The sequence below is a fragment of the Dromiciops gliroides genome, chromosome 4 (assembly GCF_019393635.1).
Source record: "Dromiciops gliroides isolate mDroGli1 chromosome 4, mDroGli1.pri, whole genome shotgun sequence".
NCBI lineage: Eukaryota > Metazoa > Chordata > Mammalia > Microbiotheria > Microbiotheriidae > Dromiciops > Dromiciops gliroides.
Genome location: NC_057864.1, coordinates 393,756,297 through 393,828,385, shown reverse-complemented (window position 1 = coordinate 393,828,385; position 72,089 = coordinate 393,756,297).

Sequence of the window (72,089 nt, the reverse complement as noted above, 5' to 3'; positions counted from 1 at the left end):
ACATTAATTTCATCCTTCAAAAGGTGAAGGAAACAACAAAAGGACATTCCATTCTGGATCTGATTCTGATTAACAGGAAGGAACTGGTATCTGGATTGAAAATAGTTGGAAACTTAGAGGAGGATGGGGTGGTGTTATGATGCCCTCCCAAAGTTTATGAAAGAGATTCAAAAGATAGGAATAGTCTGACATGCATCCTGACATTTGGGTAGAGTAGATTCTAAAGTATCTCATGGACTAAAATTCTACGAAGAAAGGCAATCCAGGAGAGCAGAAGGACTCAGAAGAATAAGGTCATGAAGATACAAAGGGAAAGGATTCCACTGAGGAATAATGAAGCAGTCAATAGCACATGAATAAAAACAAAGGAGACAGATGGTTAGGGTGCCACTGCACCAAGGGTTTGGCAATACTAGGAAATGGAAATGGAAGACAATAAGCACTTATTAATCACTAACTGTCAGGTACTGTTCTATGTGGTTTACAAGCACAATCTCATTTAATCTGAAGATAGTATAAGGACAGGAGAGATATGTGTACCACATGGCCTATGATTGGTTAACCATAGGGTCAGGACTATCAAGGGAAAGAAAGCAATAATGGTAATGATATAATGAATGGTTCAAAATGAAATCATAAAAGTGCTCTCACTATTGATTAGAAAGATGCAAATCAAGGTAATTCTGGGGTACTAACTCATACCTATTGGATTGGATAATAGGACAGCAGAAGAAAATGACAAACGTCATAGGGGATATGAGGAAAATGAGACATCAATGTACTGTTGGTGGAGTTGTAAACTGATCCAAACATTCTGTAGAGCAATTTGAAACTATGATCAAAGGGCTATAAACCAGGCATACTCTTTGACCTAGTAATACCACTATTAGGTCAGTATCCAAAAAGAGAGAAAAACCAAAAAGTTAAAGGGCCTATGTGTACAAAATTATTTATGGCAGCCTTTTTCTGGTGCAAAGAATTTGAAACTGAGGCAATGGCCATCAATTGGGGAATGGTTGAACAAATTGTGAGATGAGACTATGATGGAACACTAATGTGCTATAAGAAATGAAGAGCAGGTTACTATCAGAAAAACCTGGAAAGACTTACATGAGCTGATGTAAAGTGAGATGTGCTACATACAAAGTAACAGCAATATTGTAAGATGATCAGCTGTGAATGACTTAGCTCTTTTCAGCAATATAATGATCCAAGACAACGCTGAAGGAGTTATGAAAAATGAGATCCATTTCCAGAGAAAGAAATAATGGTGTCTGAATATAGATTGAAGCATAATGCTTTTTGTTTCCCTTTTTTAAGTTTTTTTGGTTCTGTTTTCTTTTACAACCTAATATGGAAATGTCTTACATGACTACACATATATAATTATATTGAATTATTTGCATTCATAATGGGTGGGAGGGGTAGAAAGAGAGAATTTGGAAATCAAAGTTTTTAAAATGGATATTGAAATTTGTTTTTACATGTAATTGAGGGTAAAAATAAAATAATCAGAACCTCATAAAAAATGAAATCATGAAATGGGTAAAGAGTAAATAACTACAGTAGAGTGTTAATAACATAATAAAAAATTTATAAGTTGGACCAAAAGCAATCCCCTTAAAAAAAAAAAACAAAAAAAAACATTATACCTCTGAAAATCAAATGACAAAATGAAATGCTTAGTTAAATCAGCATAGACATTTGAAAAACCTAGAAATATATATCTCAAGTAAGTCAAAGACAAAAACAAGGTCTAATATGTACTCACATTTTCACATTAACATTCTTTATGATATAAAACAACTGGAAGAAAAAGAAAAAAAAGGTTGTTTTCAAAGGCTTTAAATTTTTGTATTGTTTTTGGGGTTTTTTTGCGGGGCAACGGGGGTTAAGTGACTTGCCCAGGGTCACACAGCTAGCAAGTGTCAAGTGTCTGAGGCTGGATTTGAACTCAAGTCCTCCTGAATCCAAGGCCAGTGCTTTATCCATTGTACCACCTAGCTGTCCCTCAAAGGGAATAATTTTTAAAAAACCTGTGGTATGAATACAATAGAATGTTATATAGATAGAAATTACAAATATGAAGAATTCAGAAAAACATGGGAAGATTTTTATGAATTGATGCATAGCAAAGTAAATAGAACTAAAAAATAAATCAATGGGCATGTGGATATATTAAGAGTATGTGTGGAGGAAAGGAAGGACCAATTGAAGGAGGAAAGTAGAACCAAAAGGGAGCTGAATTCTGAAAATTTGAAGAAGAAAAATATGGTGGGTGACCTTGAGAAGTGATTATAAAACATATATTCTTTGTCACAGGAAAGAGACATAAGCCTAGTAAAGCTTATACATTGTCAGATGTGGTTTCTGCTTCAGGTCTTTTGCCTAATTGTTTTTCTTTGTTATAAAGAATTTTCAATGTGGTGAGAAAAGTGCTATTTTGTAGAAATTACTGTGTTATAAACAATGGTTTTAAACCAATATAACATTTTTTAAACTACAAGATTAACAAATTAACCTGTAAAAAGCACTAAAGAAGAAATAATAATAAATAACTAAAAATTACATACAACTAAAAATAAAGATTAATGAACTAAGAAACAAGAAAAAATGTTTTGAAAACTAAGAAAATCATTAAAGCATTAACTAAATTGTTCAAAAAGAGAAGAAAATCCCAATACCAAAATAAATTAATCCAAAAAATTCACAACTAATATTTTAATATGTATAATTTTGTGTCAGAAAAATAAGAAATTCAAAGTGCATAATTTTCTAAAAAACATAAAATATTCATCAATACAAGAAGTAAAGATCTTAAACTGATCTCAAAAGAAGTTGAGAAAACCATAAATAAACTACTGAGGGTGAAAAAATAGCTAGTTTGAATCAATTTATAAATAACTTTTTATCAAAATTTAAAAGAACAATGAATAGTTTTTTTTTTAAGTGTTCTCAATGATGGAGAAAGGAAACACTATTCCAAATTCTTTTTTTGAAACCAGTATGGTTCCTTACATGAAACAGGCAGGGAATAATACAGTGAAAGAGAATTTTAAACCAATTCTATTAACAAATACAATATTCAAATGGATCTCTAAGTGCATAGATATGCAAATCCCCCCATAAGTGTAGATCACAACTCATCCATACCTGTGTGACTCTCATCTATTTCCTCCCAAAATGTTGCCAGAAGGAGTCCATCCTCATTTTCTCCTTACACTACAAGAGTAGTAGCAGTGGAGAACTCAAGCTGTCCCCCTTGTCTTTTGTCATAAGACCAGCCCATCTTTCTTCCTATTATAGAGTTTTTTGATAACATGTTTTGTCCCTCTAAATCTTCAGAGTAACTTGCTGGTTATATGCTGTGGCCTATTGACAATGACCAGGTGATTTTCTACTGTGCTCTGGGTGATATTCATACTTACTTCTTTGGAGGTAGTAGTATTCAATACCTCTCTTCTATAACCATGTAGTAAAATATTAATAATGAAAAATGAGTTTCTACTTTCACAAAAAGTTTGGAGTCAGTGAATGAGTTTTGCCATTTGCCCATTTTTGTTCTGTTCAATTCCAAGCCCAGTTCATTGTCTATCTTTACTTGCTGTCCTAATAGATACCATGTGGGCAAATTCAGGTTGAAATATGGGCAATAGACATTCTTCATCGATTTGATCTTTCCTATGGAATGGATTGCCAAACTTATCTCTGTGTTTAGAGATTTATTTCTAGAAGTTTTCAGTGTCCTGGGGCTTTATGCAATCGGCCTATTTTTTATCTGCAAACTTCACCATCCACAGGGACTCCCTTTTCAACCTAGACTTTACACTAGAGCTCATTCTTAATAGCACTAAATACCTTAGGAAAGCTTAGACCTCCATGTTTTATTCTTCCTCTCCTGAAATCTATGATCAGTGGGTCATTAAACCATTTTATTTCTGCTATTATATGTTCCAAGGAATCTTTAATGATCTTGATGTATGGATATTAGAAATTTTATTATAATGGGGTATGCAAGGAAGTGTTTTGTCCTACTAAATCAAATGCTTTTTCCATAACTAATAGGCACAATGGAATCTTGTATTATTTAAATCTTATAACTAAATGTGAGGTAGATAAAAATGTGGTCCATTGTTGAATATCCCTTGTAACAGTCTGCTTGATCTCTGCTAATATCTTGATCAAGTTTGTCTTCTGTTCATATTGAATGAATCATGAGTATTGATGGTTATTAATGCTCTCCCACTCACATTTTTAGTAGTTACAATATTTTCCCCATAATTTTTGGTATCTTTTCCTTTTTTTATGTATTCTGATTACTCAATGCTATCACAACTGTGTTAACTCCATCACAGATCCCCCTTTATATGCCTTCTCCAGTTCAACTGCTTTTTATATAATGGTTCTATTTAGTGTCATTACACTCACCTCTCTAAACATATCTAGGAACTTTATGGTAGGGTCCAACTTTAAGGGTTCTATCTGTGTTCATGGAGAAAATAGCTTGTTAAATTTGTGGGAGTTTTAAAATTCTTTTCCATTTTCTTGCTGTTAATAATCATTCCATTTTCATCCTCAAATGACTTTAGAATTACTTTCTTATTTAGCGAGTGCAGTGCATTCTATAATAAATATTGATTTTTTAATTAGCAAAGAGTAAAATAAATAAAATGTTAGAAAAGAGTATAGTAATATATCTAGAAAATGATTCATTTGATGAAGTAGAATTTATTTCAGAATGCAATGATTACTCATTGTTAGGAAAATAAGTAGTATAATTCATCATATCATCAATAAAACTATATGATTATATCAATAAGTGTCAAAAGACCCTTTGGTAAAATACAACACTCATTTACACTAAAATCCCTAGAGAGCATATGCATGTCAGGGATTTTCATTAATATGGTTTTCAAGACTGAACAATAGGTCTTTTTTTCTGTGGTTTTAATCCTAGATGCTTCAGAAAATGGGGGTATTACTAACAAAATGAAGAAAGCTACCCCTAATGACCATTGAGGTTATAGGTAATATCCAACAATACTCCCCCTACTCATCCTTCTCCAGCCTTCAGCCCAACCACCCTCTTGGATATCTACTGATATCTGACATCTCCAGCAATAAGTTCTCCAGACCAATACCTGAAACAGAATCTGATAACATGTCCAAAATAAATCCTCCAAACATCCGAGACATAATACTCATGAAAAATTTTGCATATGCGTTATGAAGTACACTACTGTGCATATATCTGAAAAATAAAAATAGTCCCTCATTTTTCTTTTTCTATAATCTTTTTTCAGTTTCACCACTACCTATCTAGTTCCCAGGGATTAGTTTGGTTCCCACCAGGCCCTTAGTCTCACTGATTGTTTCTCATGAAAAACTGGAGTCCCAATAGTTAAATAGTTTAAAATTCTATAGAGACATCAAATCAGCATTTTCATCAGCATCTTCACATTGATAATAGTTTTGAACTATCACATCGACAAAGTACATCTTCATTGGGGGGGGGGAGAATTCATTAAAAACCTGAGTCCTTGTTTTTTGTTTTGTTTTGTTTTTTCCTTATGATTAGTGAACCAAGGCATTGCTTCATAATGTTATTATTAGTTTGTAATTTTTCTTTACAAACTGTATTCGGGGCAGCTAGGTGGTGCAGTAGATAAAGCACCAGCCCTGCATTCAGGAGGACCTAAGTTCAAATCTGGCCCCAGACACTTGACACTTATTGGCTGTGTGACCCTGGGCAAGTCACTTAACACTGCCACACAAAAAGGAAGAAAGAAAAAAACACTGTATTCAGGAAAGTGCTAAGATGGCAGAGTAAAGTGAGCAATTTTTTTTGCCAAGTTTCCTCAATATACCCCTCCAAAAAAACTGAAAACATTCATCAAGCAGAATTCTGAGAAGGAAAAACAACAGAAATCACAGTGAGTTGTGTTTCCAGTACAGGCAGTTTAAGAAAAAAGAGATCTCTGTAGACAACAGGGTGTTGGCTATTCAGGAACATTTATCAGCAGAAGTGGCAGCAGCAGTAGAGACAGTCTTGGGAGTGTGCAGTACTCAGGGATAATAAGGCAACTAAATATCTTATTAGAAAGAGATTCCAAGAAATTCATGTGCTAGTACAGGGTGCAGGATCTGACACCATTTGGCAATTCAATCTCCTATTAAACAGGTCTAGGGTAGAAAAAAAGCAATTATCACAAGAGAGCAGAAGCCCTTCCTGGATAAGGATCAAAGTATAGACCAGTAGAACAGTGAACATATCTCTCCCCTAATCACACAACTTTGGAAGAACAGAAAACTTACAGGTACCCAATAAGCTATAAAAGCAGCAGAAGCTCATAAAAGGCAGAAATTCTGGTCAAATATCTACCCCCACCTGAAAAGGTAATCAAAACCCAAACACAGAGTCAAGAAACAGGCTGGAAAAGTGAGCACATTTTTAAAAAAGAAGCTGACCATCAAAAGCTATTATGGTGACAGAGAAGCTCATCAAACTCAGAAGACGACTAGACAACATTTATAAGCAAATCCTCTCCCCCCCAAAAAAAAAAAATGTAGATTGGATTAAGCTCAACAAGAATTCTTAACAGATATAAGAAAAGAGGTAAAAAGAGCAACAAAGGTTATTTTTAAAATGAAATAAGAGCAGTAGAGGAAAAAATGGGGGGAAATTAAAGAAAGACAAAAAAAATTGTGGAAAAGGAAATAACATTTTCATATTAAAATGCTTTTAAAATACTCCTTAACAATCAGAATGGACAAAATCATAAAAGCAGTAAAAAAAAAATCTCACTGAAGAAAATAATGGAATTAAAAATTGGAATTGTTCCAGTAGAAGTTAATGATTCCACAAGACATCAAGAAACAATAATACAGAATCAAAAAACTAAAAAGAGACAGAGAGAGAGGAAATTTGAAATATCTCATAGGAAAAACAACTAACCTGAAAAATAGATTTAGGAAAGATAATTTAAAAATTAAAGGACTACATGAAAACCATGATTAAAGAAAAAAGCTTAGATATCATATTTCAAGAAATTGAAAAAGAAAATTTGTGATATTTCATAGAACCAGAAGACAGAGTAGAAACTGAATCTACCAATCACCTCTGGAAAGAAATCCAAAAATAAAACTCCCTAGAATATTGTAATAAAATTTCAGAACTCTCAGGTCAAGGAAAAATATACAATAGCCAGAAACAAATAATTCAAATATAGTGGAGCCACAGTCAGAATCATAAAAGATTTCGCAGTTACAACTATAAAGGATTAAAGAACTTAGTATATAATATTCCAGGGGGCACAGTAGACAGAGCACTGGCCCTGGAGTCAGGAGGACCTGAGTTCAAATCTGGCCTCAGACACTTGGCACTTACTAGCTGTATGATCCTGGGCAAGTCACTTAACCCGAATTGCCTCACAAAAAAAAAGAATATAATACTCCAGAAGGCAAAGGAGCTGGTATTACAACCAAGAATAGCCTTCCCAGCAAAGCTGAGTAAATAATCTGAATTAAAAGAAAAGGAAAAAATTGGGAGGGGGGAATTTATAGTGTTTCCCTTATAAAGGTCTCATTTCTGAAATATATAGGGTATTGAGCCAAATTTATTAAAAGCCATTCCTCAATTAATAAATGCTTAAAGAATATGAGTAGGCAGTTTTGAGATGAAGAAATTAAACTAGCAATAGTCATATGAGAAATGCTCTAAATCAATAATTAGGGAAATGCAAATTACAATATCTGAGGTAGTACCTCACACCCATCAAATTGGCTAAAATGTCAGAAAAACAAAATGACAAATACTGGAGGGAATGTGGAAAAATAGCTACACTAATGCATTGTTGGTAGAGCTGTGAATTGATTCAACAATTCTGGAAAACATTTTGGAACTATGCCAAGCTGTGGATATCTTTCAAGCCAGCAATACCACTATTAAATCTGTACTCTAAAGGGATAAAAGAAAAAGGGAAATGACCCATATGTACAAAGGTCAGACAGACTTGGATGATGTGTTGGTTAGTTTTCCCAGTCTGTTTCTTTTCCCTTTCTATTTATTTTTTTTAATAAAGGATAATGCTCTTGGAGGGAGAATGAAAAAGGATATACTGGGAAATATCATTATAAAAAAAATTAACAATAAATTTAAATAAATAGTACCTCTAGAGAAGTCACTACATATTTCTATGTCGCAGTTTCTTCATCTGTAAACTAAATTGGGACTATATATTTTCTGATTTCAATCTCTAAATCTACGAGTCTACAGTCTTGTTTTCCTAAAGTATAATCTGTACTCCAAAGGAATAAAAGAAAAAGGGGAATTATCCCTATGTATAAAAGTCATACTTGGATGAAGAATTGGTTAGTTTTCCTAGTTTGTTTCTTCTCCCTTTCTATTTGTTTTTTCCTTCCTTTCTTTCTTTTTTTTTGAGGGGCAATGAAGGTTAAGTGACTTGCCCATGGTCACACAGCTAGTAAGTGTCAAATGTCTAAGGCCAGATTTGAACTCAGGTCTCCCTGAATCCAGGACTGGCACTTTATCCACTGTGCCATCTAGCTGCCCCCTTTCTATTTGTTTTTTTAAAGAAAGAATAATCCTCTTGGAGGGGGAGTGAAAAAGGATATACTGGAAAATATAGTTATAAAAACAAAAAAATAATAAATTTAAATAAATAGTACCGCTACATAAGTCACTACATCTTTCTAGGTCTCAGTTTCTTCATCTATAAACTAAATTGGCATGATATATTCTCTAATTTCAAGCTCTGAATCTATTAGTCTACAGTCTTGTTTTTGTAAGTATAATACTCAGTGTAAGGGAGTCAAAGAAAAACATCCCTCCCGTTATCAACCTGCTAGGTGAAATAAGCCAAGTATATAAATATCTTTAACACCAATTATATTATAGGTGCAGATAGTAGATCCAGAGTGACAAAAGACAGCTGAGAAGACATTTCACTTAAAGCTGAATGATCATGGAGGAATTCATAGAGGAAGGTATAGCTGAGCTAGGTCTTTAAGGGCAAGAAAGATTTAAAGAAGAAAATATATAGGGCAATGCAATTCGAGGCATCATAGACAGCATGCACAAAGAAATGAAGGTGAAAAAACAATCAGGGTTTGATCAGAGAACAGTAATATTTACTTGGGCTAGAAGGTAGAGTAGTATGGGATAAGACTAGAAGAACAGGTTAGAGCCAGATTGTGAATAGCTTTTAATGCTAGGGTAAAAAGTTTGTGTAATTTTTGCTAAGTAATTGGGAGTCATTAAAGCTGTCTGAGCAAAAGGGCAAAATAGTCAAATTAGAGCATTATGATGATTACTCTGACAAAAGAGGATTTGAGTAGAGGGGGAGAGTAAAGACAGGGAGCCAAGATGTTGTTGTTCATACATCATTTTGGAAGAGGAAAAAATGACATCACAAAGTGATGTCTTGATATGTGCATGGCTTGGATTTATGTGAGGCAGAGTTGCACAAAGTCATCAGCCTCACTCTCTCCTCCTGAATTATCAAAGTTCAGTTGCAAGATAAAAGTCAAAATGACTTTTGATGGCCCAGGATGCAGTGGATGACCTTGGTGTCTTTGATGCATGAACAAGGTCTAAGTGTTCCACAACACCTGCTTCAGCCACGTACATGGGCTTTTGGAACAAATGGTTTTCATCCACCCATTCTAGGTACATTCCCATGTAATGTTTTTGCGTGCTTGGGATAGACATTCCCCTAACTCACCAACTGGCTTTGAGGCTTGTTTGTTAAACATGGTTTAACAGGCCTGCTGAGGCTGTTTTTACTGGGGCATGGACACTGTGCATGCTATAACTTCTTGGAGACACAGGTGAATGTTAGGGAAATTAAAGACAACAAAGGTTGATGAGCAACCACCAGATGTGAACTGCAAAGACAGAAAGAATTTATGAAATTTTGCAACTCTTTTGATATGGATAGTGAGTAAAATCAAATTATCAAAGACGACTTCACCTTTTTTGAGTCTGAGTGGGTGAGATGATCCTAGCCTCAAAAGAAGTAGGGAAGTTGAGAGAAAGAAAACTTGGAGGAATGTGAAAGTGAATCATACAGGGAGATACTGAGTTCAATTTTTCAAAGATATTTTATTTGAGATGTCAAAAGAAGATTTGGGGGGATTTTGAAAATGTGGGATTGGAACTTCGATAAGCAGTTATGACCTAAAGAGAGCCACATGAAGCTTTGGAAGTGAATAAGGTTACTAAGTGAAAACTGAAAGATAAAATCCTTGAAAACAAATCCTTAAGCAATGCACATATTTAGAGGGAAGGAAAAGGATTTACTGATAAGAAAAAAGAGGAAATTGTCAGGGAAGAGATGGCTCTGTCACAGAATCCAAGGGAGGAGAGAGTCTCTAGAGGGAAGAAAGAAATAAGGCACTACTAATACTCATGTTGACCACTGGCTTGTCAACTTAGTGGTACTTTAAAATATAAAAAGAAAACATTCATGCTAATAATTTCATCTTCTATTTTCTATTTCATTCTATTTGCTCAGCCAAAATGAACCACATATCTTCATTTAGTGTATGATAATGTCACTCTCCAGTTCTTGGGTTGTTTATACAGCTTTAATTTTAAGTCTGCTCTTTCTGAAAGCATTGGAGCTGTTGGCATTTGATTGATGACTACAGAGAGCAGATGTACTGTCTTCATTGAGCTATTAGAAGGTTGAGAAAGCTTTGGGATACTTATTTCTCCCAAATACCCATCACTGACATGCCAATTTAATGTCACCATAATAATAAAGTTTTTGATACAAATGTGAGTATCAAGCTCTAGCTGAAAGTGGTACTGCTTTGTGAATTAGCCTTTACATTTCAGTGTTCATCTACAAAACAGAATTAGGCAAGAAAAACAGATAAATGAAGCAATTGTACAAGTTAAAAAATAAAGTTTTCATCCTTATTGGCAAAGAACTTTCTCTTCCCTTCGAGGGAAAACGATCCACTGCATCTGAATGTATTCAACCTCCATTTAAATGAAAATGGAAATATATTTCATTTTAATTTAAACCCAAAGATTAAAATGCAGGAATGGTAGATTAGAATAGTTTTTTAGTTCAAAGAAATAAAAAGCACACTCACAAATAAAATTAATTTCAATAATCATTTATTATAAATGTCTACTAGGTATGGAGCCTTTTGACATGACATTATTAAAGTCATGTGTGAATGGAAATGAAGATAGGCATGTCACATAATGAAAATTAGGGAAATTTCTCAAGCTAAGGGTAAGTTTGAATGTTACTCTTTAGGTATTAAAAGCACCAGATATTCAAGGGGGGATCTTTTATAGCTTAACATGGGGATGAGGAATAGAGAGGTTGCAATCTGAATTATTGAAGGGAATACCCATAGATTCATCAGAGAAACCAAGTAAGCATTTGTGAGGTACATTACTAGACAATACACACATACACACACACACACACACACACACACACACACACACACACACATACACACACAGATGCAAAACTGCACTGATGTTGAGGACCTTTTAATTTAATGAGAGGGATAGCGTATTTAATAACAATTATAATAACCAGCATTTATATAGCATGCACTTTGTTTTGCAAAGCACTTTACACATATTAGTTTCATTTGATCCTCATAGCAGCCCTAGCAATAATTAAGTCAATAATCAATAAATATGGGCAGCTAGGTGGCACAGTAGATAAAGCACTGGCCTTGGATTCAGGTGGACCTGAGTTCAAATTTGGCCTCAGACACTAGACACTTACTAGTTGTGTGACCTTGGTCAAATCACTTAACCTTCATTGCCCCACCAAAAAAAAAAATCAATAAATATTATTAAGCAGCTAGTATGTGCCAAGCATTGTGCCAAGCATTGTGCTAAGCACAAGGAATATAAAGAAAGATAAAACATAGTCCCTACCCTCTAAGGAACTCACATTCTAATAGAGAAAGAACACACTTAAAAAGAAGATGAAAAGGAGGGGGTACTGCTCTGATGGAGCTATCTGGCCTTGACCCCATGGTTGAAGCAGGTCCAAACCAGTTGGAGCTGGTCTTGTGATATCTCTGAAAATGCCCCATTTCTGTACCTGGAGTCTGCTATTCTGACTACATGTCACCACTCCCCAGCCTCCCCAGCCTTCTCTATGGACTTTCCATGGTTAGACAAAGCAATTTATTTAACTGCTTCATGAGGCTGTGACTTCCATGAGACTCCCTCCCTGTTGAACTGTATTTAGACTTTGCCCCTTCCAGCCCTCATGGGCAATTTAGGACTTCAGTGCTAAATGGTTTCCCAAATTTCAATTCCCTTACCTCTATCAAAATCTTAGTTTTTTCTACTTTGGTAACCCTCTTCCTTTCAGGTTGACAGGAGGGAATAATGTCCAGGAGAACACAATTGAGTGGGAAATGATGAAATGGATGCCCTGGGCATGCTTTTTAAATGGAGGATCCAAGAGGATTAGAGAGTGTAAAAGGTGAATAACTCCTCCAATAAAGGTAGAACCCAAATTGTGGGAGATTTTAAGTACTCTGCTAAGGAGTTTGTATTTTATCCTGTAAGCAATGGGAAACTATTGAAAAAATTCTGAACAAGGAAGTATCATGGTCAGACCAAGGCATTAGGAAGATATTATTTTGGCCTAAAGATTAAAGAGCAAAAATCATAGATCCTTGAACTACTCAGAACCATTAGGTCAATGATTAAGAGTTGTAAGGGTCCTTAAAGGTCATCAAACAGCTCCCTCATTTAAATGATGAAGAAAATAGGCCCAGAGGAGTGATGTAATTTGTCTACGAGTATACTAAATCCAGCAAGGATGCAAAGAGAAGACTCCTATTTCCTGGCAAATAATTCTGAAGAAAGCTCTAGCTGAATTCCCTCCCTGGACCCCACAGAAATGTAGGTATAAATAAATGATAGAGCCTCAAAAAACCTTTGTTCTTCAGAAAGCAGTGAATTATCACATTCCATGAACCAAAGCTGCCATTCGTTAATGTCACATGAGAATGGAAAATTAAGTCTATACCATAAAGCATCTTGGACATTTGGAGAGGAAAATATAGTAGTGTTTAAAATTTAACATTCAGAAGTCCTGAGCTCACATTATTTCAATGAGATTAAATTCCAAAGGGAAGTAGGATTGCTTTCCATGTTAACACGGGCTACTCAGAAATAACTAAAAATTGGACTTATAAAAATGCTATGTCAATAAAGTACTTCATCACCAATAATTTTATTTTTGAAATTAGGATAATAAATCAATGCAATTAGAAGATTATTTAACAGGGTTTTTTGGGAAAATGCTCTGAAAATTGAGAAAAATAACATTCACAGATTTAGCTTTCTTAAAAATGAAGATGAAAAATAGCAACAAGAAAGAAATATGTATATTAAAATGTGACATAGCAGTAAATACTCTATGTGAAAGGTTTGCAATGTAGTTAATGCTAGAGCCAAAGACAAATCAAAGTAAAACATCAGGGGTTGATTTTCAATGGTCCCAAGAAAATGACTATTTCTTTAGGATGAAATTGGGCAAATGTTATTTTCTAGGTTTCATGAGGGACAAGAATATAGCTAGCTCTTTGCAAATTTGTTTCATGTTCAGATGAAGCTAAATCTAGTCTATTTCTTTCTTCATGAAAAAAGGGAACAAACAAAACTTTCTCCTAGGCACCGAAGGCCCCTTCCCTGTTTATGTCCTGGAACCTAAGACCATTTAGGGTCCTGGTGAATATTATTCTTTTTCAAAGGTAGTTTTATTAATACAAATTTTATTAGATGACAGGAGTGGGCTAAATGGCCAAGGATAGAAGGGGAGAGTTGTTTGCCTTGCATTTCTATAATACATGGCAAAATCAATCATTGTAGCCCTCCCTCTAATCATTCAAGAGAACTCTTTTCCAAGACAATGATTGTACAATGTAGGCCTGTCTTCCTATAGTCACTTGAACATTGATTATTTTTCATCTTGGACAAATTTTGTGGGGTAAAATCAGGGTTGTGCTGGAGCCAGCCAGAATTGACTTTTAAGTACCAATTGTTGGGGCAGCTAGGTGGCACAGTGGATAAAGCACCAGCCCTGGATTCAGTAGGACTGAGTTCAAATCCAGCTTCAGACACTTGACACTTACTAGCTGTGTGACCCTGGACAAGTCATTCAACCCTCATTGCCCTGAAAAAAAAAGAAAAAAAGAAAATAACCAATTCTTAAATTTGCTGTGTGAGCATTTATATCCCAGTAGTTGGTTTAAAAAAAAACAACCCTACAAATCAGGGTTTGATTTGTTGATTTGTCAATTGCCTGGATTTCAAAAAATGATGGATAAAATATTCACAATACAAATTAAATTTAAAACTGTGTCATGTGTACTTTTACCCCCAGAGGAACCTGTTGATAAATATCTACCAGCATACTCTGAGTAAAATAACATCTCCAAATTTTAAAATGTGTATTAGTAAATTACTATTAGTTATATGACGGTGAATTGGAATTTGTTTTCAGGTGAATACTTATAGTTTTCAGTTATTCTTTTGAAAATTATTTGTTTATATTTGCCCATTTATCTACTGTGGAATGGCTCTTGTTACTGCATATTTGTATCAATTACCCACATTTTTTATCAGACTTCTACCAGTAATATTTGAAACAAAGGCTTTTTTCCCCCTACCTTTTAGTTCCTATTCAAATTATGCCTTCATTAATTCTATTTGTGCAAAAGCTTTTTTTTCTTGATATAAACAATATTGTCTAGGTTATATTTTATGATCACTACTACCAGTTCCATGAATGCATGAATGAATGAATAAAAATTATTAAGCATTTACTATGTGCCATGCATAGTGCTAAACACTAAGGCTATAAGTGCAAGAGAATCACTTCCTCCCTTAGGCAGTTGCTATCAAAACTATCTGGTGCTGACTAAGAAATAGAAAGATAGATCACTTCAGCAGAGTATACATACAATTTACAGAAGCAAATGGATATAGTAACCTTGTTTTTGACAAGGGTAAAGACTTGTGGGGGATAAGAATTCATTATTTGGTAAAAAATTTTGGGGAAAACTGGAAAGGATTATGGCAGTAATTGGGCATAGACTAATATCTTAAACCATTTACCAAGATAAGGTCCAAATGGATACATGACCTAGATATAAATAGAAATATTACAAGAAAATTTGAGGAACATGGAACATATAACCAATTTTTGGATAGGCAAACAATTAATAAATAAACAAGAGCAGTGTGAGATATGAAATGAATAATTTCAATTACATTAAATTCATTTTTTGTGGGGCAATGAGGGTTAAGTGACTTGCCCATTATCACACAGCTAGTGTCAAGTGTCTGAGGCTGGATTTGAACTCAGGTCCTCCTGAATCCAGGGCTGGTGCTTTATCCACCTAGCTGCCCCAATTACATTAAATTTAAATGTTTTTCCACAAATGAAATAAATTTAACCAAAGTCAGAAGGAAAACAGAAAATTAGGCAGGGAAACAGTTTGTTAGATAAAGGTCTCATATCTTAAACATATAAAGAACTTTGTCAGATCTACAAGAATATGAATCATTCCCCACTTGATAAATAGTCAAAGGATATGGACAGGCACTTTTAAAATGGAAAAAAATCAAAAGAATTTATATGCAAATAAAAAATATTCTAAATCATTATTGATTAGAGAAATACAAATTGAAATAACCGTAAGATACCATTTTATACTTATCAGATTGGATAAAATGACTAAAGGGGAAAGCAACAAATGTTGGAGGGGATGTTAAAAAACTGGAAAACTAATTCACTGATGACAGAACGGTGAACTGATCCAACCTTTTTGGAGAACAATCTGTAATTATATCCAAATAGTTATCAAATTGCCCATATTCTGGGACCCAGCAATACTACTACTAGGTCTATTTCCCAAGATGATTAGGGAAAAAGAAAAAGAACCAATATGTTCTAAAACATTTATAGTGGCTCTTTTATGGTGGTAAAGAACTAGAAATTGTGGGGATGTCCATCAATTGGGGAATGGATAAATAAGTTGTGGGATATGATTGTGCTGGAATATTATCGTACTCTAAGAAATGATGAACTCCATGATCTTAGAAAAACATGGATAAATTTGCATGAAATAAGGAAAAGCACAATGAGCAGACTCAAGAGAATATTGTAAATAATAGCAATATGGTTTTAAGAACAACTTTGAGCAAATAAGTCATTTTGACTATTATAAATACCCAAATTAACTATAAAGGAGCTACAAAGGAAAACACTATCTGCATCCAGAGAAAGAACTGACGAATAGAAGTATGTATAGAATGATTTTACATGTGTGTGTGTGTGTGTGTGTGTGTGTGTGTGTGTGTGTGTGTGTAATGGTAGCCATCTCTAGGACATGTGTGGGGAAGGGAAGGAAAAAGAAGGCAAAAAAGAATGTTACATGACAACTTTATTATATATTTTATTTTATTATATGTAAAAGAATTTATAATGTTTATTATATCTTATTTCATGTTATATTTAAATGGAATACCAAGTTGTGCATAATATATTTGCAGTTTCACGTACAATTTTTAATTCTATAATGTTATAGAAATGCTTCTTTTATTAAATAAATTAAAAATAAAATAAAGATATTTTTAATCACAATAGAGAAAGACAACACATATTGGAAAGTGGTGTTCAAGAAAGTGTGAACTGAAAGCTGAGACATAGGATCTTGGAACGATGAGCCTTTCTAAAAGCAATGGTGGTATAGTAAAGTGAAACAGAAAGTTGTGTACCAATACATTAAGTGACTCATCCAAAATCTCAAAGTATTTGAATTTGAGACCTAAGACTAGCTAAAGTTGGGAAAGGTACCTGTTTTCATTCTGTGTTATGTTATTGTTCTCACTGTCATTGTCATCATTGTTGTTGTTAATGGTGATGTATGACCTTTTATATTACCTTGCATATTCATTTTCAGCTAATTGCAGTATATGGTACAAGCTCTTGGTCTACTTCTAATTTATGCCAAACTGCTTTCCTGATTTCCAAACCAGTTTTGTCTGGGAATTTTTATTATTTTTGTTTATTTGATAGAAATAATATTGCTCTTTCAATACAAATCAGCACTTCCTCAATACAACTTAAAGTCTTAAATTATCTGCCCAGCATAACACAGCTAGTATGGGTCAAAGGCAGGGCTTAAATCCAGGTCTTTAGAAATTGAGCCTCAATTTAATTAAATACCAACTGTTTTCTTTAAGTTGAATGATCTTTGCATTGGTGGTATGAACCCCACGTGAATTATTTTCTGTTTATATCTCTGTAGTCTCATGGTATGGATTTTATTTAAATATCAATATGAATTAAGTTGGTCTATAATTCTCTTTCTCTGCTTACCAGCTCCCTTTTGGTTATAACAGGACTATATTTGTCTTATAAAAGGAACTTAGTAGAGTGTTTTCTGTCTCAATTTTTAAAAATAATTTTATAGTCATATTTTCTTGAGATTTCTCCAAACCTCAAGATAATTTATAAATCCTGATGAGAGTAATCAGGAGGATATGACAAAAATCAGAAAGACCAATACAAATGGGTAAGTGTTGCTTTCTCAGACTCAAAGATTCAGTAAAAGTTGCTGATGAAGACAAAGGGGGAGAGGGAGGGATACACTGTCTACTTTGTGAGAGAGTGAAATGCAATCACTCTAATGAACTGACATGAATTTTCAAAAGAAATAAAGAAGAGCTCTCTGAGAAGATCTTTTTTTGTGCTTGGCAGATTGTTGGAATAATACATGACCTGGAAAATGGTTAAGTTGCCCAGAAGCATATTGGCCCTAGTCATTTCATTGGAAGAACCTGAGAAAAGGGAAGCAGATTGAAGAAGCAGAGTAAGAGCAATAGAATAAGCAGTTGAGTTCTTAGCCAAAGCAGATAATTGAGACCAAACTAAAAAATTCTTGGCTAAGCTGGGAGCTTCATGAATGCAAGCTGGAAGCTCGGTAGAAGAATTAGCAAAGCAATGGAAGATTTCTTAGATCAAGGAGAGGAGGCCCTAGAACTAGCCAAGGAGTCCTAGTTCAAGCTGGGAACTATATACATGAGAACTAAAAATTAGTGAGTCACAAAGCTGTGATATATGATATCATATATTTAAGGCAACCAGGTAGCATAGTTGATGTAACACTGGTCTTGGAATCAGGAAAAATTGAATTCTAATACAGTCTCAGACATATACTAGCTATGGGACCCTCAACAAGTCACTTAATTCTTAATTTCCTCATCTAGAAAGTGGAGATAATGATACCATCTATCTCTCTGGGTTGTAATGAGGATGAAATGATATAATAATTTTAAAGCACTTAGCACAGTGCCTAGCACATAGTGTTATGTAGTTGTTAGTTAATGTTGTTGTTGTTGTTGTTGTTGTTGTTGTTGTTGTTGTTGTTGTTGTTGTTACTTAGAAACAAACGTTTACCTTGACCTCTGCTGATACAGTGAGTCAAGTGGACTATGAAGTCTAGAGAATTGGTATTGAAATCCTAGTAAGGTTTTTTTTGTTTTTTAATTTTAGCTCTTTGCCTTTTTGCAGTGTGGTGTTATAAGTCTGGAATGACTCTACAGTTTCATAGGAACAGTGGGACTTAATGGGAGTGTATGGTGTTTTTTTCTATGTAGCACCTGAAATCTAGGGTGGCACAATAAGACTCAATTGATCATACAGGCCCCTGGTGTCAATTGATGGTTACGCATACACATGTGTGTATGTATATGTGTAAGCGTGTATGCATACATACATGTATGTGCATATGTGCATGTATGTGTACATACATGCAGAGAGAGAAAAATTGAGCCTGAACCCCTTCTGTATTTTTGTGGATATAATAAACCTCCTCTATATCCCATGCCTTGTTTGTGCTTTCAGGGGAACCAAGGGTACCTAGAGAAGAACTAAAAAATGAGTCAAATTCCCCAAAGAAATATGTTAGATGTGGTCAAACATAAACCACAGGGATTATTATTTACTGAGAAGACTTCAAAATAGAACCCAGCCAAGATCATCTTTTGTATGATGATATAGAATATGGACTGTTAATGTTATCTGATTATCCAGCAGTATCCCAAGTTCCATGTAAATGGCTTAATCCTGAGTGTATCCCTATCTTCCAAACTATCTGCTGAAAATATTCTTAAAAGCTTCATAGTTACAAGCAATGTGTGTGATGTTTAAAATCTAAATGCGTGGTCACCTGAAATTAGAAGCTTTAGCACCAGTCTTTGGACATTATTAGTATGCATTTATTAAAGCATACTAGGTTTTAGTAAAAGGAGAACACGTGGAGTTCAGAAAGTTAAGAAAAGCCTATCTAGCCTAGAGTTCCAGCCTAGTCTGGTTCTTCCTCAAGTTCTTCACCACAAGCCTGCTTCAACCACAAACTCCTCAAGCAAAATGAGCATGGAAGCTTTTTATAGGTCCAGAGGAGAGGCAGTCCTTTCACACTGCTTCAAGATGATTGGTTAGCATCGTCCAAAACCATTAGTTCACTGGACTTGAAGGTGGTCTGGTGTTGAGTTCAAAGTCCTTAGCTTCTGAGAACGATACCCTCTTAAGGGCAAGCCAGGTATGGTTACAATCTAATTAACTTTAAGTAGGCTAGTCAGCAAATTCAATCACTCTCACTTAATTTAATCAGTTTAGATTAATCTCTAGGTGGGCCTTTGAGTATCTGCCAAATCCCATTATTTTCTCTCATGTAATAATTCCATTTTAAAAGGAAATGCAAAGATTCATCTGACACAGAAATAAAATGATGTAAAGTTCTTTGACAATATTAAAGTGCTATGTAAATGTAACATCTCCTTACATAAAATATTTCAAAGGAAATATAAGGAACTATTTTTTGTGACAAAACCTGATTGAAAGCTTTGCAAAAAGTCCATGAAGTCTCAAACAAGAGATTCTCATTTCAAATCCTCCCAAATTTAAATCTAAAGACAATTTCACTTGTCAGTAATGTAAATGAAGAAAAAATAGAGCATCTTAGGGAGCCAAGAGCTATCATGTGTGCACGCGCACATGCACACACACACACACATACACACACAAATCACAACTCAAAATTATTGTTTCAAGAGAACAGATAGAAAGTCATTGTATAGGGGCAGCTAGGTGGTGCAGTGGATAGAGCCCTAGCCCTGGATTCAGAAGGACTTGAGTTCAAATCCAGCCTCAGACATTTAACACTCACTAGCTGTGTGACCCTGGGCAAGTCACTTACCCCAATTGCCTCAAAAAAGAAAAGAAAAGAAAAGAAAGTCCATGTATAAATTTTGTTTTGTTTTGTTTTAGTGTCTGGAGGAGTAAAGAGAGAGAGGAGAAAGTTTCTTAGTTATGCTTGGGCAATTTGATTGAATATAACAAACTAGCAAAAAGCAGAACTGGGAGACGAATAGAATCCAGCACATATATTCACTTGACGCTCTCCAAGGCATAGTCACCAACCTCCCATCAGTTGCTATGTAGAATTTCACATTTACATAGACTTTGTAAGGTTGGAAGAATTAAAGTTTCAGTTAATATCTGGCAAATTTTCTGGAGAGGATACATGAGAAGATGGTATAAGAGCAAATAGATCACTGTCAATGAGTTCAAGCCATCAGGCCCAGAAAATGTGTATCCCAAGTTAGTGAAAGAAGAAATGGCGTGTGTGTGTGTGTGTGTGTGTGTGTATGTGTGTGTGTGTGAGAGAGAGAGAGAGAAAAGACAGAAACAGAGACAGAGACAGAGAGAGAGAGAGAGAACAAAGCATTTTAAAACTATCTCTTTAAAACATTGTAGACAGTATCAACAACATTTTGTGATGATTACCTATGATAGACTTAACTCTTCTCAGCAATATGATCCAAAACAATGCCAAAAGACTTAAGGTGGAAAATGCTCTCCTCATTCGGAAAAAGAACTATGGACTCTGATTGCAGACCAAAGCATACTATTTTCACTTTTGTAGTTGCTTTTTTTATTGTTCTTGTTCATTCTTTCTTGCATTTTTTCCTTTTTTTCTGATTAATGTAGAAATATGTTAAACATGATAGTAACGTATAACCTATATCAAATAGTTTGCTGGCATTGGGAACAGGGAGAAAAATTTGGAACTCAAAAATATCTCTACATGTAATTGAGAAAATTAAAAATAAATTTGAAAAAATTGAAAAAATAAAGCTCTTTACATGTAATATATACTAATTTTAGAGAGCAGACCTTGAAAGAACAGTACCCAACAACAGAAAAGAGAGATTAATCATTTTTAATAGAACTTTTAAAGATTTGGTCACTCTGGATGATCTCTCTGCTGGCTACAAAAATTGTTTAAAAGAAGGATAATATGGGGCAGCTAGGTGGCACAGTGGATAAAGAACCTGGATTCAGGAGGACCTGAGTTCAAATGCGACCTCAGACACTTGTCACTTACTAGCTGTGTGACCCTGGGCAAGTAACTTAACCCTCATTGCCCACCCCCAAAAAAAAATAATAATAAGGATAAAGAACTGAAGGGCATACGTCAAGCAAAGCAAGGGCAAGAGAACTTTGGCAATAAGCAGCAGAGAAGATACTTTGTTAATATTTCTGACAATAAAAATTCTACAAAGTATAATTTGGTCACCATCCTAAAAGCAGAAGATGAAGGGTCTACAGGAACGTATCTTCATTCTTTGGGCTATAAAGCAGAAAGTCTTCTTTGAAAGAATAGAAGAGCATGAGCTGTTACCATTTTGAAAGTCTTCACCATAGAACTGATTCTCTAAGAGCCAGCATGAGTTCATCAAAAACATGTCACATCAGACTAACAACATTTTCTTTATTTGATAAGAAAAATTAGATTGTTATATTGGGAAATGTTATAGACATGTTATACTTTGTCTTCAACAGAGCACTTAAAGATTATCATACTATCAGATATGGAGATATAAACTTGATGATAATGCAATTAGATGCAATTAGAATTGATTGTCTTACTATACCCCAAATATGTCACTAATGGGTCAATGTTAACTTAAAGGGAATCCTCTAGTAAATTTGCCCAGTATTTTATTCTTCCCTGGTCTTTTTAATCCAATTTAATGTTGGAAGAGAATAAGGATATGTGTTCTTTTTTTTTTTCATTAATTCCTTGACTAAAGGTGGAAATGGATTATTTATCACCCACCTTTGCAGATGACATGAAGCTTAAAGGGTTAGTTAAAATGGTGTGTGACTAAGTCAGTATCCTAAAAGTGTTTGATGGACTGGGGTGATTTGACAAATGCAATAAGAGATTAGAGATAAAAGTAAAATGTGAGAAGTTTTAAACATCAGACTCACAAGCACAATATAAAAGAAATAAAGTTTAACAATGGTTCATAGGAAAAAAGCTGGGAATATTAATGGACTGAAAACTCTACAATTTTTTTTCAGGCAATGGGGTTTAAGTGACTTCCCTAGGGTCACAGAGCTAGTGTCAAGTGTCTGAGGTCAGATTTGAACTCAGGTACTCCTGAATCCAGGGCTGGTACTTTAACCACTGCACCATCTATCTGCCCCCAATATTACTGAACAATTACATTAACATATTAGGCTAGCCTTTCTAAGATCACTGTCCATCTTTAAACTCATATTGTTAGAACCTGGGGCAGCTAGGTAATGCAGTGGCTAGAGTGCTGAGCTTAGAGTCAGGAAAACTTCTTTTCCTGAGAGTCTTCTCAGACACTACCTGCGTGACCCTGGGCAAGTCCCTTAACCTTGGGTACCTCAGTTCCACAACTGTAAAAAAAAAAAAAAAAAAAAAAAAAAAGATCTGGAGAAGGAAACACTAAACCACTCCAGCATCTTTGCAAAACAAAACAAAACAGAAGGGGTCACAAAGAATCAGACGCAACCGAAATGAGTGAACAACAACTGTCAGAACCTTGTGTAAGCATTCAGAAAACACATTGCCAATTTCTTATGATAGAGTGAAAAAATGACTAAAGATGTCTATTTCTCTTCTCTTATTTGGTGTTTCTTTTAATAAGCATCACTAAAATGTGTGTTTGCATGTGTGTGAAAGCATTGCTATAATTCTAACCAAATGCAGAACTGAACTCATTACCTTTATCTTCAAGCCCTGTCTCTTCCTAACTTCCCTATTTCTTTTGAGGGCACCATTCTCCTTCCAATCACCCAGGTTCACAACCATACATTCACTCCAGATGCTTCCCTTACCTCATATAAATTGCCAAGTCTGATTGGCATTACTTCCACAATATATCTTGAATGTGTTCCTTTCACTCTTCAAACTACTACCATTCTGGTTTACCCTAATCACCTCTTACCAGAATTACTATAATAATAATGAGAACTTGTTTTCCTGATTCAAGTCTTCACTCCAAACCATATTCCACACAGCTACCAAGTGATATCCTTAAAGCACACGTTTGATAAGTCAGTAGGACAGTCAGCAAGTCAGTCTACAAGCACCTACATACTTATGTGCACTGTGTTAAGCATGCTCAAGAAGCACCAATGATTCCCATTTACATCTATAATAAAACACAAACTCTTCTGCTTGGTCTTTAATGTCCTTTACAACCTGGCTGTCATCTGCCCCTGCAGGCATATTGCACATTTCTCTCCTTCATGTACTCCCTCTTGAGTAAAAGAGACTAATTAGCATGCCATTGCAATGGAGTTGGCCTGAGAATAGAAGATTTGGATCAGGCATTTTGGGTAGTGTGATATTAAAGTAAGACTATATGGATGTTATAGCTAGGAGGAGGCTGGTTAAGGCACTTCTGGATCATTTTTTTTCTTTTCTTAACAAAATTTTAATCCTTTATACAATCGTCTTTTGAGGACTTGGCTGGCCCTAGGCCCTCACTTTGTACCTTCAACACCATTTTAAAGATGATTGACTAGCCATTTCATAACCTGAGCTGCAATCTTAGATTTGGCTTCTAATAAAAGAAAGCAGAGATAGGGAGAAGGTGAGAACCAAAGGTGAGACAAATGGAGAGAACTCAGTAAGAAATACATGGCCCAAAGAGAAGAGGGAGACAGATGGCCCCAGAGACGTGTGTAAGGAAGCTCCAGCCAAGTGGTAGTAGAGTATCAGAGAAGTTTCTGGACAAGCAGAGAAATCATCACACCAAGCCCATTAGCCCCAGAGGAAGAATTTCTGGACAACATCAAACTTCTGACTTGATTTTCTAAGTTCTGTGAATACTATATCCCTAACCACCTTCATCTACATCTGTTTTTTTTTTTAATAACTCAAATGGTCACTGCCATAGTTCAATCATTTTTCATTTCTCATTTAGACTATTATAATAGGCTCTCAATTAGCTTCATTGTTTCCAGTCTCTCCTTTCTCCAAGTAAAGCTCTATAGGAATGTCAAAATAACATTGTTAAGGCACAGGTCTGGCCAAGTCACTTCCCTTCTAAAAACTGTCAGTGGCACCCTATTGTTTCTGTTGTTATTGTTGTTTGTCCTTCATTCTTGAAGAGGACCATAACATGGGGGTGATGTCATGATTTACACTGAATTGGATTTGAGGGAAAGCAGTGCAAGGCCACCAACCTCACTCTCTCCTCCAGAGCTGTCTGGGTCCAGTGGCAAGATATCTATCAGGATGATTGGAGATGGCCCCAGATGTGTAAGGCAATTGGGGTTAAGTTGCTTACCCAGGGTCACACAGCTAATAAGTGACTGATGTAAGATTTGAACTCAGGTCCTCCTGACTGCAAGGCCATTACTCTATCCACTGTACCACCTAGCTTCCCCTGCCCTATTGTTTCTATATAAAATATGAACTCCAAAGTGTAGAATTTAAAGTCCTCCATATTCTGGCTCTAACCTACCTTTCAAATTTAATTTTCAATTTCTCTCCTCTACATTCCAGCCAAGCTTTATTATTAGTTCTTCTCTAAAATTGGCATTCCATTCCCTACCTTTATAAATTCACACAAGCCAGTGCCCTTTCCTGAAAAGTATGCCCTCCATAACTATAGCTTATCATCCTTTAAGAATCTTTTTCTTCCATCAAGGAAGGTCCAGCTCAGATGCTATCTCCTCCTTTCCTGATCTCCCAAGTTTTCAGTAATCTCCTTCTCAAAATATTTTGTATTAACCTATCTGTGTACATGTTCTATACCTTTCTCCTCACCAGCCTTCTTCAAACCAATTTTTTAAGGAAAAAGGGAAGTGAGTTTTTTTATTGTTGTACTATTTTTTTATTTCTTGTATCTCTAGGACCTAGCACAGGGCTTTGGAAATGTTATGTAATATATATGCAAATGTAGATTTGTCTATATGTATTTATATATCTGTGTGAATTAAAAATTCATACTTTAAAATATGTACATCTAGTGCCACAATTAATAAATGCTGAAAATCTCTATCATCAGATTACTACAGCAAAATAAGGGCATTTTGGGGGGATGGGGCACAGAATGAACAGCAAAGTTTAAAAATAAAATATTGCAATAAATCTGGAATTGGTTTTCTAATTCATTAAAAATTTATTGGAAGTCCAAGGAAAACTGTGTTTTTACTATAGAACAGAGATCAGAAAGTCAAAAATCAACCTGCATGGATACATGGCAATTTAAATATGCAATTGTGTATATCTGCATGGAGAGTAGGAGGCAGGCACCTTCTAAAAATGTAAAGATCGCTTACTAGAAGAGAACATAGAAGATGAAAAATTGAGACAGAGAATATTTGAAGAGGAAATAATTTAATTAAAAAAGAAACAATTCCAAGAGTATCTTTCAAGAAACTCCAAAGGAAATAATAAGGTTCTTTAAATGCATTAAAAGTAAAAAGCCAGCTAGAGAATCAATGAGACAGTTCAGTCATTACTGCACTAAAGGTTAGTTGGGGAATGACAGAGAGGAGAAAAAGATGCCATGGTATTTTCTTCAATTTCCATTGAGGAATAAATTGATTGAAGACTTTTATAGTTCTAGAACTATAAGAACTACCAAGTAGAATACAAAGAAACTGGGAGGACTGGATAGCATTCCTGCAAATAATTTTAAATAGCTCAACCATGAAACTGGTCAAAAATATGTCACCTGACATGGCAAAATTCCTTTGTACCAGAGGAATATTAGACTGTCAGCATGACCCCTATCCATAAGAAATGAACTAGTGTATTTCCTGGTTTATCACAAATCTGGATCTCACCTGCACAGTACCTTACAGGATTATTAGAAAGTATTACAAAGGATGGGCCTATCTTAAGCAAAGATAACTTATTGAGGGAAAGGGATTTTCAAAAGGGAAATACTACTGACTAATCCATTTCTTTGAGTAGTTAATGAACATCTGCATAAGGTGGGGAAAGTGGGAATGATTTTTAAGGTTTTCAAAAGGCTTAGCAAGGCTATATATCAAAGGCCATCTTAAAAAATTACATTATCAAAGGATTTGGGAGGTTGAGGCAGGAGGAAAATGATTCTTAGTCTAATAACTTGATTAGGGACAAGTGAATACTGGCTCTGAAGTCAAAGAATATTGGTTTAAATCATTCCTTGGAAACTTCCTCCTTGTGTGAACACCAGAAAGTCACTCAATCTCTCTTCACTTCAATTTATTTGTAAAATGAAGGTACCAAATTAGACAGCCTCTGAGATTCCTTTGCTATCTAAATGTAGGTACCATCCTCAGCTCCTCCATATCTCTCACCCTCATATCCAATCTGTTACCAAGGCCTGTTATTTTCACCTTTTCAACTTCTCTCAAATACTCTGTATCTTTTCAATCATGGCCATCATTCTAGAGTAGACATTCATCACCTCACACCTGGATTACTGCACTAGTGTGGTGGTGGGTTTGCCTGCCTCAAGTCTCTTCCCACTCCATTCTATCCTCCATTCAGCCAATAAAGTGATTTTTCTAAAGCATGAGCCCAATCATGTCACCTTGATTCCCTAGTCAATATCCTCCAGTGGCACCCTAATCACTTCCAGGACAAAATACAAAATTCTCTGGTGTTCAAAGCCTTTCATAACTTTGTTGTTGTTGTTGTTGTTGTTGTTCAGTCACATCTGACTTCTGGGGATCCTGTGGACCACAGCACACCAATGTTGTCCATGGGGTTTTCTTGGCAAAGAAACTGGAATGGTTTGCCATTTCCTTCTCCAGTGGATTAAAGCAAACAGAGGTTGAATGATTTGCTTGGGTTTATACAGCTACTAAGCATCTGAGTTTGGATTTGAATTCAGGTCTTCCTGACTCCAAGCCCAGTGCTCTATACACTGAGCCACATAGCTACCTCCTTTCATAATTTACCACACCCATAACATTCTAAACTTCTTACAGCTTACACTTCACTACCACCACCCCATCACTGTTAACCCATGTTCTTTTTGATCCAGTAACACTGACTTCTTTACTGTTCCACAAACAAGACACTCCATCTCTTGGATTCAGGCATTTTCTCTGGCTATCTCCCTTACATCAAATGTTCTCCCTCTGTATTTCCACTTCTTGGCTCATTCAAGTCCCAACTGAAATACTAACTTCTACAAGAAACCCGTCTCACACCCTCTTTTTTTTTTTTAAATGTATGAGGTATTTTATTTTTTCCGTTACATGTAAAGATAGTTCTCAACTTTTGTTTATACATGCTTTACAATTTCAGATTTTTCTCACTCCCTCCCTTCCCTCCCCCCTCCCCTAGACAGCAGGTAATCTGATATAGGTTATATCTATATATCTCTATACATATACATATAGATATATATATATATACACACACATATATATACACATAATAACATTAATCCTATTTCTGCATTAATCCTGTTACAAGAGAAAGAATCAGAGCAGTGATGCAAAACCTCAAAATAGAAAAAAAAACAACAGCACCCAAAACAAAAGAAATAATATGGTTCAATCAGCATCTATACTCCACAGTTCTTTCTTTCTTTTTTTTTCTTGGATTTGGAGATCCTCTTCTATCATGAGTTCCCTGGAACTCTTCTGTACCATTGCATTGGTGAGAAGAATATAGTCCATCACAGTAGGTCAACACTCAATGTTGATGATACTGTGTACAATGTTCTTCTGGTTCTGCTCATCTCACTCATCATCAGCTCACGTAAGACCCTCCAGGTTTCTCTGAACTCTTCCTGCTCATCATTTCTTACAGCACAATAGTATTCTATCACACCCTCTTAATTCTAGTGCCTTCCCTCTGTTAATTATTTCTTATTTATCCTGTATATAGCTTGTTTATACATATTTGTTTGCCTGTTGTCTCACTCATTACATTGTGAGAGCCTCTCTTTGTATCTCTAGAGTTTAGCATAGTGCCTGGTCCATAGTAGGTGCTTAATAAATGCTTACTGAATGACTGACAGATCTCTGATTCTGTGAACATGAATATAGGTAACAGAAAGTTCTTTGGAGTCAAAAATGTGTAAAATAATGGGAAACCTAGGAATCAGTAAAGGCTCCAATCTGATTGAAAGCAATTTAAAATAAATTTTGCTCAACAAAGTCCTACAGTCTATTTAGATGCTCTTCTAGATAGGTAGGAATATAAAAGATATACATGTGGCCTACTGAAGATTGATCCAATGAGGCTATGTGAATGAACAGAAGTTGAAGCTGAACATAAATAAAACAAATAATACTTGAAAGATGATAGATTACAAATGTTCTATTATATGCCAGGAAAGGGAGTAAGGAACCACTGTAGACTTATTTCCAAGAAATCATCTTAACATCAAACTGCAACCAGATAATTGCAAAAAATTGAATGTTAGAGCTGGATGTCACTTTAAAGATCATCTATGACTATTCCCTCATTTTTCCTAATGAGCAAATTGAGGTCAAGGCTCACAAAACCTTATCCTGTCTTGGCACAAAACCATGATATAGTAACATCTAGGTAAATGTTATAGACTGGTTCTACACTTCAAAAAAGCTGTATTAACTAAGAAGTTTCAGAGAAGGGCAACTTAATGCCTGAAGGAATAGAGAAGGCAATTTCTCAATGGTACTCAAAATAGATCACTGCTGAATCCCTTCACACTTCCTATGTGGGAGTCACTGTTTCTACCAGAGCAGCTGTTGCAGAGGAGTGATTATAAAAAATTGCCTGGCAAATAGGTGTCATAAATGAACCCTGAGCTTAGGGGTTTCTTTACTTTCTTCTAGATTTTTCAGCTATGATATAATAGTGAATTACTACACATTTTAAAAAACTTGGAAACAAAATTTTCTAGCCTAAAAATCTCCCAAATGGAGAGTTTGAGATGGTATTGAACATAATGGCATGATTAATTTGCAAAAACAACTGCTAGACATCAAGGAATATGGAAATTTTCTGGGTGAATTTCCCCCAAAAAGTATATTTTTACATAATTAGTGCATGGGACTGAAAAATTAGTAGAATGATTTCGTTAGCATAATTACTGTCCATTTGGATATATGTGTATATATATATATATATATTTGAGGCATCTTTATTTTTTTTAGCTAAGACAGCTATTAAAACCAAGAATTGATGTAAAATCTACTTAGATCCAGACCTTTGAATCATTGCATCATATAGTGTTAAACCATTTTCTTACAGTAGTGAATTTTATTCAATCACATTGTTCACAATAAAATAATAAATATTGTTCATGTTTTAGCCTGGAGTGCAATGGTCTGAATTGACATAGATTGTCTATTTTCTGGGGGTAGGGGAGCTTATAAAACTTATTACTAAAATAATTACCATAAATGTTTCTTCTGATGGCAGCTTGGAAACCATCACATAAAGATAAAAATTTTAGCTACCTTAGACTGAGATGCAGATCTCTGTTCTGTTTTTAATATAGTATATTTCCAACTATTCTCTGGCATTGTCCATTGCACACACCCTTGTATGTAATTGATACACAGATATGCATCATTGAGAAGTTATGACAAATCATAGTTTTAGTATGAAACAGCTGAAGAAATGGAAATAGCTTCAAAAAGTTGAATCCCTGTTCACATCACCAACTGAGGAAAGGAATTGGGAGGAGTTAAATCTTTGAACTCTTTGGCAGCTTTTTGGCAGATCTCAAAGGGATCATTCACAGACATTTTAGTCAGCTACAGTGAACCCCCAACAGGCTTGTTTCCTCCTTTTTCTCTGGCTGCCAGAGTCTCTCATCTCTTATCTTTTTGTCTAAAATTCCTATCCCAGTGTAACTAACCTGAGTCTACTTTAGATCAGTGAGGGGATTCCACTTAGCCAAACTGCAAATATGGCATCTGGTACTACACATGGCATTTTGTGTATACAACATGTGACACATAGCCATGATAGGGGCAAAATGGCCTCTTATACTCCAGGGGACATCTGAAATATTACAGCATCATCTTGCATCATTGTCCACCTTAAAAATAAGAACCTAGAGCAACTTCAGACCAAACTGTAGCTCAATCAATGACTGATTCACTAGGTATTATTTCTCAGTAGGTTCAACTTTGTTATTTTTGTTGTTTCTGGGCATTGCAAACTGTAGGCAGTGTTCAAGAAAACACATATTTGGATGCCTAGCAGACCTATCATTGTCCTCACTATAAACTATAAACTATGCATTTACGAAACCCTAACAGAGCTAGTTCACATAAGCAGCAACCATGCTATATCCTATCTGGCTTTGTCCTTTGCCCTCGAAGCATAAAGGGTCAACCTTTCTCTTTTTTCTTTAATTGAATGTACATCAGAGGTATAAAATGCTCAACCTGTAACACTCCCATGCAGCTGAACCAGATTAAAATGTAACTAGGAAGTATTCAATGAAATAAATAAAAGTACAATAAGGAAGAAATAATCTAAGTCAATATGTGACTGCAGGAATTTACTGCTCCCCCTCCCCCATTCTGAGTTTGACACCACTGGTGTATTGAAGGATCACAGAATTTTAAACTTGGAAGAAGCCTCATTGACCTTCTAGTCTGCACTTACGTGTAACAGAAGTCCCTTTCCAACATGATCAACAAGTGGTAATGCAGACTTTGCTTGAAGACTTCCAAGGAGAACGAGTACACTCTATTCTTGTTTATAACTATAGTTATTCCTTCCATATCACAGGGGTTAGGGGAATGGTGCCCCCACCATCTGGAAAATCCACATAAAAGTTTTGGGGCCTCCTTTCATACCAGAAAAGAAATCTAATTTTTTTCTTTTTCTTTTATTGTGTGTTTACCATACCTTATTGTAAAATTGGGGTTAAATATTTGGTCATAGGCTCTGTGTCATCTGCTGGGCTTTGCATGTCATCTGTGGCTTCTGCAAAACTCCCCAAATTTCCATTTAATTTCTTATGCCAACCCACAATATGTAGAAACTGCAATGGAGAAAGCCATGATGTGGAAGGGATAGCTGTAATTATTAAGAAGGTTTTCCATAGATGGAAAGAGAGAAAGGGAGAGAGATGTGTGTATGTATCTGTATCTGTATATGTGTGTATGTGTGTATGAGTATATGCATGTTTGTATGTGTATATGTAATCTACATGTGTATATGCACATGTGCACACATATGCATATGTGTGCATATGTATGTATATATGGAGGTGTCTGTATATATTAATTATTTATAAAATATGTGTTTGTATATTGTAGAAGTTAGTATATATTACATTATTATTAGATTATTTATGAAACACATTACTCATCTTGAGTCCCACATAGCTTCAAGCTAGGTATTTTGAGGTTTTGGACTTTCCATGAAACCTTTTTGGATGACTAGGTTTCAATGTGAACTATATTAAAAGAAAAACAAATTTTTAATTTTTAAAAACTTTTCTTCTCATTCCCTTTGCAAGACAATATAAACTAGGTGATAAGCTGAATCATTCTTTGTGAAATTCTACTTGAATAATTCCAATGATTTCTGCTTTCTTTGGTGTAAGTAATCCCTGAATCAATGCAGCTCACACCTCTGTGACAGAATTTTGTGAATTTCTGTACCCAGAATACCCATCAGCTCATGCCCAACATTTGGGTGCTGAGTCTCTCTGAACTTAGATAAGCTGATTTTCAGTTGAGATTTTTGCTCTGTCAATAGCTCTGTATGAAAATTAGGGCCATAATAAAATCAGAGAACTTGGACTCCAGCAGGGAAGAACAAATGAGCTTAGCACCTAGTTATCAAGAACACTGAGTTAAAATAGGAAGCTAGGACAAAGCATGGAGCTTCCATTCCTATTCTGAGCTGCCATACTCTAGGTGAGCTGTTGAGCCTAGATTTGTCCTCCTTCCTTACCTCACCAGTGCTTTCCTAAGAAGGGAAGGGGAAGGGGAAGGGGAAGGAGAAGGGAATAAGCATTTATATAGTCCCTACTATATGCCAGAAAGTGCTCAAATCCTGGTTTTGTTACTTAGTACTTTGCTACTTACAAGGTCCATAGGGCCTTGGACAAACCCATTAAACTCTTATATTCTTTTTCCTTATATAAAGCGAGGAGGTTAGAGATGACATTGGAGACTCCTCTCACGGCTTCCTCTATGATCCTTTGACTTCATGGTCAGAATGCTGGGAAATACCAGAAATGGGATTTGAAACCATGTCTTCCTGACTCTAACTCCAGTACTCTATACACTACAGTATAGCTGTAATTCAAAGCCCTCTTAGCTCTGTCAGAACAGGTCCAAAAACTCAGGGTCAGCTCTCTTTCACAATAAGTCAGAGGGGGAATTTAGTAGAGACTTGTGATAATATGAAATGTAAAACTCATAGATTATCTTGTTCATTAAATGTTAAGAAAAGTACAGAATTATTAATGAAAAAGTTTCATTTATCTCATGATTATCTTCCCCCCACCACTGGGGAAAAAATAGATCCTTAGAAAATTCACCTCTCTCAGCCTCAGTTTTCTCATATGTAAAATGGAAATTACAAGAACACCTACCTCCAGGACTGTTGTGAAGGGCAAATAAAACAATAGATTTGCAAATTAGAAATAAACTTTTGCTAGAACTAAACTGATAGTTGATTCAAGCCTCATATCTTTTAAAATGGGCATCATCAGCTCTTTACATATTTTAGTAGGACAAGTCTTTCTATTTCTATTTCATTAATATTAGGCTCTCATCTGTAAACCTAACAAATGTTGCTCTTACTCTGTTGGCATGACTTAATATATGCGACAGGACAATACACTGCCAAAAGAAAAAGCTTCTGACAACTGTCTGCTATATCTTGCCAATGAAGTTTCTGGATACATGTGGGATTTGCCTAGAGTAAGTCGACAAATGGTCCTCAAGCTGCCTCTCAGTGTGAAGTTCTCCACCCATTCAGCACAACTCAGTCACAAACTCTTCCACACTGTCCTCTGAACACACTTGTTTCTGTCACTGGATGGTGAGTTCTGCAAGGTGCTGAGCCCACATTACTCTTTGGGGGGGGAGGGGGTAGAGAGGAAAGGGGAAAAAAGAAAAAAAAAGAAAAAACTTGAGGTTTGTGAATTTGTTTTAAAAATTGATAACTTCAATATAATTGACTTTCTTCAATAAAAAAACATTCAGACATACTATACTCTCTATCCCCTATAGTTGTCAAAGGATTTTAGACATTAGAGGAAATCTAGCCCAAATGATAATCTATAGAGAAGAAAACTGAATTGCAGAGATCTTGTGTCTTCCCAAGGTCATACAATGTCAAGTCATGACTAAAACTAAAAAGACACAGATCTCTTGATTCCTAATCCACTTCAGCAGGCTGATTTCTACCTGGAAGTTAAATTACAGAAATAATAGTAACAATAATAATAACAAATATAGGAATAATACTGATACTAGCAGTCATTTTGTTGTTGTTCAGTTGTATCTGACTCTGTGACCCCATGGACTTTTGTTTTCTTGGCAGAGATACTGGAGTGGTTTGCCATTTACTCCTCTAGTGTGTCCCCATTTTTTAGATGAAGAATTGAAGGACATAGGGGGTTAAGTGACTTGCACAAGATCACGCAGCTACTAAGTGTCTGAGGCCAGACTTGAACTCAGTTCTTACTAACTCAAAGCCTTATCCTCTATCCACTGTGCCACTTAGCTGTACCAAACTGGCATTTATATAGCACTTTAAGGTTTGCAAAGTGTCTAAGTATGCCCACCAATGGAGGGGAAGATAATAAGGAGAGAAAATAATTTTTGTTCACTAAAAAAGAAAACAATTATAAAAGAAAAAAATAATGAAGAGGATCCAAGAATAGGAAAAAAAAGGATTTTAACAGACAAAGATGGAGCATATCAGTCAATTCTTATGGATAGTGTGAGTGAAGACACTCAAAAAAAAACCCCACAAGAATAGAAGAATGGTGAATTTGACTTCAAAGAAGAGTATTTTAAGAGGTTTAATGTGAGAAAAGAAAGGAAACAAATGTTGAAAGCTTTGAAGAGCAGATTAAGCAGTTTACTTTTAATTTAAGGGGTGGTAAAGAGTCAATGATATTTTTTAAAGTAAAAGCATGTAATGATCAGAATTGTGTGTTAACAAAATTACTCATATGTGAATGATGCCTTTGATCCAGGAAAAAATTGACAGAGAGACCAGTTGAAAGACATTACAACTGCCCAAACAAGAGGTAATACAGACTTGTATAAGGCAATAACAATGTGGGTGGGAAGGAGGGGATAAATAAGAGAGAGAATGCATTCATTTAAAAAGATAGGACAGAGACAACATACCAAAATGTATGGGATGCAGCCAAAGCAGTGCTTAGAGGAAATTGTATAGCTCTAACTGCTTACATGAGTAAAAAAGAGAAAGAAGACATCAATGAATTGGGCATGTAACTTAAAAAGCTAGAAAAAGAACAAATTAGAAATCCCCAATTAAATACTAAATTAGAAATCCTGAAAATTAAAGGAGAAATTAATAAAATTGAAAGCAAGAAAACTATAGAACTAATCAATAAAACTAAGAGCTGGTTTTATGAAAAAAGCAATAAAATAGATAAACCACTGGTTAATTTGATTAGAAAAAAGAAAGAAAACCAAATTACCAGTATCAAAAATAAAAGGGGTGATTCTACCACCAATGAAGTGGAAATTAAAGCAATAATTAGGAACTATTTTGTCCAACTGTATGCCAATAAATTTGACAATCTAAATGAAATGGATAAATATTTACAAAAACACAAACTGCCTAGTTTAACTGAAGAGGAAATAAAATCCTTAAATAAAACCATATTAGAAAAAGAAATTGAACAAGCTATTAATGAACTCCCTAAGAAAAAATCCCCAGGGCCAGATGGGTTTATAGGTGAATTCTACCAAATGTTTAAAGAACAATTAATTCCAATATTATACAAATTATTTGGAAAAATAGGTGAAGAAGGAGTTCTACCAAATTCATTTTATGGCACAAATATGGTGGTGATACCAAAACCAGGCAGAGCCAAAACAGAGAAAGAAAATTATAGACCAATTTCCCTAATGAATATTGATGCTAAAATCTTAAATAAGATATTAGCAAGGAGATTACAGCAAGTGATCACCAGGATAACACACTATGACCAAATAGGATTTATACCAGGAATGCAGGGCTTGTTCAACATTAGGGAAACTATTAACATAATCAACCAGATCAATAAGAAAACTAACCAAAATCATATGATTATCTCAACAGATGTAGAGAAAGCTTCTGACAAAATATAGCACCCATTCCTAATAAAAACACTGGAGAGCTTAGGAATATGTGGAGTTTTCCTTAAAATAGTAAGCAGTATCTACCTAAAACCATCAGTAAGCATTATATGTAATGTAGATAAATTAGAGGCCTTCCCAATAAGATCAGGGGTGAAACAGGGATGTCCATTATCACCTTTATTATTTAATATTGTACTAGAAATGTTAGCTTTAGCAATCAGAGAAGAAAAAGGAATTAAAAGAATTAGAATAGGCAAGGAGGAAACAAAACTATCACTCTTTGCAGATGATATGATGGTATACTTAAAGAATCCTAGAGAATCAACTCAAAAATTACTTGAAACAATTAACAACTTTAGTAAAGTAGCAGGATATAAAATAAATCCACATAAATCATCAGCATTTCTATACATGACCAACAAAGTCCAGCGCAAGAGATAGAAAGAAAAATTCCATTTAAAACAATAGTAGATAATATAAAATACTTGGGAGTTTGCTTGTCAAGACAAACCCAGGAACTCTATGAACACAATTACCAAAACACTTTTCACACAAATCAAATCAGATCTAAATAATTGGAAAGATATCAATTGCTCATGAATAGGCAGAGGTAATATAATAAAAATGACAATCCTACCTAAATTAATGCACTTGTTCAGTACCATACCAATCAGACTACCTGAAAATCATTTTATAGAGCCAGGAAAAATATTAACAAAATTCATCTGGAAAAACAACAAGTCAAGAATATCAAGGGAAATAATGAAAAAAATGCACAGGAAGGTGGGTTAGCTGTACCAAATCTGGAGCTCTACTATAAAGTAGCAGTCATCAAAACTATCTGGTACTGGCTAAGAAATAGAGTGGAGGACCAATGGAATAGGCTAAGCACAGGAGACACAATAGTAAATTACATTAGTAATGTACTGTTGATAAACCCAAAGACTCCAGTTTCCTGGATTCAGTATTTGACAAAAAATGCCAGGAAAACTGGAAGATAGTATGGCAGAAATTAGGCATAGACCAATATCTTATACCTTATACTAAAATAAGGTCAAAATGGGTACATGATTTAGACATAAGAGGTGATACCATAGGTAAATTAGGAAAAGAAGGAATAGTCTACCTTTCGGATCTTTGGAAAAGAGAACAGTTTATGACCAAACAAGAGAAAGAATATTATGAAATGCAAAATGGATGATTTTGATTGCATTAAATTAAAAAGGTTTTGTACAAACAGAAGCAATGCATCCAAAATTAGAAGGGATGCAGAAAGCTGGGAAATAATTGTTATGGCCAATACTTCTGATGAAGGCCTCATTTCTAAAATATATAGGGAACTAAATCAAATTTATAAGAATCCAAGTCATTCCCCAATTGAGAAATGGTCAAAGGATATGAACAGGCAGTTTTCTGATGAAGAAATCAAAGCTATCTATTGTCATATGAAAAAAATGCTCTAAATCACTATTGATTTGAGAGATGCAAATTAAAACAACTCTGAGGTGCCACCTCACACATATCAGATTGGCTAAAATGACAAAAAAGGAAAATAATAAATGTTGGAGAAGTTGTTGAAAAATTGGAGCACTAATGCATTGTTGGTGGAGCTGTGAACTGATCCAACCATTCTGGAGAGCAATTTAGAATTATGCCCAAAGGGCGATAAAGCTGTGTATACCCTTTGACCCAGCAATACCACTTTTGGGTCTTTTTCCCAAAGAGATCATGGAAAAGGGAAAAGGACCCACATGTACAAAAATATTTATAGCTGCTCTTTTCGTGGTAACAAGGAAGTGGAAATTGAGGGGATACATATCAATTGGGGAATGGTTGAACAAGTTGTGACATATGAATGTAATGGAATTCTATTGTGCTATAAGAAACGATGAGCAGAGGGAGTTCAGAGAAACCTGGAAGGACTTGCATGAACTGATGATGAGTGAGATGAGCAGAACCAGGAGAACATTGTACACAGTATCATCAACATTATATGTTGATCAACTGTGATAGACTAGATTCTTCTCACCAATCCAATGGTACAAGAAAGTTCCAAAGGACTCATGATGGAAAAGGCTCTCCAAATCCAGAAAAACAAAGGAACTGTGGAATATGGATGCTGATTGGACCATAGTATTTCTTTTGTTTCTGGTGCTGTTGTTTTTCTTTTTTGAGGTTTTCCTTTTTTCTCTGATTCTTCTGATATAATATGACTAATGCAGAAATATGTTTAATATTTATATATATATAACATATATCAGATTACCTGCTGTCTAGGGGAGGGAGGGAGGGAGGGAGGGGAGGGAGGGAAAAAAATTTGAAATTGGAAATCTTATCTAAACAAATGTTGAAAACTAAAATAAATAAATACAAATACAAATAAAATACAAAGATTGACAAGGCAAATTAGTGGATATGTGAGGAGATTAGGGAAAGAGAAGACTCAAAAGTGACTATTAGTTGTTGGTTTAATTATTATTCTGGATGACTGAGAGGACAGTGGTGTCCTCAAAAGAGATGTCAACCATAGAAATAGATAATAAAGAGGAAGATATGAGAGGAAGGTGATAAGTTTAATTTTAGACACATTGAATTTGAGGTATTGAGATATTGCAGCAGAGCTATTACTATGGGAGTGATGTGCAGGTAATAGTCTAAATGAGACATAAAGAGACATTGGACCAGAGTGGCACCCACGTGAGTGGTGAAAACAGCATGGAGGTAAAGGGTGTTATGAGACAGTGTTCACAGGACCTGGATAATCAGACAGATGCTATGAAAAATACTAGATAGGGATACAAAACAACAACAACAAGAACAAAAAAAAAGCAAAAAACAATCTGACTTCAAGAAGCTTACATTTTAATGGGAGAGAGCAACATATAATTAACTAGGTACTTACAAGATGATGATTGAACCCATTGGATCTGATGAGATTCATCTCCAAGTGAGATAGTATAGAACAGAAAAAGATGGGAGCCCCAAGACACACAGCAACAGTTAATGGGTGTGACAAGAGAGAAGAAGATCCAGCAAAGGAGACTGACTATGAGTGGCCAGAGAGATAGGAAGAAAACCAGAAGAGGGCAGTGGCCAAAAACTAAACAAACCCTAGAAAGGAAAAAGTGAATGTCAAACACTGCAGAGAGGTCACATGATTCAGGAATAAGAAAAAGCCATTAGATTTGACAGTAAAGTAATAAATGGTAACTTTCAAGAGGAAAGTTTCAGCAAAATGATAAGAACTAAAGGCAGATTACAGAGGGTTTAGAAGAGAGTGAGAGAAAAAGAAGTAGAGACATCAATCATAAATGGCCTTCTCAACTTGTGTTAAAGAAGAGGAGAGATAGCTGGTGGTAGTATGAAGTGAGAATTATTTAAGAGTAGACAAGATATGACATGTCTGTAGTCAGCAGGGTCAGACCCATGAGTCATTGATTTGGAAATCAGTATTATAGAGGTAATAAGTGAAGCAAAGAAAGTGGTCTTATTTCCAAGGAAATTCTAGGGAAAAGGAAGAAGAAAAAGGGGTCAATGTTACACTCTTAATTTAAAAGTCCTAGAGTATAATGCAGAATGAGAGACAGAGAAGAGTAGTAAGAAAGGGGGGAGAAAAAACACAAAAGTAAAGTATTGTCAACATCATGGAGGAAAGAAAATCAAGAATTGGGATGGTCAATAATATCAAATGCAACAGGAAGTACCAAAAGTACGAGCTCTGAAAAACATCATTGGATTTTGTGATAAGATCATTAGTGACTTTGGAGAGAGAAGTTTCAGTATAGTAGTAGACGTAGAATTGTTAATATGAATATATAGATCACCTGTATCTGATGGAGGTGCCTTATCGAAATGGATTTTATGAGATGCTGGATTAATAGGAGCAAAATGTCCTTTGCTTAAAGACTTCAAACAGAAACCAGACAGTCCCTATTTATTTCCCCCAAGAGAAAAAATAAATTCAAATGCCCCTTTGAAATTCTTATTCACTATCTTCTTTCCCAAGAAAGTGAATAGATCTTACTGTTCTCTTGATCAACTATCTAGACATCCTTGTCTTTGATAATACCCTTCCCGTCTCCACATAATTTAACCATAGCATCTGCTTTAAGTTGAGTGGTTAAACTGATTTGTATGGATTAACATTTGTAGTATTTACTTTGGGTTGGTTTGTATCATGCTAATGAAGTTATTTTGTTACCTGTGAGCAAAGAAATCTTTAAAAACCCTTAGAAAAAAATATATCTCTGGGCCCTTTTGGAAGGGTCTCCACATAATCATAGTTATTTCTTCTTGGGACAAAATTAAATTGGTATTATATTTTTTCTGTCTCTGATATGGTTTATCTTGTAGGAGACATTAAGTTCTCTTATCTGGTTTTTAGCCATGTTCTCTGATCTTTTCATTATTTTTGTAGGAGGACAGTTATGGAAACAAATTGTAGGAGATATTATAAGATATTACAATTTCTCTGATCTGTTTATACATTCTGTTTGTAGGAGACAGGCGGATTAAACTATATATTTAATATTCAACAGAAACTAGATTGCAAGGGACTCAGGAAATGAGTATAGTCAAAGGATGTATACCAAATTATGTCTATTCTATCACTTCAAGGGCCTGCTCCTACATTGCACCAGTGGTTATGTTCCCAGGGAATGAAAAATATCTAGTTTTTAAGCCACTGATATACTAAAAAGACATAAGGGATTTAAATACTACTATTGTCAGCAGCTGAAACATGAACAGAAGTCAACAGACTGTAGAGAATGAGAGAATTTTATAATGGTCTAATATACTCAGTGAGTTTGACAAATATCAACTTGTAATTATGTCTCCATCAATCAACACATCATTGGACTCTATATTATTCAAATAGAATAGTTTGGTAACTGTCTCCAGTTCTGTTGTTGCCATAAATCTACATATAGTTTCTTTCATGCAGACTTGCATCTGACTTCTATTTTTTATCATTATTTCACAATGCTATGGTGAGGGTAAAATAACAATGACAACAATAATGATAATAATAAAATATCATCATTATTATTATCACTATTATCACTGGCATTTCTAGGATGCTTTAAAGTTTTCAGAGTACTGGATATTCATTTTCTCATTTGATCTTTATAATAATTCTGTGAAGTAGGTGTTATTATTTCTCCACTTTAGATATGAAGAAAATTAGATTCACAGATGTTGGGACATTCCCATATGATATCTAGTAAGTATCACAGTACCCTTGATACTCTGTCTAGAGTGTCTCAATGGATAATGTCAAAAGCATTCAAGTTCAATTCCTGCCTCAAAAACCTACTGTTTGTGCAACAATGGACAAATTATTGAACTTTTCTGAGCCTGTTTCCTCATATTTAAAATAAGGATAATAGCATTTACCTCACAGATCTTTGGTGAGGATCAAATGAGATGAAAATGTAAAGTACTTTCTTTTATAAGAAGCCTTTTCCAGACCTTCTTAATTCTAATGCCTTCTCTCTGTTAATTATATCCTATATACAGATTGTTTTGTATATATTTACTTACATTGTCTCCCCCATTATGTTTCATTGTAAGCTCCTTGAGGGCAGGGATTGTATTTTGCCTCTTTTTGTATCCCCAGTGCTTAGCTCAATGCTGGAACATAGTAGGCCCTTAAAAATATTTATTGATTGATAGAAACCTTAAGGTTCTATATAAATGCTAACCATTACTGTCATTGTTATTATTCACGACCCCATGACTATGGAACCTTTTCATCTGACTTGCATCTGAAAACTCTCATGTGTGTTACCTTCCAAAATAGAACATGGGCTTCTTGAGAGCCTGGATTCTCTCTGCTTTTCTATTTATGTCCCAGCAGTTTTTATTTTAATTCATTCTCTCAACATCATGTTGTACTATCTCTTCAGTAGCTTTTTTAATTGTAAAGTTGAGATCATATCATCATTTGAATAAAAATACAGCTTTTTAAAAAAATATTTGATATAAAAAATTTTACACTTTAAGTACATGTGATATTTCAAATATATATATATATATATATATATATATATATATATATATATATATATATATTGCTAGCTAAAGCTTCAAAAACTAAACTTTTCCATAATGAAGACATTTATTATTTACCATAACCCATCTCTGGAAGTACATTCATAGTATTTTCTGAATAAGCCAAAAAATTTATTCATCCAAGTTAAAATTACAGTGTCAAATGATTACTTTGTGTTAATGCAACAGATTATTGAAGGGTAAAATAAGAGCTGGAAAGATTCTTAGAGATCATTAATCCAATCTCCTCTTGTACAAACTGAGACCCAGAGAGTACATGATTTGTCTAGAAGCAGAGAGTCATTAGTTTACCAAGGTTTTTTGTACATACTTTTTGCTTATTTGTTTCAAAAGCCAATACAATATTTGGCTAAATATTGTTTCATACCTTTTTCATTTTTTTGTTTCAAAAGTCAATCCTTAGCCTTGAATTTGAAGTTTGTTTGTTTGTTTTTTAATTTGAAAAAAAATGGTTTTCAGTTCTGCAAAAACCATCTACCTGTTGATGACCCAGGAAAATTTATTTAAGTTCTCTAAGATTTAGTTTCCTCATCTGTAAAATGGAGGTAATAATATCTGTTTGACTACCTCAAAGTGTAGTTGTGACATAATAAATAGGATGGTATTTGTAAACAAGCTTTGTAAACAGCAAAGAATTAAATGGAGCCTATTTGTGGATAAGAACATGCTGAAATTCCTATATAAAACTGATAAGAATTTTTGACATTTTCCTCTTAATTTTGAATGGCATCCTGGGGTCATGGTATGTCCCAATATTAGAGGTATTGTTCATCAACAACATTTAATACTTTCAGTTTTGTGACCAGGCGTGTGCTGGTAAATGTTTAATATGGTTCCTGGGGGGTGGGGATGGGGGGAAAACTGACAATATACTTTTAAGTTTAATCTTCATTATTAACATTTTCTCGACCACTCTCTTAAGCCTAGACAATCAACAGAACAAGAAATTCTCATTTGTAGCATTTGCCTATTTCTGAGACATCAATGCTCATCCTGAAAATTTAACAATCATCTTATAAAATGGTTCAAGCTGGCTCCAGTACAACCCTGAGATACATCAAAGTCAGGGCAAATCCTTATGAAAATGAAAGAAAAATAAAGATGCCTAACTTGAAAAAGTAGAAGAAAACAAAGCACAAGCTAAATACAAAAAAGGCTTAAGGAATACTCAGTGCAAGAGTAAAGTAGAATTAATCCAACCCTGAGATCTTTACTCTTCAAGATCCCCTTTCCTAATGCAAGAACCAATTTGCCCCATTTCTGAGTTTTTAATCCCTAAGAAATACTAGAAATAATACAAACACTTTCTACCTCCCTTATCTCTGAGCTGCTTGTGAAGGAAATCCCTTTATTGTAGTCTCCACTGAGGGATTAGTCCTAAATGTACTGACTTCAGCCCCCATCCTTGTCAACCTCCCAGCCACAGAGATAATAAAGTTTCAAAATCATTAACAAAGTTACTCCGGCAGGTGTTCCAGAAGCTAAATTCTATCAACCCAGCTGGGAATCCTGGAACCTTAGGGCTGAAAGTAAGGTGATACATCACAATCATTTTGTTGCTGTTCAGACACAATTGTTTTCATATGTTATTCCTCTTCCCTAGGGAATATTTTTACTTTGGGTTGACATTGATCCTTCAAGTCTATATACCATTCTCAGTAGTATTCTCAATTAAAGAAAGAGTTATCACCTCAGAAATGGTTGTGTATGTTATCAGCTTTTTTGGCTAAAGTATAAAAAGTGCCAATAACAGAGTGAATTTTTACATTCCTGTTTTTGTTACACCTGAGGTTCAACAAAACACCAGCCAAGAAGCAGCATGAACCTAGACAGCTATTTCATGTTCAACTTAAATAGAAAATGCACACTGGCAAACCAAACACACACCCTCCTTTGTGGTTATTTCTTTCCTGTTCAACTTTGAAGTTTAGTTACCTTTTTGGTATTTTGTTGTTATTTGGTTGTTTCTGTCGTGTCCAAATCTTCATGACCCCATTTGGGGTTTTCCTGACAAAGATACTGAAATGGTTTGCCATTTGTTTCTCCAACTCATTTTAGAGATAAGAAATTGAGGAAAATAGGGTTGTGACTTGTCCAAGGTCACAAAGCTAGTAAGTGTCTGAGGCTAGATTTGAACTCAGTCTTCTTGACTTCAATCCTGGCACTCTATCCACTGTACCACCTAGTTGCCCCATTTTGGTATTATCAGGCTACAGTTTCAGACCTTAGTTGTTCTTCCCCTCCCACAACCCTGACTACCTTGTGATACAAGGATAAAAGAATACAATACAATAATCATTTACTAACTACTATGTACAAAACTCTGTGTAGGATACTGGAGATATGAAGAGAAAATTAACAACAACCTCCATGCTTGAGAAACATATTATACTAGAGAGATAAAACACAGGAAACAAATGATTATATGCATCATAATTTGAGGTCAGAGAAAACTAACTAGGAAATAGCTATTCCTGGTACAACTGTCTCAATATGGCTCATAGGAAAATAAAAATAGACATCTCTAGCATCTTTTCCTCTATCCTTCTCCAAGCAAGATTTGATTGCTGCCAGAAGAGGATAGAAGAGATTGGGACCAGAGGCTGGCCATTCTGCTCTCCTCAAAGAGGGCATACTGTAATGGAATTATATCTGTCTTCTCTCCTAAATACTATTAGTCTAAAGCAGAAGTGTCAAACATGCAGTCCAAGAGCTACATGTGGCCCATAACATACCTGAGTGCTGGCAGCCTGAACAGGATTAAAACATAATTGGGAAATATTTAACAGAATAAATAAAATACAATAAAATATAGATAATATTAATCTTATTTTTTAAGTCATTATACAGCCTCTAGTGATCCTTATGTATCTGAGTTTGATACCACTGCTCTAAGGGATGTATTTTTTTTAGGTTCAAGTTAAACTCCTGATCACTATTTCTTATCAGAGAAAAAAGGTCCCCAAACTCTATATCCAAAGCTTGACTCCTTTTCCCAAAATGCCAGTACTGCAATGAACACATAGCAAATAGCAAGGAAACACATTAATCTAAACTGATAGTAAAACAGAAATCAGAAGAATATATATGCATATATAATTATATATTATTATTTATATATAGTATGTGTATATATATGTATGTATGTATGTATACATATATCTGATAATATAAACTATACAATACAAATTAAATGAGTTTTACCTTTGGGAGTGAGGTAATTCAACTTAACCAAGGGGGGAAGTAAGGAAATTCAATTTAACCAAGAGGGAGAATCTCAGATCTCACCAAGGAGAAATTCTCAGAAGCCTCTAATGTAGCAAGTGAGGGGTAGGGTCATGATAAAGACTGCCAATTCCTTTTATGTCAGCTTCTTCATAGTCTTTTCTTTCCCTTCAGTAACCTGAAGTGTAGTTGGAATGGTCACCTTCTCTTCCAAAGTTGGAAACCAAAAAACCCCCTAAAAATGAAGAGACCAGGTCTTTCCCCTTCTCACCAACTAAACCCTACCTCCCATACAGACATGGGGCATTGTTTTCAACCAGTGAGGAGAGTTCCATACAAATGGGCTTTGGGGCTATGGTTATGCTAACTACTAATAGGAAAACCTTCCATTTAGAGGTGGCACATGAACAGGCTGAGAATTATAAGAAGAAAAAGTGAAGAGAGAATCCATGCTAGACATCAAGGCCTCTTTGGCTATTTTTAATAATCCACTAGTTGGTCTTACTATCTAATGTCTCTCCCCAGTTCTGGCCATCTACCCTTCAGCTACTGCCCAAATGATTCTTCCTAAAGCACTGGTTAGACCATGGCACTTTACCTCCTCCTATTCAATAAAACCAAGTGGCTCCTCACTACCTCCAGGATAAAATATAAAATCCTCTCTGACTTTGTACATGTGGGATTTACCTTTCCTAATGGTTATACTAATCATACTCAATACCACTCTCCTGATTTAGAGGCTTGGTGAGCCTCCTTCTAACCATTAGTTACTGAGGGGTTGGCACTGTGTGGTTATGAAGAGTCTTCTAATTTTCTGAATATCCAGAAGGACTCATGACTTAGGAGGTCAAGTCAAAACTGTCTTTACAAGCAATAAAATCAATATGCTTTTCCCTCAGAGCTTTTATACTTTTTCTTCCTGGGAGGGAATGAAACAAAAACTGCTATGAATTTCCTGGGGAAAAATGTGGGAGAGGCTGCTTTATTTTCCACCTTGCCTACTATGTGTGTCTTAAACCCAAAGCATTTGTGATTCTTTCATGTTTATTCTTTCTTGATCTTTGGTGAAGGGAAAACTTAATATTGGAGTGCCCAAGTGACCTAACCCAGACAACCATCAAATCCATCAAAGGTCCCTGGTCACCAAGTCAATAGCAAAGTAAGTTGGAGCAGGAGAAGCCAACAACAGAAGGAGCACATGTAAATGGAGGCAGAAAGACATTCTCCAGAGGATGGTGGAATTTTCAGAGATCATTTCCTCCACCCTAATGTTTCATCCATGATGGAAGTATTAGCTATGGACTCCAGAAAGGAACTAATCCTCAGAACCCAGCAGAGAGCAATACTGAGGGAAACCTCAGGAGAATTCTATGAAAGAATATAAGAACTTCCAGGGCCAGGAGTCAGGAGGCAGCCATTATCCAAACATGTTCTATAAATGATTGCCTCATTCCCATTTTACCTCACATTTGAGCCCACTCTCCCCAGGGATTTATATATAAGAATTGTACTGAATTCTGCACTCTCAGAGCTCAAATCCTTATTAGAAAGAAATAGAGGTCTACAAGTACTGGGTAGGAATGTCCCTTATACGATTTGAACACATTGTACACTTCACAGAAAATTACTTATATTGAGAAATATGAGTAAGAAGCTTCAACTAGTATTTCAAGTTGTTAGAGGAACAATCAACTTTATAAAACAAAAGGACAGGTTTTTTTTTTTAAGGAAGGTTCTTTTTTAAAAATTGTGTGTAGTTATAAGAGCAGAGGGCATTTCTGTTACTGTGAAATACATTTTTTTACTATCTCCAAAGTCGGGGGTGGGTAGAGAACAGGAAAGGGAAAATAATACAACCCTATAATTGCTAATCAAATACCTAATTTATAAAAGACACTGCCCTAGATTCTAGGGACAAAATATTTCAGAAGAAAAATGATTTCTGCCTTTAAAAAAATTACATTCTATTGGAGGAAAAAATATATATAAACCTAAGTATATGTGTGGATATATATTTACTTATATAGTGTATATTCAAACAAATATAAACATCTACAAATATATAATATTTTTGTATATGTATATACATATAAACATAAATATCCGTATCAATATAGATATAGCTATTTCAGGAGACAGAGAACACTGAGGACAATGATGAAAATCTTCCCACAAGAAGTAATGAGGAGGTAGCACATCAGCTGAGCCTTGAAGGGACCTAGGGTTTTTAAGAGATGGAGGTGAGGAAGTGAATTCTAAACAAGGGGGACAACTTGTGCAAGAGCATGGTGATGGAAGATGAAATACCACATTCATGGGACAGCAAGTTGGCCCATTTGGCTGAAAGGCAAAAGGGGATATGGTGTTCCAAGCCTGAAAGTTTGGCTGGAGCCAGACAGTGAATGATGTTAAATACCAAGCAGGGGAGTTTCTGTTTTATGCCAGAGACAATAGAGGGCCAATGAAACTTCTTGAGTGGGGCAGGGGAAGCAGAAAGGAGATATTGACATCATCAGAATGGTGCTTTAGGATGACACCATGTTTTGATAAATGTTACCCTGACAAATGTCTAACCTCACATCCATAATGTTATTATGTTATTTATATGAATTACAAATATGAACATTATAAAGAGTATTATCAATATGTGCATGTTCTTTTGCACTTATAAGATTTGTTGCAGAATCATAATTAATTTTCATTTTAATTTGGATTAAAATGTGAGCTAAGAATTTTGTATAGATTGGTTTATGAAACTTATGAAATAAAGTTATGACAATTTTTTAAGCCCAATTCTCTATCTTGCCTAGGTTGGAAATTCAGAGACTACTCACAGACACCTGATCCCTCTACTAATTGGCACAGGAGTTTTGACCTGCTCTGTTTTTTTACTTCAGCTGGTCTGGTTTGCCCTCCCTATACAAACTGGGGGCCCCTTTCATCTAGAGGAGCTCACTAAACTGATGCAGAACTTAGTGCGTAAACCCAATCAGCATAGCTCACTGAAATCCAGAATTCCTACGCACAATAAAGTCACCATCCTCAGTCCCCAGGTAATTGGGATTATAGGCATTGGCTACTGTACCTAGTGAATTTTTTTGTGAAAAAAAAGTGGCATCACTACAGTTTGAAACCACTGGAATGTACAAAGGGGAGTAATATAAGTTAAGATTAAACAGGTAGCTTGTCAGCAGTTTGTATTTTATTTAGTGAGAGATGAGGAATCAGTAAAAGCATTTGAGTACCAAAGTGCCTTGATCAAAGGAATACATTAGGAAAATTCTTCAAGTAAAAGTGTGAAGGATGGATTGAGGTAGGGGATAGAGTAAGGGCATGAAGACCAGTTAAGAGCAAATAAAAGTCAGCACAATGTAGTGATGGGGGGGGGCAGCTAGGTGGCGCAGTGGATAAATAACTGGCCCTGGATTAAGGAAGACCTGAGTTCAAATCCAGCCTCAGACACTTGACACTTACTAGCTATGTGACACTGGGCAAGTCACATAACCCCTATTACCCTGCAAAAAACAAAACAAAACAAGTAGTGATGAGACTCTGAACTAAAGTGGTTAAAGTAGGAATATAGAAAATGGGCCAAATGTGAGAGATAACTGTAACAGCAGAAACAAGAAGACTGGCAACTAATTGTATATCTAGAGGGATGCAAAGGAAAGAATAAAATGTGATTCCACAGTCATGATCCTGGGAAGATAATGGTGCCAATGGAATGAACAGAAAAAGTCAATGAGGGGAAAGGTTTGGAGAACAGAAAATGTAACAAAAAAGCATTAATTCTGTTTTAGACATGTTGATATGGAAGTAGCTGGCAGGATTGGGACCCTGAGAAGAATTATAAATAAAAACATAGCTTGACTATCTTTACATGTAATTGGGGAAAAGAATATCATAAAGGAAAAGAAATAAAATTCATATTAAAATCATTATTCTGTGTAATTGGGTAAAATAAAATAAAATTTTAAATTAATATTAAAAATGTTGAAAATATAAGTGGGAAATATTTCATGAAATAAATAAATATACATTAAAGCAAAAAACATAGTTTGAGCAGTCATCTTCAGAGAAGTCATACCTAAAGGTATGGGAGAAAGTACAGAAAAAGAGGAGTATGTAGGACAAAACTTTAGAGGACCCCCACCTCTAACAGAGTAGCAGATACTACTGTTGTTGTTTTTATAGAGCAAACAAAACATAGAGAGAATGGACAAAAAATAGGACAACTATGAGAGTCACTGTAATGAAAGCTAAGGATGGTGGGAATATCTAAAAGGAGGGATATCCTATGGCCCACAGTGCCAAATGCCAAAATGAAATTGAAGACTTTAAGGACAGAAATAAAGACCAATAAGTTAGGAAATGCATAGGAATCCTGGAAAAGGAGAACAGTTTTCAAAGATTTTTTTAGTGAGTGTTTGGCAAGGAAGCAGAAACGTGAATGGAGATGACTCTTCATCAAAATTTCTGACAGAATTTATGTCATGATTTTAATCTTTGTGTTTTCTATCTTGCTTCTTCTGGAAGAATTTATTATAAGTAACTTCGTTATAATCAGCTTTTCCATGTTTTTAAATTCATTTTACTCTTCCAGAGAGCTTCTTTAGTGTCCAATTGTGGGTTGTAATGAAAAAGCAAGTTTAAACTAGAAGATGTATGTGTATCTCCTGGAAATAGGTAGTTGTTTATCCTTGTTTATTTTCTGTGGCTACTTTCATGTTATACTGTCAGCCAAAAATACTCTTCTACTCCCTATCTTCTGTGAACCTTCCAATCATTTACAATATATTATTTATTTTATTAGAAAGTCATTAAGGTGTAGCGTATAGAATGACAACCTTGGTCTCAGGAAAACCTGGACTGGAGTCTGCCTCCAGCACATTCAGCTACATGAACATAAAAAAAATTTTGACCTTTCAGTGCCTTAATGCACTCTCTAAAACTGTAAGGAAAACAAAGCTACAAATGTATATCAGTGGCGGAAGTTTCCACATTAGGAGATTCCAATGCCAATAAAATCGTAAGTATGGACCTGCCTGCCACCCATAGACAAAAATCACATCTATAATGTGTCTGTTTTTTCCTTAAAGGGAGATGAAGGGGAACAACTCTCATTAATGTCAGCACAGATTATTATTCTGTCTTTTCATAGATTTGTCCATCTATCTATAAATACTACACTACATCTCATTGATTCATTAGTGTATTACATCTGTTAAGCTATAGCATTTTGACTAAAATAATCTCCATCAAAGAATATCTGCTTATATTAAACATTTTCTTAATAATTCTTTAAAAATAATGACAATACAACATTATTTCCATGTTTTCAGCTTTTAGAAAGAAAATCTTCAGGGAGATGAGAAGAAAAGAAAATCTATGGCAATTACTTAGAATTTAAAAGAGTGCTGATGATAGATTTTTTTTTCTTGAATTTTCTGTTTATTTGTTTCTGCATCCCCAACTCTCTAGGTCCGCTTAAAGCATTACTTACATCTGCCAAGTTAAGAATGTCCACTTATTCACACTAGAAAGTTTTAATGATCAAATTAGTTACTTCACCCCCCCACCCCTTACATTAACCAAAGTGAGGAAAAGACAAAGGAAAAGGAAAGATATTAAGTGCATTTTTTGGAGATTCCTCTCTTGTGAAAAGAAGTAAAAGAAAGTAAACAATATATTTAAATATCATCTTAAATTCTGAGTCACAATTCACCTCTCACTGTTAATCCTTCTACTTAGCAGTGTGTACAGAATAATCCTCATTACAAAGCATTCAAGCAGCTAATGTTCCCTTGGACTGATTGGCGAACAACTAACTGCAGTGTTTTAGCGCCTTCTTGTGTTGATGCCTAGAAGTGCAGCTAGCATAATTTACCTAAATGTTCAGTGCATAAATCCTTTGGGCAAAAAAATTTTCTACAGGATTTAGGTTCTATATTTAAACTAAACAAAACTGAATGGACAATGAAAAAAGCAGATCAAATTTCATCAACATTCTTTTAAATTCTAAATAACTCCTATTAGGGCCTTGGCAAAATATAATAAGCCTCTTCTCTAGCCCCAAACCCCACAAAATAAATAAAATATGAAACAAAAAAAAAATCTAAATTTGCTTCTAGAAGTTAGTAAATGAATTGTCTTCTGGGGTGTTACTATTGTTTCCATAAAAGCCATAATCATCAATACTAAATAGATTTAAATTTACAGAATTCTCCCAAATATTTGCAAATGTTTTTTGAATAGTTAAAATGTTGCAGAATACTTGAAAGGGTATCACTATATGAAAAGGAAAAAAATCAAAAGGAATTTTTAATGGCTTGGCTGATTTTCTTTTTTTTTTTTTCTTATCATGTTTACTAGACTTCTGACTAGATATTTTGGTATTATGTAGCCAGCCTAGATTGGAAAACCTGACCAAAATCTGGGGTCACTGAGGCCATAGGAATTGATCTTACATAAGCAAGGAAAGTAAATAGCTTAAAGTGCAATGAGAGCACATTTTTATGAACGATTTCTTCCATGACACTGAAGTACCTTACAGCCTGATACAGGGGGGAAAGTGAGTAATTTATTCCCTTTTTCATGGCTATGATTAGGCCCATAAATATCTAGTTAAGCTTAAAAGACACAAAACAGAAAACAGACAAAATAGCTCCCAACCAAAATGTAGCCTAGAAAAATATTTTAAACTCTTAAGATTTTTAAAGTGATACAAGCTATTAAGAAGAAATTTATGGTCAAAAATGTTGGATTCTTGAAATACTGTTCTAATGGGGGAGTATTTTGGAGGCAAGTTGATTCTGATCTCTGGGAGACAATCAGCAGAATCCAAGCTGGCAGTCCCATCAGTCAATGAATCAACAAGCATTTATAAAATACTTGCTATATGGGCAGCTAGGTGGCACAGTGGATAAAGCACCGGCCCTGGATTCAGGAGTTCCTGAGTTCAAATCCAGCCTCAGACACTTGACACTTACTGGCTGTGTGACCCTGGGCAAGTCACTTAACCCCCATTGCCCCGCAAAACAAACAAACAAAAAATACTTGCTATATGCCAAGCAGAGTTCTTGGTCACTGGGGGTAACAAAGAAAAAATAAAACAGACTTTGACTTTAAGGACCTAATATTCTTGTTAGGGAGAAAACCTGCATATAAGGCCATAAATAAGGATCCACCAAATATGTTAAAAATATTGTAAATACAAGGTAACTTTGGTGAAAGGAGAGCACTAACAGTTATCTAACAAAAGATTCAAATATGGACCCTGTGATCAACTGCATGACAGCCTAGCTAAGTTTCAAAAACTCTGGTATTTTTTATACAGAATTGCTTTAAAGACCCCCTTTTAGTTGAGGTTGAGGAGGCAGGCTGCTTTGGTGCAAGGAGTACCTATACCACTGAAATAACAGGTCCTTGAGGCATTAAGGTAGAAGAACACTGAATAGGACTGAAAGCAAAATAGGGCTGAAAGCTAATCACCCTTAAGTTGCAGTTCCAAATGGGAGTTGTTGATGAGGTCATATATTTGTCTTGAAGCACTATATCTGATTTCACAAATATGCCAATGTCTCTTTAAGAAATACTATGACATAGTGATAATATATTCAGCAGCTGGAAAACATTTTCCTTAACATCTTAAGAATTCTTGTCCTTTAAAAAAAAATTTAACCTCAGAGGTTGGAAACAAAAACATATTCGATCCTAAACTGTTACTTGATTTAGTTATTACCAAAGTCAATTGATTTCAAGAGACTTTAGAGAGGCAGCATGGTGGGACAGGAAGGGCGCTAGAGCTGAAGTCAACGGAACTGGGCAACCTTTTAGGCTCTGCTATTTAACATTTGTGTGGCTTTGGATAATTTACTTAACTTTCCAGAGACTCAGTTTCCTTGTCTGTAAATCGAGAGCATTTGAATTAGATGACATCTAGGTCCCTTCTGGCTCCAAATTCTAGATCTGTTCAATTTTAATAGGAAACAAAGTAAAGGTGATAGAATTCTATGTAATCAGTGCAGAGACTGCTAGTGCTGGATTTGGAGTCAGCAAGACTTGCATTAAATACCATCTCAAATATTTACTGGCTACATGACCCTGTCAGGTGCCTTAACGTCTCTCAGCTTCAGTTTCTTCATTTACAAAATGAGAAAATAATAGCACTTACTTGACTTAGTTGTTATGAAGATTAAATTAAATAATATGGGTAAAGCACTATCTAGTTGTCATTATTTATTCAATAATAATAATTGTCAATAAATGATATTCAATACACAATCATTGTTATTGTTGATTAGGAAAAAACACTCTGAATGTCACCTAAATGTCTAGGAATAAAAAAATAACTCAATGAGTTATCATACATCAATGTAATGGAATACCATAAATTGAGATGGGTAAGTATGAGGGCCACAAGGAAGTCTAGAAAGATCCTTATGCAACGTTGTAAAGAAAAAATTTAAAAATCAGATTTGGATAGGGTAAGTAATATCTACAGTCATGTGAGAAAGACTGAATAAAAATGAATGAATAAAGAATTGTGATGGGATCTTAAAGGAACTGTTAAAATAGATTATGCATTGACATTTATCTGAATGCAAATAGTTATTAATCAAGTATAGGCATTTGAATTAGTACCTAATGCTTCTAATGAAGCAGATGGACCCTGGGCAAGTCACTGGACCTCTGCTTGCCCCAATATTCTTCAACTGTAAAATGGAGGCAAATATCAGCACCTACCTCATAGAATTGTTATGAAGATCAAATGGCATAATATTTGTAAAGTGCTTAGCACAGAGGCTAGCAAAGAGTAGTCCTTTGCTCTCTTCCCTTCCTCTTCCTGCTGCATTCTGGGTGTATGAGAAAAAGGAAGGGGAAAGGGAAATAAAAGTGGGGGAATCAATCAATGATTAAGCAATTATTAAGCACTTGTGGCAGGAACTGTGCAAAATGTTGAGGTAACAGACAAAAGTAAAAGTGCCTTCAAAGAGTGTATATTGAAATGCAGAAGATGTTAAGTCCCATACCAATTCATGGCAGCTACAGAAAGTCTAAAAAAAAACCCAAAGGAGGTCATGGAGAGTCAGAGAGGATTGAAATGACTCAACAAGAAGTGTTCACATGGACACTTTGGGCCAATGGTCACCACTGCAGCAATTGGTAAAATTGGAATGTGGAGGGTGGAGAGAAATAGTGTTGCAGTGTTGTAGCAAGTGTGAAAGTTGACACCCAGAACTAGAACAGAAATGCTAGCTACCTAACAGCATTATAAGAGTTAGCACTGCCAGGGCAAGGAAAGTTTGAAGCAAATCGTGGAGAGCACCTGGAAATTAGCAAGCTTTTGAGAGCTCTATGCACTGGTATTGTGGAAGAAAGATAAATTCCTCCTACAATAATTCCTTTCTCCCAGTGGATATAGCTACTGACCCTGATCTCAGACACATAACTCCTTCCTTAACTTCTTTCACTACCAGAAGAAAATGAAAAGAACAAGATAAGGTTTCTATTTTAAGATATGATCAGAAATAGTTGACTGTCCAACTATTTTTGGCTTTTGTGTAGCCATGGGATTGACTAAATAATAATGATTGTATTAATATTAAATAGAGGTTTATGAATGAAAAAAGGAGACCTCAGAAGCAGAAATGGGGCTCAAGAGCAAGGATGAGGAATTTTCCAATTTAAGTCATCTTGGTATCTATTCCCTGTCAAATCCTAGAATTCAAAATCTGAGCCACTGATGACTTCCTTCCTTCCCATACCTTTCAAGCCTCAGTTTTTGTGAATTTTAATTATCAGTCCATCAATAAACATTCATTAAGAATCCACTATGTGGGGCAGCTAGGTGGTGAAGTGGAGAAAGCACTGGCCCTGGATTTAGGAGGACCTGAGTTCAAATCCAACCTCAGACACTTGACACTTACTAGCTGTGTGAGCCTGGGCAAGTCACTTAACCCTCATTGCCCCCAGAAATCAAAAAGAACCCACTATGTACCAGGCACTGTATTAATCACTGGGAGTTAAAAATAAAGACAAAAAATAGTTCCTGCCCTCAAGGAGCTCACAATCTAATTGGGAAAGACAATACATAGAAGAAAGCTGAAATGGGAGGGGTGGGTGTGGGATGATAAAGTCCAGAATAGTGCAGCCTGGTGGGAAATGAAGAAGAATCTGTTAGAGAAGAGCAATAAAGATTTCCTTTGGGGTTAATTAAAGACATTCCATGCTTCCTGCACACTTATAGAAAGCAGGACAGATTTTTTTTAATGCAAACTATTATTGCTTCTGCAGCACCATAGATTTCTTCTGGGAAAACTTGCAAGGTATATACATACCCTTCTTCCCTGCCTGTAACAACTATCAAATATTTAACTGAAATGGAAAAAAAGAAAATGACCAGATGAAAAATTCTAACTTTGCTTGCTTGCTAATTTATCACATTAAGTTACATTAGAAAGTGAAAATTATTCTCTGAAACAACTTGAATTCCTTCTCAAACTGAGGTGATTATAACTGTCTCTATGGAAGAAAGAAAAAAGTGAAGAGAAATCTTGATTAGTGTGAATAATGAATCTTGTGAGATAGTTCCATTATATAAGTTTGCACTGCATATTTCCATTAGGCTGGAACCAATTTCTATATTTTACATTTTTATGCCTTCGAATAGTGCAAGTCTGAATACATGCAGACATTTCATGATAATCATTATGACACTAATTGGGACCTAGCTGTAGTATTGGTGCTGTCTCCCGTTCTTTCTCATCACCCATGTTCAGAATACATTTTCTCATAGCAACCAATTTTGGAATGTTACTTAGGTTCCCAAGCTAGCCCATATAATTCCATTTAACAAAGAATGTAGTCGAAATATCGCAGAAAGGACAAAAAATGAAAAAATAAAGACCAAGATGAATACTAGAGTAGAACAAGAGATAAGAAACTAGAAGAATAAAATTAGAATAACTAATGGACAGAAAAATGAAAGAAGATAGGAGAAAAACGAGAGGAAGAACACAAGAAGAAATAAAGATGAGAAATAAAATGCTATAGAACAGTGATTGCAGCTATATCAACACAAAGGGGAAAATATAACTTGTTAAATTCAGGTATGTTATGAAGGGTTTTTTTTTTCCTTTGAGAGCCCCTCTCTGAAAATGCCAAGCAAAATATAAATGTCCCCAAATTAAAGTCAATAGAAAAATGAGTTCAGCACAAACACATTAACTAAAACAAATCAACAAAGACATTCAAACAATGATGTTTCTAAATCACAAATATTTCTTCAAAGGAATTGTTTCATTGAGTAGTTTGCTGGAAAACAAATTAAGGATTGCTGCCAGGAAATGGGTATAATGGCTATAAGAATATAACTGCCTTTAAAAATCAAACCTTCAGCAAATGGAAAAGGCTGGGTTTGGAGATTTGCATTCATTTTTACTGGTTGGCAGACAGTACTGAGTTCTGGGGTAATTTTATCATGAACGTCAATCAAAAATAAGTTTCACTTTCAGGTCTCTGATTCCCTTTTGGCTAAAGCTAAACGCTCAAATTCAGTAGGGATAATAGAGCAGAATACAGTCACTGCTTCACAGCCCAGTATTCACCATTGTTAATATTATCTCCAATTTTCTAAATTCTTAGTTCTTGTACCCTGACCCCTACAGTATACATTATCTTCCTTGACCTCCTCAACTTAAGTTGACTTCTCCAGGTTCTAACTTATAGGCCTATATATTCTGATAATTTTACTTCTGGTTCACTTGAATTATAGCACTTGCTGGCCCTCTCATGTTAAAATCAAATCTTAATCCCAGTCTATCCTGATCTTCCTTTCTCCTAGAATCATATATCTGCTGATCTAAGATGGTGTTACCAGCAGGCCTAAGGCTGTTATCCTGTTAATTCAGATTTGATGTTGAAACATAATAAAACACTCATAAATCACTGAACAATTAACAAAAGGAAGTTTATTTATCCCTAACATAGTAAGGATATGCAATAAGGCTACAGTAGCATTTAGCTTCTATAGATGCCCACCCCATATCCATATGGAAACCATATGGTGATATACATGATCTTCAGACACTCACCACATCTGGAGGAACTTTATTCCTTGTGGGTGGCATCTCTTATGCCTCTAGATGACAAGGAAGCCACCAGGAAGTTATATCTAAGGAGGCATGGTTTGAATTGTGCCCTACTCCCAGGTCATTCAAGTATTGGCTTTGTTACTTTTTCCTAAATCATGTAAGGCAAGAAGGAGGGGAAAAAAGAACCATGGCAGATATTGATCCTATCACAGATAGATACCATCAAGGGTACCTCCATCCTTCCAGTTGCCAAGGTTTTCAAGCTCTAGGTAATTTATTCCCTATCACTCCAGCTCCCCATCCAAATCCAAATCCAATCTATTGACAAGCATTATCATTTTTGCCATACAGCATCCCTGTCATTCTATCACCATCTCTCTACTCATATGACCACTACATCTAGTTCAGGCCTCAACTCCTCTTGCCTGAACTACTATAAAAATAAACGAATTAGTCTCCTTGACAAACATCTCTTCCCTCTCAGATCCTTCAATCATTGCTCCATGTATCTCTCAAAATCATATTTCTAAATCTGGGGTCTGACCACAACAATCCTCCTTCCCCTAAAAAACCTCCAGTGTCTTCCTACTGCCACTAAGATAAAATACAAACTCCTCTATTTAGCATTTAAAGTCTTTCACAGTCTGGCTTCAGAATAACTTTCCAGGCTAATTACACATTATTACCCTTCATGAATTCTACATTCCCAGAAAACTGCCCTACTTCCAGTAGTCATGCACAGCATTACATATTCAATCTCTGATTTCACACAGGCGGTTGGTTCCGTGTTCCTGAAATGTGATCTATCTTCACCTCTTTCTCTTCAATTGATAGGTGTGTTTTTTTCAAAGTCCAGTTCAAGCCACCTCCTCCATGAGGGCTTTCCTAATTCACCCAGATGTTGGGGCTCTCTTCCCCAAAATTATAAATTTCATACATATTTTGAAGGAATTGACCATATATTTGTTCATGTCATTTCCCCTAATAGAATGTTTCATGAAAGCAAGTAATGCTTCCTTTTTGCCTCTGTATCCCCAGGACCTAACACAATCCCTAACATATATTGGACTAGTTATTTAATAAATATTTGCTGATTGGGATATTGATGAGTAGACAAAGAGAGACAGCTTACATAACCTTTACAGATTAATTTAGCACACTGATTCTAATTTGAATCTTCCAGCAATTTCACGAAAACAAAATAATACATTCTAAATTGTTTGCATGATTCAGATAAGAATTTTAATTAGGAAATTTTAAATCTTAATTCTATTCCATTGCTACTATTCATACTGTGTTAGGATTTCTTAAGTGATTCTCACCTCCCTTATTTATCCCTCAGGCAGAATCTGGGCACTTTCACACATTGTTTTTTCTTTTAATTTTTATTTCAGAAATTTCTCACAAACAGGAATTACAAAGAATGAACAGAGTAAAGAATGTCAAAGAAATATAGGATTTACTCACACACATACATACAGATGGGTTGCAGTGGTATCCTTGCACTGTTAAGGGAAATTGAGCAATGCTGCAAGTGGGCTGGCACCTCCCCTTTCCACCTCCCCAATCCTCCTGCCCCCAGGAACTTCTAAGAAGATATGGGAAAAAGTTGTGGAGGATTGGCAGGCATAAATGAGTTATAATTTGTATCACTGGTGGGAATATAGACATCTCAGTTTCTCAGTCACTCAAAGAGATTTCTCATTTGTGGTCATCTTTATTACTAGCAATTGTCCCCATTTTTTCTTCCAATAAACTAATAAAATTCTTCCCTGGTAAACAGCATATTACAACAATCATACACTACTTTACAAAGCAAGTTGTCATATTTATAAAATAAGGCATCATGCCTTGATTGTAATAACTGTTAAGGGTTAAAATTCTAGCTAAACTGTCTAAAATATCTAATGAGTGGTCGCCAATAAATTATAAGCTTTAGCAAGAGTTAGACTTTTAAGCATTTATTAAGGAGAATAAGAATTTGGTAAAGAGAGAGAAAGGCCTAGATTCCTATCTATTAAAGGGAGAGCACATTTCTAGCTCCCTTCTCCACCAGCGTCCTCAGGAAAGAGCCCCAGAGTCAGCGCCAATCTCTTCCTTCCTCCTCCCACTAGTCCGCGTCACTTCCTCCCGCCAAAGAAAAGACTCCTGGTCTTGCCCTCAAAGACCTTCGCTTCATGGGCAGAACTCTTCTACAGTAAGTATCCAGCAGGTGGCGTCATTCCAATCGTTACAGTCCCCCCTGTTGTTCCTCAAGAAACAAAATGTTTCCTTGACGGAACAGTAAAAACAATATAATAACTATTGCTAACTAATAATATGTGAACAACAATATAGAAAAGGAAGAGAGGAAAGTTTTGTCCAGAGGGGCGATTTTTTTTTTGTCCTCATGAACCGACACTTTGACATTAGTCTTGCAAAGGGAGGGCCTCTGCAGAGAATACATGTTACAGATGGTGTATATTATAACAGAAAGAGAAAAAAAAAACAACAAAAACAACAAATCAAAACTGTTCATTTAAAGTCTCTGAAAGTCTTTTCTTAGATGTCCTCTAGGTGTAGTCGTGGAATGGAAGTCTTTTCAGGGGTTGATGTGTGGATGCTGGTAATCAGCCAGGAAAATTTCCTACAAAATTGAGCTTAACACAACTTTAAAATAGCTTCGTCAATAATCAAATCAAACAATGAAAGTTCTCAAAAACATGTCTAAGGGAATTCAGAATCTTAGTTGTTACAGATGAAACATATAATAAAACAAAAATTGAAACATTCTTTAAAATTATAATATTACTATAGTCCCCCTTATGGAGGGTAATTGAGAAGACAATTGCTGCGATATTAATTTTTAAAAATAATTTTTATCTTTGTTTCATCACTTTTTGCATCATCTGCCTAATTATCCTCATGCCATTATGAGAAATTAGAAAATCTAATATAATTGGTAACAGGTGTCAAGGCCAAATTCAACACTGTTATTTATCATGACACCTGAGATAATTATGGGGGTTACCATAAAAGAACAGAGAAATGATGGGATATGAGCATTCCCACACTTGAGCAATATATACTGCCCATGCAGTATGCCAGGTCTAAAACAGGTGGATGGAATATATGTCCATGCCACCAAACATATTGGAGGAAACTGAGTCAGACTTAATCAGATGCATGGGATTGAGATGTCCATGGCATCAGGCATATAGGAGGGAGCATAGAAGCCAGGTGTAGGAGTGAGATGGGTGGGATGAATACTTCCAGCCATCTGTACAATATTGTGGGGAAAAATAAAATAAATTATTAAACCAAGAGAATCCAACCTCAACATTTGTCAAAAGCCGTTCCCTTGGCCATAACTTGACTTCATGCATGTCTCCCCTCATGTGACAGTTCAGTGTCTGCTCTTGCATGTATTCCTCTTGTGATTGGATGGCATCTTGGCCAACTGGCATCTGATAACTCAGAATAAAGGCAATTAATGTCTTAAATGATAAATTCCCATAATCCAAGTCTCATATGGATTTAAAAATTGAGGATAATAAATGATTGCAAAAAATGTGAATACATCTTGACTCAGAACACAATATATAATTATGCAACAATTTCAAATAATACCCCCTTTTTTTTAACTTAGTATACAATTACTTTTTTGAAAAATCTGAACATATTTAAATACAAGTTAAAGCACAACACAGTCTCAAAGACAACTTTTACAAATGTTCCCCTCTTTTTTTTTTTTTTTGGAATATGCTTATCAAAAATAATACTTCTTTACACATGCCATGGCAACCAATTTGCCAGGGAAATGCTTCAAAGAGTTTGATCAAATAATCAGTTGAGAAAAAATAACAAAAACAAACAACTCAGAATATGGGAGCACAATACTCCTAGAATTAACATTGTATTATGAAATCAAAACCATCTCTCAATTTTTTAAAATTAGATAAATGAATAGAAGAAAATACACATGGAACAATAAAAAAGTGAAATTCAAACTAAGGAAATCTAAATGAGCATGAATTTAATATTAATAAGAGTATTATAAAATATAAACTTGATCACATGACTATAAAAAGCTTTTACAAATATTCTCCTTGTTTTAAAAAATAAGTATGACACAATCTCAAAAGCATGAAAATCTCTATGAAAATAAACCCATACCATTAATTTCAAAATGTAGGTGTAATAGCATAGAAATTCTATGTAACCTCTGAACTGACATTAATAATCTGAGTGAAGTTAGAACACTTTTGATTCCGATATCTAAAATCCCCAATACTCATATCAATACCTTGCTGCTTACTTCTACATTTCTGTAAAATATGTACCCTTCCATGGCAAAAGAATCGGAGTCTTGAACTATGTTGATGATTGTCATTCTTATTCGGCTTAAGTTTTTCTTCTTTAACCCCTCTATATTGTCTGTCAGTCTTTTCACCATACAAATGCTTTATAAAATTACTAATTAAAGACAAAAGCAGGTTAGCAAAATTATGAACAAAATGAGCATATCTGGAATCTAAAGGGTTTTCTAAGGTTGTCTCAGAAGCACAGCCAGGCTGGGGAAGGGCTGAGCCTGAAGCTGCAAATGTAGTTAGAGAAAGTTGAGCATGCGCATCAGATCTCTGGACTTCCCAGGCAGGGGAAGCAATGGGCTTGGCCATGGGAGGAGTAGAGGGTGGGGTCTGGAGAGGAGGGGAGGGACCAGCACAATTTGAATCAGACTTGATTTTGAACTCAGGCCTGGATTCCTCTTCCCCCACTTTGCCTCCAGGTGCTAGGGGATTAAAAACTTCTAGAGGGTGGGTCATTGCCTCCAGGCATGCAAAATTAGAGCAACAATTAGTGTTAGAACTGGGAAAAGCTGCAGGAATCTCTTCAGGTTTCTCTGAAAAAGCATGGTTGGGAGAGTGGGAGATATTTCCTTGTGTGATTATGTTGCTGGCTCTTCTAACAAAAATAAAAAGAAAAATAGAAAATCCAGAAAAACAAAGCATTAACATGATCTTTTCTCCCATTTGTCTGGTTAAACAGACTAAAATCAAAAATAGGGTAATTAGGGAGTTTAAAAGGTCCATTTGAAAAAATTTAAAGGGAAAACACAGCCAGTACGCCAGTACGCCAGTACGCCAGTACTTAGCAGTTAAAGGGAGAGGGAGGGGAAATTTCTTACCCAACCAGAAGATCAGAAGACTGAGGTTTACCTTTCCTCTTCGTGGTCAGCCATCTGTTAAGGGTTAAAATTCTAGCTAAACTGTCTAAAATATCTAATGAGTGGTCGCCAATAAATTATAAGCTTTAGCAAGAGTTAGACTTTTAAGCATTTATTAAGGAGAATAAGAATTTGGTAAAGAGAGAGAAAGGCCTAGATTCCTATCTATTAAAGGGAGAGCACATTTCTAGCTCCCTTCTCCACCAGCGTCCTCAGGAAAGAGCCCCAGAGTCAGCGCCAGTCTCTTCCTTCCTCCTCCCACTAGTCCGCGTCACTTCCTCCCGCCAAAGAAAAGACTCCTGGTCTTGCCCTCAAAGACCTTCGCTTCATGGGCAGAACTCTTCTACAGTAAGTATCCAGCAGGTGGCGTCATTCCAATCGTTACATAACAAGAATATCAAACAGAGTTAGAAGACCTTTTTTCAAATATAAGTTCTGGACTAGTGTAAGTTACTAGGACTAGATAAGCCATGTAACTAGCCTTAGTCCCACATTCCCAGCTGCTGATCATACATTATACTGGATCAGAGAATCAAAGGATCATAGTTTTAATACCAGAAATGAACTTTGAGGCCAAGATGTCAAATGTCATTTTATCGATGAGGAAAATGAGGCATTAAGAAGTCAGATGACTTAGGGGCAGCTAAGTGGCACAGTGGATAGAGCACCGGCCCTGGAGTCAGGAGTACCTGAGTTCAAATCCAGCCTCAGACACTTAACACTGACTAGCTGTGTGACCCTAGGCAAGTCACTTAACCCCAATTGCCTCACCAAAAAAAAGAAAAAAAGTCAGATGACTTGGCCAGGATCATGGAACTAGTGTCAAGTGTCTAGGGTAGCCTTACTCTAAGTACAGTGTGCTATCCACTATGCAATAATACCTTTCATTGGCATCTCAAATTCAATGGGATAAAAATAGACTCATTATTCTCCTTCACCCCGACCACCTCCAAAATCCAACCCTTTCCTAAATTTGCCTATTTTGTTGAGATCACCACCATCCTTCTAGTCTACAATTCAGCCAAAGTGACTCTCCTATTCATATGCATTACATTTGCTCTGTGTGCCTTCACATACACTGTTCCCTAGGTCTGAGTTATACTCCTTCCTCACCTCAACCACTGAGAATTCCTAGGTGATTTCAAAGGTCAGTTTAAATCTCACCTGCTACATAAGGGTTTTTTCTCATTCCCCATTAAATAATGTATTTTGTATTTACCTATCAGTGTGCATGCATCTCCCATATTAGAATATAACTTCCTTGTGGGCAAGAGCTATTTAATTTTTTCTTTCAAATCCCCAATGCCCAGCAGAATGTCTGGTATATAGTAGATGTTTAAAAAATGTTTGTTGATGAAATAATGATCAGCAAGATCAATGTCCATTCTGGTTCTAACATTGTGTGAATTCTGGAGTATATACAAGTGCTTTTTTTGATTACCATATAAAATGGAAGCCCAATGTTATAACAGATTCAAAATACCATCAATGTTCAACCATCCTTCAAGACTCTCAACCAAAGTCAGAACAGAGTGTTCAACCAACATGTGAAGGACCTTCCAGCTATTCTCTTCACATTGTGTAAATATCAATCAAGCATTGTGGATTGTTAGCATATGTGTTTGTTGATAGATGTAACCATATCAAGGGATTGGAAAATGAGTAATTATGTAAATAATCACAATGTATTATTTTGATTATTGTGTATTTGTTGCATCTTTTATGAAATGCTTATATAACATTCTAGATAGTATATACATGGTTACTGAGTATGATGATCTTGTGAAATGTATTGTGATGATAACTGAAATGGTTTGGAATATGAGAAATGCAGCTCCACCTATGATTTCCTTGGCATAGCAAATTCCTGATGAGTAAACTCCCTTTACCAGATTGCATATCTGTAATTTATAGTTTTAGAAAGTTAACCAGGACACTTCGAGATTAAGAAATTTGTCCAGGGTCAGATAGAGAGTATTATTAAGAATCAGAAAAAGAGTTGAATAAGACAGTGTTTCTATCTCTGAGACTGGTTCTTTATCTACAATGCCATGCTTCCTCTCCCTTTGTGACACCTCAATATTTCTCACATATGTCCTTCTACTGTTCCTGTATTATTTAAATGCATATAATAGCAGAATATTCAGGCAAAAGATGCACTGCCGCAATTAACAATGACTATCAGCAAATTCATTTTTTATTTACAATTAAAATGTCAAAAACAGCAATGGTGAAGAGTGGGAAAGATCAATGTATCTTTATATATATATATTCATATACATAACAATTTTTCAAAGACTTTATTAAGAAAAGTTTTTTTGGCAGTTATTGAAAATATTTTTTTAAAGTAAGGCCTAGGGTTAAAAGAATGAGTAATTTTTAAAGTGACACTATAATCTAGAAAATGAAGATGTATGAGGAAGGGAAGGATTTGTAAAGGAAAAAAATAGTTAATCGAATCAATGTAGATACTGGGATGTATGTTGGAAGATCTTTTATGCAAATAAAGTTGGGAAAGAAAACATGGGAAATATAAACAGTGAAAAAGCATAGTCATTACTCAATTCATCTAGAAGCTGTTTCTAAGACTAGCTGTGTGTTTTGGTGAAGGCTTATTTCTTTTCTTTTTTCTTTTTTTGATGTTTTGTTGTTGTTGGTGGTGGTGGTGGTTTGGTTTGGTTTGGTTTGGTTTGGTTTTTTGTGGGGCAATGAGGGTTAAGTGACTTGGCCAGCTAGTAAGTGTCAAGTGTCTGCATTCAGATTTGAACTCAGATCTTCCTGAATCCAGGGCCAGTGCTTTATCCACTGAACCACCTAACTGGAAGGGCTTAATTTCTTTCTTTTTTTGTGGGGCAATGAGGGTTATGTGACTTGCCCAGGGTCACACAGCTAGTAAGTGTCAAGTGTCTGAGGCCGGATTTGAACTCAGGTCCTTCTGAATTCAGGGCTTTTGCTCTATCCACTGCACTACCTAGCTGCCCCGGAAGGGCTTATTTCTAAAAATAAAAGGCAAACAAAAAACATCCTCTCAAAGACTTTGGGTAGGTGTCAGAGTAAGTGCATGCCTGTGAATGCAAGACACCGATTGCAAGAAATGGAGGTAAGGTAAAGCTTACATTTTGATGGCAAGAAAAAGATTACAACTGAAAGGGAAAAAATACTTATGGAATATAACTTTATATATTAATAGATTTATTAATTTCTTTTTATAAGTGATTTTTTAAAAGATACAAAAATCCTATTCCTATAAGAAACAAACCCAAGAAAGAAATACAAATATGTTTACAATGTGAGTTTGGAGAAATATATGTGTGTTGCAAATACAAATAAATGTATAAATATATGAATATATGTGCATATATCTTTTCTCACATATATGGAGAAATAATAGTAACACATGTATCTACATGCCTGAAACTCTGGAGTTTTACAGCTTGATAAAAGAGATACAAAATACTGAAGAAAATAATGCCCTAAAAACAGACTAGACCAAATAGTAAAAGAGGTACCAAAAGCTAATGAGGAAAAGAATGCCTTGAAAAGCCAAATTAGCCAAATGGAAAAGGAGATACAAAAACTCACTAAAGAAAATAACTCCCTAAAAATTAAGATTGATCAAGTTAAAGCTAATGACTTTGTAAGAAATCAAGAAACAATCAAACAAAACCAAAAGAATGAAAAAACTAGAAGACAATGTGAAATATCTCTTTGCAAAAACAACTGACCTAGAAAATAGATCCAGGAGAGATGTTTTTTAAAAAATTATTGGACTACCTGAAAGCCATGATCAAAAAAAAAAAAAAAGAGTCTAGACATCATCTTTTAAGGAATTGTCAAAGAAAACTGCCCTGATATAGAACCAAAGGATAAAATAGAAATTGAAAGAATCCACTGATCACGTCTTGAAAGAGATCCAAAAAAGGAAAACTCCCAGGAATATTATAGCCAAATTCCAGAACTCCCAGGTCAAGGAGAAAATATTACAAGCAGCCAAAAAGAAACAGTTCCAGTACTGTGGATTCACAATCAAGATAACACAAGACCTAGCAGCCTCTATATTAAAGGATTGAGGGGCTTGGAATATTATATTCCAGAGGTCAAAGGAACTGGGATTACAACCAAGAATCACCGACCCAGCAAAACTTAATATATTCCTTCAGGGTGAAAAATGGGAATTCAATGAAAGAGAGGACTTTCAGGCATTCATGATAAAAAGACCTGAGCTGAATAGATAATTTGATTTTCAAATGCAAGACTCTAGAGAAGTATAAAAAGTTAAACAGGGAAAAGAAATAATAAGGGATTTTAAAAGATTAAACTGTTTATATTCCTACACTGCAAAATGATACTTGAAACTCATAAGAACTTTCTCATTATTAGGGCAGTTGGATGGAGCATATATAGACAGAATATGAAGGGATGATATCTAAAAATAATAAAATTAAGGGGTCAGAGAAGAATGCATTGGGAGAAAGAGAAAGGGAGAGGTGGAATTGGGTAAATTATCTAACATAAAAGAAGGAAGAAAAAGCTTATATAGCAGAGGAGAAGATGGGAGACTTGAGGGTGAGTGAGAGAAGCTTACTTTCATCTGAATTGGATCAAAGAGGGAATAATATACACACTCACTTGGGTATAGAAATCTACCTTACCCTGGCAGTAAAGTAGGAGGGGAAGGGAATAAAGAGAGGGGTGTTATAGAAGGGAGGCCAGATTCAGGGAGGAGGTAGTCAGAAGCAAAACACTTTTGAGGAGGGACAGGGTAAAAGGAGATAGAGAATAGGATAAATGCCATGGAGAGGGAATAGGATGGGAAGAAATATAGCAACTATTATTATTTTTTTTTTTTGGCAATTGAGGTTAAGTGACTTGTCTGGGATCACACAGCTATTGAATGTCAAAGGCTAGATTTGAACTCAGGTTCTCCTGACTGCAAGGCCAGTACTCTATCAACTACACCACCTAGCTATCCCTGTTTTAAAAAAATTCGAAGCATTTGTCTGATAAAGACCTCATTTCTTAAACATAAAAAAAGAAAAAAACTCAGGCATACAGATGTTAATTGACATGTCTAGAGTCACATAACTATTAAATGCATGATGTCAGATTTTAAGGTAGACTCAATGCTCTATTTCACCACCCTGCTACCTTTAAATTGATTTTTAAAAAGAAGAAAATGAAATTTCCAGGAGGAAGTTCAAAAAGGTAAATTCCCAACCAATGAAGAAGATATGATTAAGAATATTTTTGTCCATTTATATTCCAATTAAGCTGAAAAACTAAATTAAATGAATGAACATTTATTAAAATGTATGCATTGAAAGGACACTTAATCTGAGAAAAATAAAAATGCACAATTGATAAAGTGACTCCCGAAAGGGAAAAAAAAAGATATGTAGATTTATAAGCAAATTCCATCAAACATTCAAAAAATTAATTCTAATATTAGATAAACTAAGAAAATAAGAAGGGTACTATCAAATTCCTTCAATAATATAAATATAGTCTTGATATATAAACTAGGTAAAGTCAAGACAGAGAAGAAAACTATAGACCAATATCCTTAATGAAAATTGATACAAAAAAACTGAATAAAATATAAATAAGGAGACTAAAGCAAAATGTCACCAGGATTATACACAATGACTAGGTTGTATTTATTCCAGGAATGCAGGTTAAGTTCAGTATTACAAAAACTATAAACATTATTGACTATAATAATAAATATAACAAAATCATTTTATCATATTAATAGATGCAAGAAAGCTTTTGACAAAAATGCAATTCTCATTCCTGCTTTAAAAACAATAGAAAACACAGGGATAGAGCTTTCCTTAAATTGAGAAGTAATATCTACCTAAGTTCCAGAACTAGAATCATGTGTAATGGGGACAAGCCAGAGACCATTCTAATAACATAACTGCTCAATATAGTGCTAGAAATGCTAGTCATAGCAATAAGACAAGAAAAAGAAATTGAGGGAATAAGCAGAGTCAAAGAAGAAACACAATTATGACTCTTTGAAGATCTGATGGCTTACACAGAGGAACCTAGTGAGTTAACTAAAAAACTAGCTCAAACAATTTGCAACTTCAGTAACATTGGAGAATACAAAATTGTCCCACCTAAATTATAAGTATTTCTATATATTACCAACAAAAACTGGGGGGCAGCTAGGTGGCACAGTGGATAAAGTTCCGGCCCTGGATTCAGGAGTACCTGAGTTCAAATCCGGCCTCAGACACTTGACACATACTAGCTGTGTGACCCTGGGCAAGTCACTTAACCCCCATTGCTCTGCAAAAAAAAAAAAAAAAAAAAAAAAAACAGAAAGAAATAGAAAGTGAAATTCCATTTAAAATAACTATAGAAAGTATAAAATATGTGGGGTTCTGCCTGCAAATATAGACAAATAAACTCTCTAAACACAATTACAAAACACTCTTTATACAAACAAAGACACATCTAAATAACTGGAAAATATTAATTTGCTGAGCCAATATAACAAACATGACAATACTGCCTAAAACAAACAAAACCAAAGTGAGGCTACAGGATATGTTCTTTATACAATACTTTCCATGAGTAAAACTTATGTGTTGGGATAAACCACTCTAGATCAACTATTAGAAAATTTTTAAGTTTCCTGAGGCCTTGGCCACAAAGAACACTATGGTTCAGGTCCTATGAATCTATGCCATAAGGTCAGAAAAATGTATGTACCTCACAATATATCCTAAGGCCATCATAGTAATCTGAGGCATACCTATGCAAAAACTCATAGTATCCTAGTAGTCAGATTATAGGATTCTTCCAGGGGACTAGAATAGTTAGGAACATTTTTGTTCCTAACAGTAGAATTTAACACTGTAAGAAAATAATGGATTTGGGGATGCCCAGAGGCCTCTGCTGGAGAGGATAATATTAAGATTGATTGGATTGACTTTGCTGATTAACTCACTTAAAGTTAAATTAATTAAAACCAAAAACAAACAAACAAACAAAAAAACCCCACCTACTTGAAAGCCTGGCCCTTACAGGGTATGTTCTCTTAACTCTTACCTCAGCACATTCTGCTCATGGCCCACCCTCAAGTCCAGTAAACCAATAGATTTGAATGATGGTAGCCAATTAGCTTTGAGCAGTGTGGAAGGGCAACTTCTCTTCCAGATCGGGAGGAAGCTTTCACACTTAGACACTCTCGAGGCCATGCTTGTGGTGGGGGATTTGGAGAAAGAAGGAAGCCAGGCTGAGCTCTAGGCTAAATAGGCCTTTATAACTTTCTGAGCCAAGTGTTCTCTCTTTACTAATATTTGGTATGCTTTAATAAATGTTTAACACCCCAAACTTGTGCTAAAGCTTCTAATTTATAAGTAGCAATATATTAGAAACCCCAGCTAATTTTCCCTAAACTTGGGACATAAATAAGGTCACCCCATTTAATTTTACTCACCACAACATGGACCTTGAAAAACAATAGTAAGAATTTTTTTAAAAAGGTTTTATAATGAGATAAAATATATGTAGGACCAATACTATGGTGCCTGGCACATAGTGCTGAATAAATAAATACTTATTGATTTCCTGTTAACAATAAAAGGTAGGCTAAATTCAGAGACAGGAAATGGTTTTTAAAAAAAGGACAAAAAAAAGAGAAATATTGAGTAAAACACTAAAAAAAGAGGGAAGGAAAAGGAAATTGCAAAAAGGTAAGGAATTCATGTGAATCAGGAAAATATGTAATTATATAAGACAGAAATATAAACAAAGGAATGGACACTTAAGGATAGGAAATTTTCCCATAGTTAATGCTTTTTTGTAAACATAATATTCATATCCAAAATTTCCTTTCCTCCTCCCTTATCCAGAAAGACATCCCTTATTATAGTTAGAAAAGAGGGAGAGAAACAATTTAACCAAAAAAAAAAAATCTGTACATATAAAATTCTAAACCCATAGATCCCCACTTATATAGTAAAGTAAAAGAAGTGAGTTTTCTAAACTTTCCACTGAGGCCAAGTTTTGTCATTATTACTACATAGTGCTTAGTTCCATTTTACCATTTTCATGTACACTGTAATCATTCCATATGTTGTTTTCCTTGTTCTGCTTATTTCTCTCAGCATTAGTTCACATATCCCCCTGCTTTTCAAATTCCTTATACTAATCCCTTGTTATGATATAGCAATGTTCCATTATGTACATGGACAAAAATTTGTTTCACTAATCCTCTATTAAGGTAGAACTACCCACCTTGTTTCTCTTTATTTGCTAATTTGCTAATCTATTATAGCAAATAAATGAATATATGTATGTAAATAGAATATATGTGGAATATATCTATATGTTCTATATATAAAGACATATATAGTATATGTATATGTATAGAATTTTCAGCATTCTATTTATTTGCTAATATGCTAATCTATTATAATGAATAAATAGAATATATGTAATATATGTGGAATATATCTATATCTGACCTTTCTTCTTCTTTGACCTCCTTGGGGTATATGCCTAGTAGTGGGATATTTGAGTAATGAAATATTTTGGTCACTTTTTAAAACCATAATTCCAATTTGTTTTTCACAATGTTTATATCAATTTATATCTTCACCAACAGTATATTAATGTACCAGTTTTCACATAGCTCCTCCCATGTTGACCATATCCATTCTTTGACATTTACAAATTTGCAGGTTGTAAGACAAAACTTAAAAGCTGTTACAGATCAAAAACCTGTGGGTAGATAGGTGAAATTATTTTCCTAAGGCCATCATTCTCTTATGGGGGAGAGAAGTATGAGGAGAGTAGGAAATGAGAAAAGGAAAACATCAAATAGGGTGGGGGCAACCAGAAACGTACTTTAGTGCACTAAATCAAAAGGGTACGTCTTGAAGTTCTTTGGAGTACTTGGATAAGAGACTACTTCACAATACCTTGTTTCCCCTTTAGCAGCCTTCTCATCAATAGGTTCACAATGGTGTCTTTGTTCAATTTCTACCACATACAAAATTATTAGTCATGAATCTGAGACAGAGATAGAGAGATAGATACAAAGACACAAAGGTGGATATAAAGATTAGAAGTGTTTAGAAAATATCTAAAGCAGGAAAAGACAAAATAAGAAAGATTTGAGGGAGAAAGAACAGAATGGATAAAATACAACTTTAAAAAAGGAAAGGACTTGTAAGAGGTATGGAAAAATGGAAGGAAACAAGAAGAAAAAATAAGAAATTGGAGGTAGTGGTAGATACTTAAAAATCCACCCTTAGAGAATTTCCCAGAATGGAAGAAGATAAAATACAAGATAACAGGAAATTTTAAAAAACAAATAATTTTAGAACTGATAGAGTTGTTATTCTGTTTTTGTTTTTGTTTTTTGCTGGGCAATGAGGGTTAAGTGACTTGCCCAGGGTCACACAGCTAGTAAGTGTCAAGTGTCTGAGACCAAATTTGAACTCAGGTCCTCCTGAATCCAGGGCTGGTCCTCTATCCACTGTGCTACCTAGCTGCGCCCATATTGTTATTCTTTTAACAGAATCGCATGATGGGGGGGGGGGAACTCCACTACAATAGGATGCTATTGGTAAACAGAAAAGAGCCCAAGCTATTCTTATGTATTTTGGGAATAACTCAGAGCAATCAGCTATTTTTTTCTCTTAAGAATGGACATGGGGGGAGGGGGTGCGGCAGCTAGGTGGAGCAGTGGATAAAGCACCAGTCCTGGATTCAGGAGGACCTGAGTTCAAATCCAGTCTCAAACACATGAAACTTACTACCTGTGTGACCCTGGGCAAGTCACAACCCTCA